This window comes from Juglans microcarpa x Juglans regia, chromosome 2S (genome assembly GCF_004785595.1).
Source record: "Juglans microcarpa x Juglans regia isolate MS1-56 chromosome 2S, Jm3101_v1.0, whole genome shotgun sequence".
In the NCBI taxonomy this organism is placed as follows: domain Eukaryota; kingdom Viridiplantae; phylum Streptophyta; class Magnoliopsida; order Fagales; family Juglandaceae; genus Juglans; species Juglans microcarpa x Juglans regia.
Window position 1 is genome coordinate 9,366,000 of NC_054597.1, and position 72,089 is coordinate 9,438,088.

General features: G+C 36.7%; 1 protein-coding gene and 1 pseudogene across 1 annotated transcript; one reads left to right on the forward strand and one right to left on the reverse strand.

The window, feature by feature from the left end:
* The first annotated feature begins 19,977 nt into the window (after positions 1-19,977).
* Positions 19,978-32,079, forward strand: LOC121253338 (annotated as a pseudogene).
* Positions 32,080-35,432: 3,353 nt separating this feature from the next.
* On the reverse strand, positions 35,433-53,691 carry LOC121252950 (ubiquitin carboxyl-terminal hydrolase 4-like). Its single transcript, XM_041152810.1, has 6 exons — positions 53,344-53,691; positions 40,649-40,765; positions 39,649-39,747; positions 37,546-37,734; positions 36,977-37,158; positions 35,433-36,187 (listed from the first exon to the last, which is right to left on the reverse strand). The coding sequence occupies exons 1-6, from the start codon at positions 53,458-53,460 to the stop codon at positions 35,782-35,784; spliced, it is 1,110 nt and encodes a 369-aa protein (XP_041008744.1). The 5' UTR covers positions 53,461-53,691; the 3' UTR covers positions 35,433-35,781.
* Positions 53,692-72,089: the final 18,398 nt, after the last annotated feature.

Sequence of the window (72,089 nt, forward strand, 5' to 3'; positions counted from 1 at the left end):
TTCTTGCTGCATTCAGCAGCAATTTGGATTCGAGTTGTGGCCTTGTGGGAGGATTATTTAAAGACTTCACCTCAGGTAGTTATGGTTTCCTAGGACAAATTCAGTGCACATCTATTAGCAGAGCTTGATGATAAGTATATATAGAGTGCTGTTCTTGCATCTAAATTTGCTATTAACTTTAGTATGGAAAATCTGTATGTGTAGATGTTTCTCCAGCAACTATGTTCATGAATGTGCATTTTTGCCTTCATTTGAAAGAAAATTGATGTCAATATGTAAGCAAACTATGTTCATAGCAATTTATATTTTGTAATTAGTAAAAAATTTGTTTTTTCAGGTTCTCTAGTTTCTCATGACGTGCAGATACAATTAGTAAACACTTCAAAGACACAAAAATAGCTGAATAGATGGCAGTTTCAAACATTCAATTGAAACATTTTGTAATTTTGTGTTTTGTAATGTAATTTAATTTAACATTTTTAATGTTTTTTAGTTTCATCTGTTTGTTTGACACATTATATGTGGTTGAAGTAAACTTTTCTTTGTACTTTTTTAAATGAATATGGGTCTGTAAATGTACGGGTCATTTTTAGATTTGGTAATCTCAAATTACATCTTCTGGGTTTTTTTGATTGATGTGGAAGGGCTCGTGTTTATTCTCAGAATTTTGTATATTTCTTTGTGTTTCTTGACGTGTTTGTGGATGATGAATTAGATATTTGTGGTAATTTGACTTATATGTAGAAATAAAATCAGATTTAATGCTTTGCAAGCCATTTTTGCAAATTCTTTTTTTTTTTTTTTTGTACATAAGATTTATATGATAATTAATAGTTATTATGGTTTATCGTTGGGGTAGAAATTTTCAGTGTCACATGTTTGGTTGTTGAAAAGGGGATGTTATCTCTAATGAATCTATTAATCCTTGTTATTTTTTCTTGGTTAGATAAAATTGAGCATCGAATTTATGAATTCTATTTTTAACTTTTAAAATCAGTGCTCAACTTCACAATATTATTTTTTTTTCTGAAAAAAATTAGATACTTCAGGCTTTTATTTATTGAAAAAAAACCAGGTTCAAGCCGGAACCCGGATTTCCGGGTTGCTTAAACCCGGATTCATCGGTCCGGAACCCGGTTGAACACTCTTAAACATTATATTATGGGTAGTGCTACATCCCCGCTCCTAGCTACCGTTAGATATAATTGTTGTTCTTCTTTTTATTATCTTTTTTTACATATATTTTTTTTTTACTTTTAAAAAATAAAAAAGTCATAATATTATTAAAAAATATTTTCTCAATCACTAAGTAAAAAGAAGAATTAAAAAATAAAATAAAAATTTTCAATAGTAACATCGACCTGTAAGAATTAGTGGTGAGAATATCATTTTTCTTGTTCCCGCTAGTTATTTTCATGTGTTTTTTTTTTTTTTTTGCTTTTTTTTTACATGTATTTTTTTAAAACTTTTAAATATATATTTTTTTTTTAAAAAATTACAATATTATTAAAAAACATTTCCTTAATCATGAAGTAAAAACAAAAATAAACAAAAACAATGCAAGCGGTAGCTCCCAGCAAGAACTGGGAGCGGGACGCTTAGCATTTTCCTAATATTATATATAATACGACTCGTAGCTTATATAATTAATATATAAAATATATTATCATTAATTTATAAGCAGTAGTACTACTAATATTAGGTGAGAAATTGCGTGGTTGCTTAATTGGGTAAAAGACCAATAGATTTGATCAAGGAAGCTTGAACAGTACTTCAAATTAAACTTACCTTTTGACATATATAATAATATTAACTAATTATCATTGTAAAGGTCAAGATATGATATTGAAATGAGCATAGATTTCGGAGAGTAGTAGTGGTACTCCCACATCATTTTCTATGCTTTGTGTTAGGGTCGTTTGCCTTTGAATAGTTTGAAAAGGTTGAAATCGGTGTCCGTTCGATCGTTGTATATATATATAATATGTTAAAAAATACGATTAATATATATATATATATATATATATATATATGATGATGATGATCCTGTTTAATGGTTATTTTGGTTGCATTTGCAATTGTTTAATCAAGTAGTGCTTGAATTGATGCTAACTAGAGTGACTTTTATTTTTTATTTTTTAGAAGAAGACGGTATCCTAATTTTATTGATAATCCTTACTTATGGCAGGAAAATACCGTGATTATAACCGGACACCTGGGAGTTACAAATAATAATAAAGGCCAAATCCAGGCATCAAAACCAACTATAAAAACTTATCACTATACAATACATAAGGGTAAATAAAAACACAGAAACAAGAAGTAAAAAGTAGACCATAAGAAAATTAAAAGCTAAAAACAAACCTGTTATTTATGATGAAGAATGTGTAAACCAGCTTGATCTATACAAATAGTTCCCAGAATAGTTTTAGGAAGACTATGATTGGACTCAAAGAATGTCTCCTTACCACTAGATCCCAGCTTGGCTAATTTGTCTGCTACATGATTTGTTTCTCGAAAAGAATGGAAGATCCGTACCACCATTGAGCTCGCCAACAGTTTAGCTTGATTCCAGTATGTATGACTCCTCCAAGGGACATACCCATCTTTATCCCACCAATGAACCACAAGTTTAGAGTCAATTTCTACTTCAACATGAGTTACATTCATCTATGCGTAGATATTCAAACCATCCGAGAGAGCTTGAATCTCAGCAATATTATTAGAACAGATGTCGTAATGTTTGAAAAAATCAAATATCATATGACCCTTTGTATCTCTAAGGATTCCTCCACCTTCACTTCTTCCATGGTTCATGATGATACTCTCATTTATATTCAGCTTCACAAAGTTCTGTGCATGGCACATCCATTTCAAAATCTGAATTTTATTATTCCTAACAAGCATAGTCTGAAAGCCAAGTTGCTTTAAAATTGCACTATCTGAACTCTTGATGAATGGTTTATTTGATTTGGTATGTAAAACTTGAGCTAAAAGGTTCTTGATTTTATAACACACTTGCTCCCTTATATCAACAACCCCTCCATGCGAGCTTTGCATCTGAATAGCCAGAGAAACCAGCAGATAATATAAGGGAGAAGCCACTTTACAACATTCACATTTCAAAGCCATAGAGATATTCAACTTCATAATATTCTGGTCAAAAGGCAAACTTTTATTCATACCTCTCCAGAGAAGAGTAGAAAAGTTTCCAGGTAGTAAAGTATGTCGTATCCATTTAGCCCACTCCATTTTCTCTCTGCATTCATAAGTGTAATGCCAAGTTGAAAACGTAGAAAAATTACTATTTTGTTTAGCTCTCCACATAGGAATGTTGGGACCTGTAACAAGCTTGGCATTTTGTAATTTCAGTTCTTCAGTAAGGGAACTCCCCACTAGCTCATGGATTTTCTCCCAATTTTCTCCCGTCTCAGAATATACATCAACTACATTCAAAGAGGGATCAATGATATCTAACATTTCTCCTAGAATACCCAAAGATGACCAGTTTTCAAACTAGAAGGATATCTTACCTTCATTAATAATCCATCCAAAACCGATAATAACCATTTTCATCAATGGTCTTAATGCCTTCCAAAAACTAGATCTATACGAAATGTGATCAATGAGGAAAGAGTGGTGTATATTTCTATATTTGGCATGGAAAAAGTTGGCCCATAGAGAGTTACCGTACTGGCACTGTCATACAAATTTCATATGAAGTTCTTTCTTTATGCCCTCTAACTTCCATATTCTGAGCCCACCTTCCTTCGTAGCTCTGCAAACTTTTTCCCAAGCCACTCATTTCTTTTTCTTTTTGCCATCCTTACTACCCCATAAGGAATATGCAAAAAATTGATTAAGTTTATGAAGCATACTACAAGGCATATTAAGCACTACCAGAAGATGAATAGGAATGTTGGAAAGCACATGCTTTAATAACACTAGTCTACCCCCTTAAAGAGTAAAGTTCATTTCCATGAGGCTAATTTCTTATGCACTTTTTAGATCAAAGCCTCAAGATAAGTAGCACAAATACTACCCATACATATTGGTACACCCAAATAGAAACAAGGAAAAGAACCTTCATGAAACCATGTAATTTGGACCCCAATTGTCCTACGAGCAGTGGAAGTCTGTTTAGAAAAATACATTGCAGATTTGGAATGATTCACCTTCTCACCAGAAATAACTTCATACAACCTTAATATATCCATGCACGCCTTCAAAGAACTCTTGGATCCATTTAGAAAAATCATAAGATCATCTGCATACAGAAGATGAGAAATAGTAAGACATCCTCTATGCGTCTTGTATCCAAGAATCTTCCCATATTAAACACTTTTATTAATTAATCGGTTCAGAACTTCTTTAGCAATAATGAATAAATACAAGGATAACGGATCTCATTGTCTCAACCCCATGATGATTGAAAGTAGACTTTACTAATGTCATTCATTAATAAAGAGAAAGAAGGAGTAGTGATACAATTAGATATCAGGTGTCTCCACTTTGCAGAGAAGCCCAAGGCTTGGAGCACCTCCAAAATAAAACTCCATTTGAGTCTATCATATACTTTTGCCATATCCACTTTGATTATCACATTGCCTTCCGCACCTTGGCATATATACTTTGAAGCATCTCTTGGATAAGAGTAATATTTTGATGTATATTGCAGTCTTTGATAAAAGTCTCTTTTTTTTTTTTTTTTTTTTAATTTTTCTTGTTTTCAGTCGCGTATACATACATACATTTATCCCTCTTGCACGAAGAAACCTCATGCCGCTGCCCTGCCACACAAAGTCATAGCCAGCAACTCCTCCTTGCAAATAGTGCACCACCCTCCAGCCTGTCCTCACCACCACGCAAAGCCAACAACCGAAGCACAGAGTGTGGGTCACAATGCCAAGTTCCGTCAAGCACGGAGACACCACTCTAGGCTGCATCACCCTCCTTCCGCTTATTTTAAACCGACGCCGCAGCTACCCCACATGAAGTTCCAGCAGCCCAGCCTTCCGTCGTCCGTACTGCTGCTACACCAGTGCACTCCCACGTAAACCACTGCCCAGACCACCACCACCGTCGCCTAGCTGTTGAAGGAAACACACCCATAAAATATTTTGTTTTTTACCCCCGAAACAGAGGAAGTAGTCTTCCCCATCGTGTGCAACCAAGCTGCTACCCTACGCCGCCAACCTCCTCCACGACATTGCCACCGCACAGAGAACATCGTCGGGCGCTGCACTCCATCCAAGTCCGTCGCTTTCCTCTCGGTAAGCTACCACCGAACTCACCCACTCTCCTCTCCGTCTCTCTCTCACCACTCTTTCTCTCTTCCAGTGCACTGCCATAGTAACCACTACTGCCTACCGCACCCAACTCCGTCGCAACTCCACTTTTCCCGGTGAACCTCCATTGCGTACGTAGCTTCTATTTTATTCAAAGAATTTGGTTTTACGTAAGTATAATTACATGCTTCTAAGCTATATTTTACACTAATATTGTTAATTACTTTATTACCCTTTAAACTGCAAGTTATGCTAATGTGTTTTAAAATTTTAATATGTGTTAATAAACTCTTATTTAATTATGATTACAGAAATCATTTAAGTATTTTAACATGTTGTTAAGTAAAGATTTATTTTAAGAGTAAACGATATTGGTGTAATGTTATTTTTACACTTTAGATATGATTTAATTTATTAAAAAATGGTTATGGTTTATTTTAAAATATTTTGGTATAATTATATTATCTAGTATTAAACTTTATAGTTTGTTTTCAATAATAAATAGGTCAGACTTTTAAATGTTTTAGTCAAAGTGATTAAATGGACATTGATGATTTTAGCAAGTGATGATTTATAATTTTAGGTTATAAAATTTTAGGTTTTGAGGAATTAAATAGGTTATTTTAGAAGTTTAGGCTTAAATATCGAAATACATGATTGATTGGAAATTTAGGAGAATTACGTGATTATTTTATAGGTGGCGATTAATTATTGTTTGGCATTTTTGAGAAAAATTTTGAAAAAGCTAAGAAGTCCAGGTAAGCAGGGTTCCTATGCTAGACTTTGCATAAAAATAAAATAGGCTGAGGTTGATTTTTGAGAAGCAGGCATATTTTGTTATGAAAAGAAATTTGAACTACCTCAGTTATTTGTTCTGCATTACTCTTGAGATTCTATTTAAAAATAAAGTATTTTTTTCTAGCATGACTGGTGTAGACATGAACTTATTTTTGACATTCTATTTTCTGAACTGTGTAAAAGAGAGCGAATATGTAATTTTGTGCATAAATTATGTTTTTGTGATCTGATTTTGTTCTGTTCTGAAGATATTTTGTACTATGATATGATATGATGTGATTTCTGAAAACCTCTGGCATAACATTCTGTTTCTATTTCTGTTCCGTTCTTACATTACTACGGGTGTAAAACTATGGCCTCTGTTCAGGTTGGTACCAATTTTTCATTTTTTGGTGCACCCACTTTGGAAACAAATTGGTTTTCTACGTGGTCTTTCCTATGTGCACACTCGGGACTCCAAAAATGAATAAGGAGAAAATTCACATTTTGTTTCTGCTCTGTTAGCTATCGGGGTTTGTACAACCCTACCACAGGGGTTAAACATGGTCTCTATTCTGATATGATAAGATAAGATGAATATGTTCAGTTATGCTTTGCCAAAGGAAATTTTGCATAAGAATGTTTTCTGGAAGTTTCGCTCTTATATTTTTTGGTAATATGTTATGATTTTGCATTCTGATTCTGCATTCTGAAAGAAAATATTTTGTTCAGCATTCTGAATTATGATAAATGCCCATGTTTACACACTAGTATATATTTTCTGTTTACTGAGTTATTGATAACTTACCCTTTATCTCCAAATATTTTTTAGATAATTTTGATGGTTTAACTGGAGAACAAAAGTCGGAAGTTTTAATAAGGTGTGATGATCGTAGTGGAATAACTGTCTGAAGGTACAATTGCTTATTTGAGAATCGTAGTTAGTAAATCAATTTATTTTCAGTTATTTTGAATTGATGAGTTAAGGATATTTTCGAGTCTTTGGAGAGTTTTTAATTTATGTTATTGAGAATTTATTTATTGTCTCTATGAAGGAACATAGATATTTAGGTTGAGTAGATGAATTAATATTTTATGGAGTTTTCTAGATTTTATAGTTGGGGTGTTATTGAAGTTGAAATTAAGTATTAAGAGCTAAATCTTCGGACTTTCGGGATTAGGGCGTTACATATCTGATCACGAGTAAGTTCTGTGATGAAACCGAAGTTATTTGATTGTGCCAATATTTGCCAAATAATGATAGCATTATTACTTTACTACTATTTATTTATTATTTTTATTTTATTTGATTTTCTTTTTAATTTTTAATTTTACTTATTAATTAAGAAAGTGAGTATTAATAAAGTTATATATATTTTAATTTTTTTCTTAATGATTAAGGATGTTAAAAAAATACTCAAAAGAAAATAAAAATAAAATAAAAAAACTTGAAATGCACTTGGATAGTAGATGGTTAGTAATAAGATAGTAACCTATCACTATCCTATTTGCCATGGTATTGTCACATTTCGCATGTATGATCATGCATGCATGCATACTGGATGCATGGTACTTAGTAATTCATGCATGTATGCATATTATATAAAACAAATGATATTTACACTATAGGGTATTCAAGTCTCCCGTATTCTATTTGAAAAAAAGTGAATAAATTTGAAATCTACGTGAGAGAATTATTTTTTAATGGTGGATCATAGTTTTTTCAAAAACTGTACGTAAAATTTGCATATTATAATATTGTATATAGCATTACTCTAATATATATAAATTTAGGATGAATAAGGCGGTTAATTAACTAGCATTCAAATAATTATGCGCGTAGAACGTTGCGCATGCATGCTGCATCAATCTCCTTTTCACCTTAAATAATTAGATAAGAAATAGCCTTTATGAGAGTTTTAACTGGTGCTTGACTGCTTGTGGTGTTTATTTTCTCATGACAAATTAATAGGACATCATGTGGAGCGAATTAATATTGATCTCTTAATTTGCACTTACGGCCTACTATATACAATATCATACACATAAATATCGTCACTATATTTTGGTGTCTGATCTAGAGAGGTTAATTAATGAGAGATTTTTCTTCGTAAATTTATGCATTGAACTCAAATGCGTGCCATTTATAAAACCTTTTGCTCTGATTCCTTGATACACACACATAGTAGAATAATATTGGAGGTTTTTTACTGGATTCTTAGGAATCAAATGAAAATCCAATGGAAAATAACTCGCTGTAGCTTTCAAGGAATTTGTGTATATGGACCTATTTGGTTCAACATAAAGCAGGGCTCTGGGAAAGCATTTTTTTTTGGGTACTCAGTTTTGGAAAACATCATGAATGATATCTTCAACTCATTCGCCCATTTTACCATTGTTTACATTGATGATGTTCTTATATTTTCTAAGACTATTGATGAATACTGAAAAAATTTGCATTCGTTTATAGATATCATTAAACAAAATGGTCTCGTTATCTCTACTAAAAATATTAAATTGTTTCAAACCAAGATTAGATTCCTTAGTTATGATATTTCTGAAAGAAAAACTTAACCTATTAGCCGTGCTTTTGAGTTTGCAGACAAATTTTCCGATGTCATTCTTGATAAAACATAGTTACAAAGATTATTTGGTTCTTTCAACTATGTTGCAGAATTCTACAAGGATATGAGAAAACAATGTCGTCCACTTTTTGAAAGTCTGCATTCCAACCCTCCATCTTGGACCAAAATTCATACTAATCTTATTAAACAAATAAAGACACATGTTAAAACTCTTTTTTGTTTTGGTATTCCTACTTCTAGTTCCTTTAAAATTGTTGAAACAGATGCTTCTGACATTGGTTATGGTGGTATTCTGAAACAAATTATTTCACTAGGCTTATATGAACAAATTGTTCGCTTCCATTCTGAAGTCAGGAACACTGCATAGCTTAATTATAGTACTATTGAGAAAGAAGTTTTATCTATAGTACTATATATTTCTAAGTTTCAAAATGATTTGTTAAACCAAAAATTTTTGATTACGTATTGATTACAAAAGTACTAAATATGTTTTAGAAAAAGATGTTGAAAACATTACATCAAATCATATTTTTGTCAGATGACAAGTTATTTTAAGTGTATTTAATTTTAACATTGATTATATTAAAGGATTTGAAAATTACATTCATGATTTTCTTACTCGTGAATTTCTACAAAAAACATGAACAGAAAAAAAGCCAAGGGGAAGAAGATTGCTACTCCTCCCCCATACCTGATACCAAAATTGTTAAACATGAGCCTCCTACCCAGGCCACCCCACTTGATATTTCTAACAGGTTTACTACCCTTGTAGTATTCCAATTGTTAAACCTGTTTCCTTTTCAACTATTGTTTCGACGCCTTATGATCCCTACACCAAACCTGTTAATTCAACTCGGTATTACCCTGCTTCCAAAACTGAGTACCTCAAAAAAATGTTTTCCCAGAGTCTATTTTATGTTGAACCAAATAGGTCCATATACACAGATTTCTTCAAAACTGCTGCGAGTTATTTTCCACCGGGTTTTCATTGGATTCCTGAGAATCCAGCAAAAAATCTCCAATATTATTCTGCTATTCTAATACAAACTGATTCTCTTGTTATTGCATCTATCTATGATAAGATCGATAAAACTAAGTTGATCTGTTATAATGCTTATATATTAAATATTATTACCAAAGAAAAATGGAGATCCCATCCTTATACAATGAAGAGGCTCCCGAATGATAACATTGTTTATTGTTGCTACGATTATATTGATGTATGGTTCAAATTTATGTTGTTTCAGGCTTTAGAGATGTCACACGCTTGGTTTCTGAATTTTAACAAAAAATTCAAAACTGAATTTCCCCTTTGGTTTATACGATGGTGCCATCAATTTGGCCCTATTCCCGAAGTCTTTCCTGAAAAACTTTAGAAAGCCATCAAATGTTTTGCCACTATTTTTAAAATGGACCGGCATAATAAAACATTCCCCTTCTTCCTCCATTTTTGCAAGAGATACAAAGTCCCTTGGATATTAAAGTGGAACTACGATCGGAATGGTGACTTGTTAGTCTGATGCTTGTTTGTCAAATGGTGGGACAGATTTCCCCACACATAAGATGCTATTGACAATGTTGCTCGAGACTTTCCTCAGACTATTCCAAACCTGAGGAGTGTTGAGGAATTTTCCCTTGTTAAACAAATCGGTTTGCCTGAATATCTAAACACTCAGGCCACTACTTCTGCTAAAATTTCAACTTCTGTTAAATCACAAAAATCTAGCAAATCTTCCAAATCCAAGGAAAAGAAGAATCTAATCCAAGGATTAACAAAAAAAGGATTTGATTTATCTACTCTCTTTCTTTTGTCATACACAGACACACAAAAGCACACGTAGACATAGTGTGGAAAAACCTGTACTAATACCTAAATGTATGCATATTGATGTCTTAAATCTATTCAGACAAAGTGCTAGGTAGATCTATGCAATAACACCAAAATCTCAATTTGAAGCTTTCATATAATCACTTATAAAGCTCATGTTCTCCTAGTTTCTCCTAGCATGATTCATTTGTTTTTGAATCTATAGATTTCTCTCCTTACTCCTATTTTTCTCTCCATAGATCTCATTTTCTGTTCTGAGTATTGGATATGAAGAAGGTGTCAATGGATTTTTGAATGAGATCCAGATGGTTGTTTTTTAGTTTTTATATTTAAGGATGGGGTTTAGAAAGGCAGTCCTCATAGAATCAAAGTTGTTTGAGATAGTGCATGCAGGAAGTAGAGCATTATGTATCATTGAGAGGGGAAGAAAGGTGACTAAAGAGTTGGTAATCAGTTTCACCACTGCGAGATGGGTTGTGTAGTCTCTTGAAGGCTGTGGTCAAGCGGATGCCAAGAAGGATTACATTAAAACTTTCAGTTATGGCAGTAGTGCCTATATTGCTCAAAGATCCTCTAATGCTTTTGGTAGACATATGGCCATTGTGGAATATAAAGGTGGTGGCAGTAGAAGCATCATCATAGTACCAGAAGATGTTAGAGGTCTAGGTTGGAGAAGGTTGGCGGTGGGGTGAAAAATGCAGGGGAGAAGCATGGGAGGGAGGTGCATAATCATCTTCCTATTCAGAACAACAACTCTACCAAGACATATGCTGAGGCCGTAGCTGGTGTTGGTCTAGCCATTAGAGGAGTTGCTAGTTGTTCAGTTTTTGAATTGAAGGGCAATGATGGAATTTTGAAGGAGAATGGCAGAGTGGAAAGCTATGGCAGGGATGTTTACATAAGAAAGGATGAAGGCTCTCTGATCAAGGGGAGAGTAGCTGAACAGGTTTCCTTACTTAGAATAAAGGAAGAACTGATAGTTGAGAGGGAGAGGCTCACGAGGTTAGTTGATAGCATTGATCTGGATCTGGGTAAGGACTAGGGGTCTGAAGTAATACGTGGAGCCACTGAGGCTTTGAGAACACAAGTGGCTGGGTCCAAGAGTTTGGGCCAACAGAAGGTCACGGGGTGGGTTGGTCAGCAGGCAGGCCCAGCAATGCATGAGGCTGGCCTGAGAAGCAGGCCTGGAGACGGCAAGCCTAGAGAAGGAGGGCCCGAGAAGCAGACTTGGAGATGGAGGGCCAAGCTCTCAAGCCCATCTATGTACGAGTTTGGGTCCTCGTCCGGCACTTCCCTACCGGCGACAGACACCCACCGGATGGGGACACCATAGACTTGGTCGACAGGGGCAGGCGAACAGGTGGCTAGCCTCCCGAACGAGGGGGGAGTGACGGTGGAGCCGCCATCAAGCCTTGAGGAACCTGTTATGGTTCTCGAGGCAGAAAATGCCGGTGAATTTGGTCCAACATTCACAGAATCCCCACAGACAATGCCGACAGCTGAAATGATAGCCCTCTTGAGATCAAAAATGGACCCTACTAAGGTGAGGGGTGGTAAGGTTGACACAGAGGCAACAAGAAGCCTTCTGGTGGTGGTTCCTTTGGATGGTGAGGCTGACATAAAGGCTGAAGGAGAGCTTAATAGTGTAGGGACAACATACACAGTCTCCTTGGCGTGTGAAAATATGTGTTGCTAGGAAGAACCACTCCCACTGGTATCCTTGCATCCGTTTAAGAACAACAATTCTTAGGCTTCAAACTGGGTATTGAATAAGGCAAAGGAGATGCAATTCAGTATGGGGATTTTATGTGATGGTTTTGAGGACCAACTCATTGCCCTTTTTGTAGCTATAGAAGCTGGAAAGAACAGTTTGGGATCACCCAGGGAGCTCGCATCAGCTTAAAAGCGAGCAAGAGAACTCCATAGACTTGACTGGACAGTAAATGATGGAGTAAGTGGAAAGAGCTCTAACCAGGAAAGAGTGAGGGGAAGGGAAAAGGATGTGGTTTTAGGAAACCAAAGATTCTTTCTTGGAACATACAGGGGCTGAATGAGAAAGACAAACAACTTATAATTAGAAATCAGCTTCGTAAATGGAGGTGGACGTTGTATGTCTACAGAAACAAAACTTACAGTTATTTCTCTGCTTATCATTAGAACTTTGTAGTGTTGAAGTCAAGTGGGATGGCATTATTTACCGTCTATTGGAACATCTGGGGGCATATTAGTAATATGGGATAGGAGAGTGGTCGAGAAAATGGAGGATGTTCTAGGAGATTACGTGGCGACATGCTCATTTAAGAATGTCTTACATGGGTATCAGTGGGCATTCACTAGATTTTATGGGCCTAATCTTGATTGGTCTAGAAGTTTACTATGGGATGAGTTGGCCGGTATTGGCAGCATTTGGGACTTACCTTGGTGTATTGGTGGTGATTTCAACGTTACTCATTTTCCGAGTGAGAGTTCAGGTGATTTGGGTTTCAACCCATCTATGGTAGATTTATTCAACTTCATCTCTAAACAAAATTTACAGGATCTTCCTCTTGCAGGTGGCTCCTTCACTTGGTCTAGCAACCGAGATCTTCCATCTTGGTCAAGGCTAGACATATTTCTTATCTCACCGGATTGGGAGGCTTATTATCCAGACCTCATTCAGAAGAGATTACCCAAGTTGTGTTTGGACCACTTTCCCATCCTTTTGAACTGCAGAGGCATTCGAAGAGGTCCAAGATACTTCAAATTTAAGACCATGGGGTTGAAGTCAGATGGTTTTCTGAACAGAGTGCGTCAATGGTGGTCATCTTATCAATTTCATGGCAATTCTAGTTATATTCTGGCCTGTAAATTAAAATCTTTGAAAAAGGACTTGAAGAAATGGAATGCACAAGAGTTCGTTAATGTGGAAAGCCCAAAAAATTGTCCTCTTGGAGGAGATTAAGGATTTGGAGGGTGTGGAAGAGGAGAGGGTACTATCTCAAACTGAGCGGGTGCGCAAAACTCAAGTGACTGCGGACATTGAACGAATCTTTCTTTTGAAAGAAATATCTTGGCGACAAAAATCACGTGGTTTATGGTTGAAGGAAGATGATAGATGCACCAAGTTTTTCCACCAAGTGGCCAATCGCATAGGCGAAACAATGCTATAGAAACTCTAATGATAGACGGGGCGGCCTCATCCAACCAAACTGAGATCTCAAATTACATTGTTAATTACTATGATAAGTTGTTTTTGGAGCAGTTTTCGTGGAGGCCAAGACTTGATGGGCTAGCTTTCGATGTTCTTGATCCGCAGGCTTTGGAACAACTTGAAAGGCAGTTTGAGGATGAAGAGGTCAGATTGGTAGTTAAAGTTATGGCGGGTGACAAAGCCCCAGGTCCTGATGGCTTTTCCATAGCTTTTTTTCAGACTTGTTGGGATGTACTTAAAGAGGATATCATGGGGGTTTTCCATGAATTTCATGGAAGTGGGCAGTTCGAGAAAAGTCTCAATGCAACCATTTTAGCACTCATCCCTAAAAAGACTAGAGTAGTAAAGGTGAAAGATTTTCATCCTATTAGCCTAGTGAGTGGGTTTTACAAAGTTTTATCCAAAGTATTGGCGAACAGGCTGAGCAAAGTGATGGAAAGTTTGATTTCAAAGCCTCAAAATGCCTTTGTTAAAGGTAGGCAAATCCTTGACTCAGTACTTATTGCCAATGAATGCCTAGAGAGTCGTATCAAGTCGGGAGAGCCGGGACTTCTATGCAAGTTGGACATGGAGAAAGCTAATGATCAACTCAATTGAGGATTTTTACTTTATATACTTGAGAGATGTGGCCTTGGCACCAAATGGCATACCTGGATCTGTTACTGTATCTTTACGACTTGTTTTTCTATATTGGTGAATAGCATGTCAAAAGGTTTTTTCAAAAGCTCCCGAGGATTGTGACAATGGGATCCCCTTTCTCCCGTTCTCTTTGTTTTTGTAATAGAAGCTTTTAGTAAGATGATTGTAGGGGTAGTGGCGGGCGGTTTCTTATTAGTATTCTCAGTTGGTGAGGCAACCTTAGGTTTGCTCAACATCTCGCATCTTTTGTTTGCTGATGATACTCTAATCTTTTAGACATGAGCAAATTCGAGCTTTGAGGGCTCTTTTATTATGCTTCGAGGCCGTGTCAAGGTTGAAGGTGAATTTGGTCAAATCTGAGGTAGTGCCAGTGTGGCTTGTACCCAATGTGGAGAGTTTGGTGTCCATCTTGGACTACAAGATATCTCAGCTGCCCATGACATATCCTGGTCTTCCGTTGGGCGCAACTTTTAAATCAAAATCCATGTGGGATGATGTGCTAGAAAAAATGGAAAGAAAATTAGCCAATTGGAAGCAGATGTACCTATCCAAAGGGGATCGGGTGACTCTCATCAATAGCACTCTTTCTAACTTACCAACGTACTTCCTCTCATTATTCTCGCTCCCCGTCAAAGTGGCTCATCACATGGAGAAGCTTCAACGTGATTTCCTTTGGGGAGGGATAAAGGATGAGTTTAAATTCCACTTGGTGAAATGGGCCACAATTTGTTCTCCCACCAAAGAATGAGGCTTGGGTCTAGGCCGACTCAACGGTAAGGCCATTTAGGCCATTGCCTAAGGCTCCACTTTATGTAAGGCCCCAAAAATAAAAATGAAGTATTTTTTTTTTTTTTTTTGAAAAAAACCATTTTATTAAATAAAATTTTAAATAACTTTTATATTTTTCAATGTGTGCAAGGTCCCATTATACTAAATTTAATATTTAATACAATGAATTTTTTTTATAAGTAATACAATGAATTATTTATATTTTAAATAATTTTTTTAAGATCTTGCTAAATTGAGGCACAAAATCTGCATTGATGCCTCATTTTAAGTTGTTGTAAATATAAATTCACAAAAACTGTATTTAAAAATCTCATTTTATTGAAAATTTTGAAAATATTTCATATAATAATTTATATTTTATTGTATTATAATTACGAATGATTCACTTAAATTTTACCTTAGGCCTCAATTTGTATTGAGCCACCCCTGGCTTGGGTATTCAGAACTTGGAATCTTTCAAAAATGCTTTGCTAGGAAAATAGTTATGGAGATTGCACAATGAACGGGAGGCCTTGTGGCAAATCGTCATTGCTTTGAGGCACAGAGAATCATGGGGAGGTTGGTGTTCTAATGAGGTGAATGAACCTCATGAAGTTGGACTTTGGAAACATATTAGAAGAGGTTGGGACACATATGCAACACATACTTGTTTCAAAGTTTGAAATGGAGTGAAGGTAAAATTTTGGCATGATTTATGGTATGGAGATCGGGCACTCAATGAAGTGTTTCCTCAAGTTTTTGGCTTAGCAAGAAGAAAAGAGGCATCAATAGCAGATTTGGTTCTCATCTCCAATGGTCTTTCACAATGGAACATTACTTTCCTTAGAGATGTACAAGACTGGAAAATAGATGCATTTTTGGTGTTCTTTGACCAGGTGTACTCCACTCGTGTGTTGGGGTAAGGTGAAGATAAGATTTATTGGCGCCCTTCCAAGAAGGGAATTTTCACAACCCGTTCTTTCTACCATTCTTTGACCATGCACACCTTAACCCATTCTTTTCCATGGTAGAGCATCTGGAGGACAAAGGCACCTCTAAAGACAGCTTTTTTTTGCTTGGACAGCCTCTTTGGGAAAGATTCTTACTATAGATAATCTGAGGAAACGCAGAATCATAGTTACGAACTGGTGTTATATGTGCAAGAAGTGGGGCTAACCATCTATTACTACATATTGAGATTGCTAAGATCTTGTGGAATGAAGTTTTTGCTCAATTGGGTTTAGCTTAGGTAATGCCGGAAAGGGTATCATGGAGAGGTATTCGGGACAATCCTCAAATTGCATCCATATGAAAAATGATACTTTTTTCATTTGGAGGGAGAGGAACACAAGATACTTTGAAGATCAAGAACAATCGATGGAAGAGTTTAGAATTTTGTTTTTCAATACTTGCTTCATTTGTCGATTGTAATTGATTTGCATGGCATGACTTTTCATGAATTCCTTGTATCTCTAAACTAGCACACATAGGCATTGCTCTTGTATACGTCCTGTATACTTGGGCATTTTGCCCTCTTTTGATCAATAAAATTTTGTTTACCGATTAAAAAAAAAAGAAAAAAAAAAAGCAATTGCAGAACAATGATAAAACTGATAAGAATAATTCTGATATTGAGTCAGAAGCATCATCTGAAGTTTCAATTACTGATCCCTATAATAATATATATGGACATGATTCAGAAGACACTCCAGGACTATCTGATGACTGATCCGTCGGTAGAAATTAACAAAATACTCAGAAGCACCAAGTAACTACCGTCCCCAAAAGACTGATTGGTTGCCTGCTTTTCTGACATGATTCTTCTGCCACTTGTAGTGATTATACTGTTGAACTGATTGTACTGTTTGCTTTTACGATTTGCTTTGTTAAAGGCTCCTCCTTTGCCTACAAAAGGGGAGCTCACCTCAAGAGAGGGGATCATGTTCTTCTTTTTCTCCTATTACGAGCTACTTCTCCTCTCTCCCTTTCATACTACCCGGATTTCTCCAGAAAATCCTTACCCCTTTTCAGTTTGTAATTTTCTCAAATTCCTATACAAAATATAATAAATAATTTAACTTTTTCAAATTTTAAAATAAAAATATTTATTCAACTTTTAACAAAATATTTCATCTCATCTCATCTGAACTGCACAACCGAGGCAACTGCCACCCACTAATTTATTCTAAATATTTATTAGGTATTAATGGACAAGAAAAAAAATATACCATTCATTGATTAAGACTTTAATATTTGGTCATTGCCTTCATCTCATTTGCCATCTTCTCATTAGTCATTAGTGAAGCTTACAGATCGGATCTTCGTATGTCCCGACTCTATTAATTTCTTTTGGAAAGAAAACCTTTCATTCTAATTTTAAAAACCTTCGAGTATTGGCATTAGACTCATCAAATGAGTTTAATATTTAAAATTTGATAAATTTATATTTAAAATTACTGTATTGGATTTACTAAATATTAAAATCTAAAACTTTGATCTACAATGCATTTTAATTCATCTTCAAATTTAAAGACTCACTATTTATACTCTATAACTATTATTTTATTTACTTAAATTATTATTTTTCAATTTTGAGTCATAATATATTTAAGTTGGGAAACAATACTTTAAGTATCAAATTATATTATTAATTAATATATCATTAGTGTAATTGTAAAATATAAAAAAATAAATTAAAAATATTATTACTAGAAAATAATATTATATTATTACTTTGACTAATCTATTGATTAATCCAATATAAAGTTATGACTGGGAGAATTTTAAATTTATAAAAAATATAAACTTTTTATCGAATTTTAAAAATAAATTTAATGAAACCATAACAATACCGTATCAATTTTGTAAAATAATCGGAAGAATAATAATACTAACAAAAAAAATTGAGAGCCGACAAGAAATGAATATCTTTCGACTTGGATTACACGTGGCACGAGAAGATGAGAGAGACCCTCTTGATGGGGCCGCTCCGAGGGATTCTCCTCTCTTTAATCCTTCGCTTATCGTACGCTTATCTGGGAAGACGTTGAATTTATATAACTAAAAAGAATAATTTTTATTAAATTATAAGATTTTAAAAATTTATAAATAATTAATATCTAATTAATTTATATTTATCATAATAAAAATATATTATATACCTATATATATTATTAATACATACACATAATATGATAATATATATCTATTTCATATATAGTTTTCACGTATTAGTATATGAAATTATTAAATCTTATCGATTAATTATTTTACAAATTATAAAATATAGCTATAAGTATATTCAATATATAAATATAAGTAATTAGGTTACATATTATATTTTTAATTATAAAAGTGCTATGCTTATTTTATTAGCTAATACATATATATATGTATATATATATATAGGTGTATGTATATATTTATCAATATATGAATGAGTTTTAATCGAGTCGAGTTAACGAGTCGACTTGAGCATAAATGAGCGGATTTTAACGAGTCTTAGCCGAGTCAAGTCAAGTTTTGTCGGATATGTGTCATTTATTAATCGAGCGGATATCTACTTTCACAGGTGAGTTTTTTTTTTTTTTTTTCCACCAGTTGAGTTCAATTCGAGTTTAACTGGACGAGTACCGAGCAAGCTATCGAACAAATTGATTTATTTACAACCCTAGGTCCCTCGTTACCCGCTCTGAGCTTAGACAAGATTCTTTTTCACAAAAATTTATTTCATTGGAGGGGAAATGTAATTTTTGATTTTATTAAAAACTAAGAGACTATATAAATTAGAAGTTTAAAAAATTAATAACTCAAATGCTTAATTTTGAAAAATAAAATCTCAAAGCTAGTGAAATAAACTAGGTATCTAGTCAACCACTAGGGGTTGGCTCTAGTGGTAATTAAGGTTTTGGTCTCGGTGGTATGCTTACTTTATATCTAATGTTCAAAACATCTTGGGTGCAAACAATTTTTAAGGAACATCAGAGTGAGTTTTTGAATTATCCAAATGTACTTGTGGAAAACTCCATACCGTTTGCACTCTCGAGATTAGTCAAGATTTTATTTTTGAACACCAAGTATCAATAAAAAAAAATCTCAATATTCGATCTTAATTGAGAGAAATGCACCTTATACCTTTAAGATAGAGTTTAAAGTAGAAATATATATATATATATATATATATATAAATGAAGTAGCACATAAATTAGAAAATAATATAATTATAATTTAGGAATAAATAGATGACGACTATTTTTTACAGTCTAATTTAATTAAATAATGTACATTAGTTTTGTCCATAGTGGAGATTCCAATAAAGATTAGGTTTTGATCATCCTACACTACACATATTTTAACCCTTTTTTTTATTTTTTTTATTTTATTCCTATTAAATTTTGAATTTTTCTACTTATTATTTTTACACTACATACTTATTAAAGAAAAAAATAACAACATAAAAGATCTTTGTAGAGTAGAAATAATGAGTAAAATTCTTTAAAATTTTTAACTAGATGTTAAAGCTTAAAATAAAAGAAACAAAATAAATATGAATAATACTTATGTCGCCACGTAGCATTTAATTTTTTTTACATTTTTTTCTTTTACTATTAAAAAAGTGGCTATTAAAAAAGTGGTATTATTTTCATATTTTTTAAAAATTTAAAAAAAACATAAATTAAAAAGGGAAATTTTGTATACTGGCCGATTCCATAGCAGCACTCAATAAATATATCATCAACATACCTTCCCCTGGATGACACGTGCATTGAGCCCCCCGTGTCCGACAAATTGTTATCTTGTCCATTTAGCTCATTATTCCAGTCTAATGAAGTCAATGTACCGAACTTGGATTTCATTCCAGTAACTGTCTCTCTCGATTTTGGTTCATACAAATCACAAGAGATGTTCAACACCAGCGAATCTTTCCAGATTCCGGCGGCTTATTCTGCCTTGTTCAATTCCAATCCCAGTAACGTTCAGCTCGGGCACTCAGACCTTCGTGTGCCGCTCCTGAATCTCTCCATGGTTCGGGCGAGAATGGATACCCTGCAGTGATTCTTGTGGGAGCCGGTCAACAGAAACCAGCTGATCGGTCGGGATCATTTGGAAGTGGTCTCCTCAGAGATCACCTCCGCAATCCACCAAGTCATCGTCAACGGCGCTGCCTTTCTCTCCTGCACTCAGACCCCAAGACCAATCCAATTCGTTCCCAACTCAACAATTCCTCCCAAAATCCTCGGGGAATCTTCGGGTTGATTGAAAGAAGAGGCTTTTGACGAGGGAGTGAAGGACAAGGTTTTAGTTGCAGAGCCTAATGTCTCAGAGATAGTGGAGCTCAACGTTGTTGTTGATAGCAGCGCAGATATGGGAAAAACAAAACAGAGGTTGAAGAAAGGCTCATTATATTCATGTATCAATTGTCATTTACAAGATAACTGCAGCTATTTATATTACATTTGCAATGAATAAAGTAAATGAAATAATGCGGGCTAATTGCCAGCACTTGTAACAAACTATAACAGAACAATTATCACATCCTTTAATTTGGTGCAACTGTAAGTATTTGAGATGCATTTGTATCCTTTATTCTCAACATCCTCCCGTAAGATAGAGAGTAAATGTTGATTACTCCCATCTTGAGTAGCATTCGATTGAATGTGGAAGAGTGTAATGGTTTAATGAGTAAATCTGCAAGCTGGGCTGAAGACGATACATGTGCAGTGACGACCTGACCAGCTGATATCTTGTCTTGAACTAGATAACAATCTAGTTCAATGTGCTTCGTTCGCTCGTGGAATACGGGATTAGCCGCAATGTGTAGGGCTGCAGGATTGTCACAATACAGAGTGGCTGGCTGTGAGATGTCGATGTTCAAATCATGGAGCAAATAGCGAAGCCAAGTCAATTCACATACAACTGATGCCATGGCTCGATATTCGGACTCGGCAGAGGAACGTGATATGGTGTTCTATTTCTTGGACTTCTAGGAGACAAGAGAGTTGCCGATGAAGACACAAAATCCTATTGTGGAACGCCAGGTGTCTGGGCAATTTGCCCAATTAGCATCTGAATAAGCTACGAGTTATGGCTTAGAGGAAGCTGGAAAAAATAGGCCCAGGCTTGGGGTGCTTTCGAGGTATTTGAGCACTTTGATGATAGCATTGTAGTGTGGAAATTTGGGAGTATCCATAAATTGGCTCAGCAAGTGTATGCTGTAGGTCAGGTCAGGCCTTATGATACATCAGCTTGCCCACTAACTTTCGATACAAAGCAAGGTCATTAAATGGTTCTCCTTCATCTTTGCTCAATTTGATGTTAGGTTCCATGGGCATGGGAGAGGGCTTGGAAGCCAACAAACTAGTTTCGGATAAGATATCTAGCGCATATTTGCTTTGACAAAGCTGAATCCCATGCTGTGATCGTGCAATTTCCACACCAAGGAAATACTTGAGGGAGCCGAGTGTTTTGATTTTGAATTTAGTCTCCAAAAAATGCTTGACTGCCTCACGGGAAGCAACATCAGAGCTCATCAAGATGATGTTGTCGACGTAAACGAGTAGAGCAAGAAAGGATGTGTGTGTTTGGTGAAGAGACTATAACCTGATTTGGATTGGATGAAGCCAAATTCTACAAGTGTGGAAGAAAGCTTGGTATTCCACTGCCTGGATGCTTGCCGCAAGCCATATAGGCTTTTCTGGAGACGACATACTTTGCTGGTTTTATCTGCAGGATGACCAAGAGATGGCTTCATATATATTTCTTCGTCAAGTTCGCCATACAAGAAGGCATTGTTGACGTCTAGCTGCTGGAGGTCCCAGCCTTTGATTACAGCAATGGCAAGGAGGCAGTGTATGGAGACCAGTTTGGCAACCGGTGAGAAGGTGTCATGAAATTCTACACCTTCACGTTGAGTGAAGCCTTTTGCCACCAAACAAGCCTTAGCTCTCTCAATTGTCCCATCAGCATGGAATTTAAATTTATAAATCCATTTCAATCAATTAGCTTCTTGCCGAGAGGGAGATCAATGATGGACCAAGTCTCATTAAGCTCGAGAGCAGTGAGCTCTTGCTCCATTGCTTTGCACCAAATGGGGTGTTTTATAGCTTGGGTATTTGAGATCATTTCGGTGTTAAGAGAAAGTGAAATGGTAAAAGTTTTAAATGTGGGGGAAAGGGAATCATACGACAAGAAGGAAGAAAGGGGAAAGGATACTTACTTACCTGTCGTGTTGTGACCATTAGCAGCTTTCATCGTGGATGTAGATTGGGTTGAAGCTGTGACTTGTTGGCAGTGAAAGTCTTGGAGGTATGCTGGTGTTTTTCTAATTCAAGTTGAGCGGCAAAGGGGTGGGATTGAAGGGATGAGTGGAGAGGGTGTATTGGTATCAGGTGAGTGAAGGTTGGCATCAGAAGTATCAAATGAAATGTGGTCAAATGTTGGGGATGGTGGTGTGAGGTCAAGTGTTGGTGGTAATGTAGACGTGATAGAAGTAAGATTTATGGAGGGTGCGTGAGTTGAGAATGGAATGGTGGGAGTGTGTTTTAGAGAAAAGAAGTCTTCGTGGAAAGTTACATCGCGCGAGAGGAATATTTGTTTGGCATTGATATCAAGGAGTTTGTATCCCTTGACTCTATAAGGGTAGCCAAGAAAAATGCCTGGGCGAGCTCGGGAATCAAATTTGGTTCTGGTGTGGGTGAGAGTAGACGCATAACACAGACAACCGAAGTCCTTAAGGTGAGAATATGGTGGTTTGTGATTGTAGAGGATTTCGAAAGGAGACTCGTAATGGAGTAGTAGGGTGGGTGTTCGATTGATTAGATAAACTGTTGTGGTGATGAATTCGGACCAATATTGCATGGGAAGGCCAGATTGGAACTTTAGCGCACGGGCCACATTTAGGATATGCTGATGCTTGTATTCAGCCAAGGCATTTTGTTGGGGTGTAGCCACGCACGTAAGTTGGTGTAGAGCACCTTTTGATTGGTAGAATAGTGGCATTTGGAATTCGGCTCCATTATCGGATCTAATGGTTTTGATGTTATTTTCAAATTGAGTTTGAACAAGGGAAAAAAAATTCTGAAGAGAGAGTTGAGCTTCAGACTTTGTTTTCAATAAGTACACCCAAGTTCATCGAGTGAATTGGTCAACAATGGTAAGAAAATATTTAGTCCCATCATGAGTTGGAGATTGGTTTGGTCCTCATATATCTACCGAAACAAGTTCAAAGGGCTTTGTTACTTTAGTTTCGGATTGAGAGAAATGTAATTTGTGATGCTTTGCAAGTGGACAAACTTCACACAAAATTTTATAGTCAGAATGATGCTTGGAATTAAATTTGGAAATGTCATTCAATATGTGTTTAGTCATGGAGCTATGTCCAAGTCTATAGTTCCATAAAGTAAAGGTATCAAACGTGGTGCTGCTTGTGGTATAAGTTGTACTAGAAGGATGTAAAATAGGGAAAGAAAAGGATTGCAAGGTCGTGGTGTGTTGTCGTGGAATTTGGAGGTGATATAAGCCATTAAGTACAGTCCCCACTCCATTCGTCATCCAAAATGAAAGGTCCTGAATAAAACAAGAATTGGAAGAAAAATTAGACAACAATTTGAGTGAGTGGACATTGCCTTGGCCAAAATAAGATTGAATGAAAAATCTGGAACTCATAAAGCATTTTTGAGAATTAGGCAAGCAGAAGGATGTACATCACCCATGTGTGTGGCTGTTGTATTATGACCATTAGGTAGGGGTGTCAAATTGTGTTAACGGATCGTGTTCGTGTCGTGTCAAGACATGTATATTATACTATATAGGTCGACCCTAACCCGACCCGTTAAACTTATCGTGTCAAGATCTCAAACACTAACACTACCTATTAACATAACGGGTCGTGTCGTGTCAACCCGTTTTGACCGGTTTATGTAAATGGATTGAACAGACCCAAAATTAACCCCCTTGATCTAGTTAAGTTTAGCATAATTTTATATAAATTTTAAAATCACAATATCTATAAAAAAAATATAAAACTAACTACAAATCCAAAATTACAATCCAAACAATAAAAATATCGAAATTAAAATCCCAAAAATTTTATTTTTTAGGTATAAGAGTATAATTGTAACTTTAACTTTCTTAACGGGTCATAACGGGTTATAACGGGTTGGCCCGTTATCAACCCTTTAAGTTATCTTGTCTTAACGAGTCAACCTGTTTGACCCGAACCCGTTAAGGCTAAACTCTAACCCGTTTTTATCGTGTCATGTTCGTGTTGGGTTAATGGATCGTGTCACATATTGCCACTCCTACCATTAGGGAGTTTGATGGTATGGTTAACAAATGTGACATTATGTGTGAAGAGATGAGGGCTACAGATCATATGATCTGTAGCGCCCGTGTCAAGGATCCACGAGGTAGTGAGATGAGTGACTTTGTGGTGTGTGTTTGAATAAGAGATACCAGACATGGGAGGCGTGCTAGATTCGGGAAGGCTAGTTTGCACATGTTTCACAACTAGTGTGGTGCCAATGGATGAAGGGTTGAGCAAAGCAAGGAGGTGGTTGTACTGCTCTTGAGTAATAGGTGGTCCATGGTTGAGCTGATCCTGCTCGAGAGAAGACTGATTTGTTGAAGACTTGGATCTGAAATTGGCTTTGTGTCCAAGTCGAAAACCATTGAGTTTATAGCATTTGTCTTTGGTATGCCCTGGGATGCGGCAGTGAGCACACACTGGAAAGTTGGGATTGGCCTTAAAACAACACTTAAGAGAGTGACTTGGGGACGTTGCAATGAGAACATAACAATCGGACTTTGCGTGAGGATGATTATGTGTGCTGGTTAGGCACTCTAGCAACCAGCCATGGTAAGGGGCGCAGGCATAGCATGGAGTTGTCTTCGCCACTCCTCTTGTTGAACCGGAGAAGTCACGCGATTCAATTGAGGAAGGAGATCGTGAAGCAGGATCTAAGCACGAACTGAATCGCATGAGTCATTTAGACCCATTAGGAATTGCATAACCTTGTGTCGAGGCATGTATTCCTGCAAAGTTTTGATTGAACCACGAGTACACGAAGGCATCGGTTCATAAATTTCAAGCTCATCCCAAAAACATTTGAGTTTGTTGTAATATTGACTCACTAAATTGTTGTCTTAAATCAGTAATGAAATTGATTTTGTGATTTAGAAAATGCGAAGAGCATTTTGGATTGAAAATCGTTCACGAAGATCCTTCCAGACGTTGGCTGCCGTGTCCGCATGTGCAATGCTTGATCTATGTTTTGAACCAACAAAGTGTTGAATCCAGGCAATAATCATGTCATTGCAACGCTCCCAAGGGGCAAGAAGGGGATCAGATTCGCTAGTGGGTTTGGGAATTTTACCATCGATAAATCCCAACTTGTTTTTGATGTTGAGGGCACGATGCATAGTTTGTGCCCAAGTCACATAATTTTAGGTTGTTAGCAGGTCTGGAACTAGTGGAGAAGAAGCTCATTCTCCAGGCTGAATATAGTATGGGTTGGTGGAATGGTGGGGGTTGGTCTCAGGATTGGAAGGCATGGGCAATTCGGTATTTGAAGGGGTTTCAGTCATAGCTCTGGTACCATGTTGATAGCAGCGCAGATATGGGAAAAACATATGAGACAAAGGTTGAAGAAATGTTCATTATATTCATGTATCAATCGTCATTTACAAGATAACTACAGCTATTTATGTTACATTTACGCTAAATAAAATAAATGAAATATTGTTCGCTAATTGCCAGCGCATGTAATAAACTATAACAGAACAATTATCACATCCTTTAATCCGGTGCAGCTGTAAGTATCTGAGATGTATTTGTATCCTTTATTCTCAACAACCGTGAAACTACTGTCTCAGCATATCCACTTCTATGACGTATGCGGGAAAGGGTGCAAACGCGACGCGAATCTGTGGATGCATATGATATTAAGATATATATACCTTTTGTTTCGGACTCAGCTACACATGAGGAGAATTTATCACAAACACATGGTGTGCAGACTAGAAAGGAACCGTAAAGTATTGCAAATTCTATTATTCTTTACGGTTATATGTAACAAACTTATTCCTTTTTTATTCCCTTTCTTTTGTATATATATTGATACATCAATACAATTAAATGAATAAGATGAATTCCATTCATTCATGCTTCGTCTAACATGGCATCAGAGCCAACAGACCAATAATCCTTCTGATTCTGCATCAATGGTGGTCAATCCGTCTTCTTCCCCTTCCCCTCACTCTTCCACTACTTCTTTTTTTTTCTCACATTGTAATCACAAAACTTTCCACCGATAATGTCCTTTTATGGAATGTTCAAACGTGGGCAGGATCTCTTCTCCTTTGTCGATGGTTCTTCCAAACCTCCATCAAAGTTCCTTTCCGATTCCTCCCAATCTAACCCAAAACACAACCCTGATTTTCATTCTTGGAGGCATATCGACCAGCTGGTTCTTAGCATCCTCTTTTCCTCCCTTCCGGACTATATTCTAGGTCGCATCCTCTCCTTCAAAACTGCTCACCAACTATGGACCTCCCTCTCATCCATGTTCTTATCTCAATCTCATGCTCATGATTTTCAAATTCGTTTTCAACTCACTAATCTTTTCCAAGGTGACCAGTCAATATTTGATTATTTTGGCAAGGTTCGTCTCCTTGCAGACTCCCTTGCTGCTACTGGTAGTCCTTTATCAAATAATGACCTTGTTACCTATCTGTTAAATGGACTTGGTCCCTCTTACGAGATGTTCGTTACCTCCATCACTACCAGAACCACCTTTGTTTCCTTCCATGAACTCTATCAACTCCTATCCATGAATCTCAACTTACTCTTACAAACCGACCCTTTAATTCTTCTCTGGAACCATCTGCAAACTATACCTCATTTACAAGAGATTAGGGTGGTCATGGACCCAATCGAGGAGGACGACAAAGGCGTATTAGGAGACGTTATCCTTACAATGGTTACGGTGGCAGACCTCCCTATCCCTCAAATTCATCTCAACAATACAATGCTCAACACCCAACTTGGCAAGTTTGAAATAAGACTGGACATGTCTCACTTCAATGCGGACATCGATTCAACCACTCGCACCAATATGAAGTTCCCAACAACTTCTCTACAAACTACACAACTCAGACTCAACCTTCTGAATCGTTTTGGTACCCCGATTCTGCAGCCACACATCATCTCACTAATGATTTCTCTAACTTAAATCTATCATCTGAAGCATATGCAAGTGGTGAGACCATAAGAGTAGGTGACAACAATAGTCTTCCAATCGAAAACTCTGGTGATACCTCCCTATCCTTAAACTCATCTACCTTTCTTCTCAAGAATATCTTGCATGTTCCGTCCATCACGAAAAATTTAGTAACTGTTCTTTAATTTTGTGTTGATACTCATGTTATTTTGAATTTCACTCCACTCATTTCTATGTGAAGGACCAGGTAACCAGGAAAAAATCCTCCTCACTGGTCCAACCTGTGATGGACTCTACTATTTTCCTTCTACTACTAGGCCTGCAACCCGACCAAACTGGCTTGTGTTTAGGCCCGACCCGACCCGACAAGAAGTCGAATCAAATCGACCCGACCCAACTCGAGTTTGATGAGTGAAAGAAATAACAGCTTTTATTCTCAAGAAATGGAGATTGAGATGGCGTCGATTTCGCCGTGGAGAAAGGGAATGTTGAACTGCAGCACTTGACATCGAATCGTTTTGGCAAGAGCAATGGGGCTTTCGTCGTTGATTACTCATTCAGAGAAGCTGGCCTTTGTGCAGCATATCATGGATGCCGAGAACTCTCTTTCTCTCTCTCTCTCTCTCAAACCCAGAGAAAATTAGAAATGGATATCGAGTATCGTGGCCTACTTGATTTCTGGCATTTCATGGCCGGAAGAACTCATTTTCTCGCCGTTACACAACCAACTGGCGAGCCATTCTTTCTCCAGAAGAATGTGGCACCGACACAACTTCAGTACGAGGCCATTGGTACTGAGGGTTTCCCTTGTGGGCTGGTTGGGTTTATTTCAAATGGAGAGTTCTGGATGGATGGGCTCTTATGATGGTGGAAATAGTACTAGATGGCCAAGGCAATGAGGCTTTCATCGTCATCGATTGATTATTCATTCAGAGCTCCTCAGGGTTGATGCATGCTCTGCTTTTCTTCTTCAATCTACTGCAAGTGGTTTTGACGACAAAGAGAAATGGGAGGGATGGCAGCTAGGGTTTAAGAGTAGTCGGTTTCAGTAGGTTCGACCCGCAAGTTAATTCAAACAGGTTTTACAGTTCGGGTCAGATCAGATCTCACGGACGGATCGGATCACATAGTTTTCTGCACAGGCCTATCTGCTACAACCATTTCGTCGTCTCCATAAACTCATATTGGTGAATGAGCCTCCATGGATCAATGGCACTGAAGACTTGGGCACCCCTTCTTAACCTTGGTCTCTCGTGTTCTACGGTCCAAGTGTTTGCCAATATCTCCCACAAACTCTGTTTTCCAGTGCTCCGAATCTCCCTTAGCAAAATGTCATCAATTTGATTTTCCTTCAAAACAACCCTATTATACTTGGCCTTTTACAACTGTTATGTGCTAACCTATGGGGTCGAGCCCACTATGTCTCAAGAAATGGCTATAAATACTATCTTTCATTTATGGATTATTTTACACGTTTTACTTGGATCTTATCTATCAAGTTAAAATCGGATGTCTTCCAAATTTTCTCAACTTTTTTACCATTCATTGAAAGATTATTTAATACCAAGCTCATCACGTTACAAACCGATGGGGGAGGTGAATTTCAACCTCTCACTCATTTATGCAAACAACTTGGCATTAGCCACAGATTTTCATGCCCTTATACTCACCAACAAAACGGTCTCATAGAACGAAAGTATCGTCATATTGTAGAAATGGGCCTTGCCCTCCTAGCCCACTCATCACTTTCATTTTCTTACTGGGCCGAGGCCTTTGAAACTGTAATTTTCCTAATTAATCTCTTACCCACTCCGGTCTTAAACAACAAATCACCCGACTACAAATTCCATAAAGTCTTTGGGTGTGAATGTTTGCCCAATCTCTGACCATATTCCTCTCACAAATTGAATTTCTGGTCCACGTCATGTCTGTTCTTAGGTTACAGCCTAGCCCATAAAGGCTACAAGTGTCTTGACCTAAACACTAATCGCATGTACATTTCCCGTGATGTAATATTCAATGAAAATTCATTCCCTCTGTCCAAAACTCAGCCTAAACCACAATCTGGTCCATCTCCCTCCCAGTCGGCCTCCTTACCCATTTTTTCTTCCTCCATCTTAGGCCCACATCCAAGCACCCATATACCGCTCTCTTCCATCAACCATGGCCCAACTCAATCTCCAACCCAATACTCTCACAAACACCATCCCCTTCCTCTGACCCTTCTCCCAAATCCTTTCCATCCCCTGTTTCGAATATCCCTAACCCGTGTCTTATCCCACCTTCCTCTCCTATCATCACTCGATCCCACACAAATTCCTCTCGTCCCTGAAGTTTTACTAATGGAACCATGCTGCATTCTACTCAAAATTGTCTCACTGTTTCTGTAGGTGTACCAGATGATCCATCGAGTTTTTTCAAGGCTGTTAAACACACAGAATGGAAGGAGGCCATGACTAAGGAATACAAAGCTCTCATCCGGAATCAAACATGGACTTTGGTACCTCCTGTACCTCACACGAATGTGCTGGGATGCCATTGGGTTTTTCGCACTAAAACCCTAGCTGATGGTTCTTTTGAGATACGGAAGGCACGTCTCGTTGCCAAAGGTTTTCATCAACAACCAGGTATTGATTTCCATGACAAACCTTTCACCATTCAGTTAATTCTATCCATCGCTGTCTCTCGTGCCTGGTCTTTGCTTCAAATTAACATTGAAAATACCTTTTTACATGGTGTGCTCACTGATGATGTCTATATGTAGTAACCACAAGGATTTGTGAATCATTCTCAGACTTCCCACGTCTGCAAGCTTGAGAAAGCTATCTATGGGCTTAAACAAGCACCATGAGTGTGGTTTGCCCAGTTAAGTTCCTGGCTCCTTGATTACGGTTTTATTGCCTCTAACAAAGACCCATCTTTGTTTATTCTCAATTGTAATGACATTCATATGTATTTGCTCATACATGTGGATGATATAGTCATAACATCCTCGAAATAGTTGGCAATCACTGATCTCATTCGTGATTTAGGACTTGCCTTTCTAGTAAAAGATCTAGGTTCTCTGTCTTTCTTTTTGGGTATTGAAGTTGATTACACCACTGATGGACTTGTTTTATCCCAAAGAAAATACATCAAACATCTTCTCAGCCGAAGCAATATGCTTCATGCTAAACCCATATCCTCACCAATGGCTGCCTCCCTAAAATTTTCCAAATCTGATGCCCCAGATTTTGAGGATCATACACTATATCGCAGCATTGTGGGAGGTTTGCAATACCTCTCGGTGACAAGACCAAACATCTCTTACTCCGTCAACAAGGTTTGTCAATTCATGCATTCCCCAAAGCCCCTCATTGGAGTGCCGTGAAGTGCATCCTTAGATATTTGAAAGCCACCATAAATGATGATTTGTTCTTTGCATCCAAATCAAGTCTTACTCTCCAAGCTTACTCGGATGCCGATTGGGGGGGGGGTCTTGTCCAGATGATCGCCATTCCATGGGAGGGTTTTGCATCTACTTCGGCAAACACCTCATCTCTTGGAGCTCCAAAAAATAATAAATTCTTGCTAGGTCCTCAATGGAAGTTGAGTACAAATCGATAGCTTCCTCAGCATTGTACTCAGCAGCTGAACTAATTTGGTTACAAACTCTGTTGTGTGAACTTGGCATCAAGCTTTCTCAAGCTCCTACTTTATGGTGTGACAACCTAGGGGCGACGTACCTCTCAACTAACCCTATCTATCACTCAAAAACAAAACATATGGATATTGACTTTCATTTTGTTAGAGATAGGGTGGCTGCTAGCACGCTTAAAGTTTCATTTGCTCCAAAGATCAAATTGCGGATGTTTTAACAAAACCACTGGTTGTTGACAAATTTCTTCGGTTCAAGACGAGTCTCAGTGTTATAGATACACCGTTAGACTCGAATGGGCGAATTAAGATATATACCTCTGTTTCGGACTCAACTACACATGAGGAGAATTTATCACAAACACATGGTGTGCAAACTAGAAAGGAACTGTAAAGTATTGCAAATTCTATTATTCTCAACTATTATATGTAACAAACTTATTCCTTTTTTATTCCCTTTCTTTCGTATATATATTGATACATCAATACAATGAAATGAATAAGATTTCCATTCATTCATGCTTAATCTAACATATGAGAGCGCACGGGAACCAGTACACGACCCCCAAGGCCTTAGCCAAGCCGGAACGGCTCTGTGCCGAGCAGAGCCAAGCCGGGATACCAAGTTCTCTTGCCCATACGAGGGGTGCAATCAGAACAGGCAGCACAAGAAGTTTAGTCGGTGATTTGCTTGAAGAACCAATTCAAGCGGAGCCACTGCCCTAAGATGTACTCATGCAATCGCTGCAACAAGAAGAACTTCTCGGTGGTGTCCAACCTGAAGAACCATCTTAAGCATTGTAGGGAGGCCAGGTGGATGTGTATGTGCGGGACGAGCTACTCCCGCAAGGACAAGCTTTTCGGGCACATGGCGTTGTTCGAGGGGCACATGCCAGCGGTTGGGGATGAGGACGAGAGGGCCAAGGACCTGGCGGCAGATGCGGCTGCTTTAATGAGGAGGACGACAGCGATGGAGGAGGACGAGGACGAGGTCGTGGTTATCAGGAAGGGAGCTGGTGAATTAGCGCCGGCGAATTCCTTGTAGAATGGATTATTTGAGGGATTATTAGGTGGGTTTGGCTCGATTGAAAGTTTTTGTTTTCAAGATGTGTTGGGTTCGCCTAATGGATTCGATGGTTTGTGATTTTGGAAGGTGATAGAGGAATATATATCTCTGCCTTTAATATTTTGTTGTTGGAGTCATATATATCTGTATCTACTTATGTATATATAATGTACTTATCTTTTCGTGATAAGACAGTTATGGACTTCGTTGTTGTTTTTTGTTTTAATGTTGCTCTGCTTCTAATTCATTTTTGTCCACTTTAAGATCACTTAAGCAACAAGAAAGTTCATATCTTGGATAATAATTATGTTGTGCGTGAGTTTTGATGTGTTTGTTTTCAATCCCCTGTTAATGTGAGACGACAATAATCTTATACGTAATTTTGAGTTTACAGCGGTTGCAATTGGTTTACTCAAATGGTTTCTAGTAATTCTGTGTAACTTGATTCAGATGAAGATTTCGTCTGTATATTGAACAATGATTACTTGGGAGTCTCAGAAATGATGTCCTGTTGTGTGTAAGATATGAAGCTAGTACTTGAAGATTCACCATGGGCTATCAATCTAGCTTTGCCAAGTGCAGCAAATAAGCTCGTCTCTTTTTTTCCATCTTGAAGTTTCGAGCAAAAAACAATTGCTGGAAGGATTTGGGTTGTGTGAGGGGAGTTGTTCCCAATGTAGGACCCAAACGAATGAGCCCAGCCCACACGGTATGGGTGGGCCTAAGGACGGTCCGGTAAGACGAAATCTGAATGAGAGAATAGGATATTCCAAGCCGCAAGCCATGAAGGGCAATGTCAGCCTATAAAGCCCACAAGGAAGCAGCAAGGTAGCACACACGAGACATGGTAAGAGGCATGACAATTTGTAATATTGTCAGGATACAAAGTCATCTTACTAGCTACTATTTGTAATATTATAATATTATTCATTTAAATTATTTGACAATTTGTAAAAGTTTTAGATTAATTTGTATTATTGCAGTAACTTAGAATTCTTTTTTTTTTAATGCTTTAACAACCTTTGTTTCATTTTTTGTTATATGTAAAATATAGTTTTTATATTTTTAGACATTTTTTTTTTAAATATGGGCCCAAGATGGCCTAGAACAAAAATAGGTTATGGCCCTAATGGGTCATGTGCCCATTTGGGTCGGATGGAGGGCAAACAAACCTAGGGTCCAAATCCACCCCTGGCACCCAGACAAGGGCATCGCCCCTGGGCAGCAGGGTCAGATCTCGGAGGGCAAATCCCACCCCCAGCCAAGGCAGGGGTAGGGTGCGAGAAGCAGGCACTCCAACCTTGGGGTGGAGGTAGCACCTTTATTTCTAAAATAAATAAAATTTCATTATTATTCAGAGTTTAGATGGATAATCTAATGTAATATTAGGTTTTGAGTAAGATAGATAAAAGGCAAACAGTGTGATGTTAGGCAAAATTTGACTAATGGATAGCCAAGCTGATGCTAGTACTTTAATACGTAGTTCATTCTAATCACCAAAAAGATGTCATTATTTAGGTTTTGACGCACACTTTTAATATATAGATATAATATGCTCGATATATGTTAAAGAATGTACTCTTTAAAAGATATAATGAATATTAAATGTAACTATTTCAACTAGCATCCGATTGTGAGAAACCAAAATTTTTAAATATTCTATTTTGAGTAATACTATACACCACACTCTCATCCTATTTTAATCATACTAAGTATGTAGCACATTCATCACCACATATTAAGTAGTATGTGGCAATAAATGATTATTTAATGGTGATAAATGTGTCACATCTTACTTAATATAATCAAAATAGGATGAGAGTGTGGTGTATAATATTACTCATAAGACTTTAAATTTAATATTATATTAATAAGTAATTTATCATATAATACAAAATTACTTTATATATAATTATATATAATATAAAAAATATTTTATACAATATAAAAGATTAAAAAATATATATATGAATTGGTCCGGTCCGATGTTAGAAAAAGAAAAATCAGAATAGGATCGATTTCGACCGGTTTTGAGATGAAATTGATACCGGACCGAACCAAATCTGATACCGAACCAAACCCACCGGTCCTGTCCGGTCTATTTTATCGACTCATCAGTTTTTGTTTTTACACCTAATACACATTTACGGGCCTACAACAACGTAAAATCAAGCCTCTGGTTCATTCTCTAATAAAATTTAGGATCGATATTGTCAACATTTTTTTCATTATTTATTTATTTTTCAACAACTCCATCCACCCAACCTTAGGGTTCGTTTGGTTATTTAATTCATATGAGATAAAATGAGATATTTTGAATAGTAGTAAAATTTTTGAGTTAAGATGATATGAAATAATTTGTAAAAAAAAAAATGTGTTTGGATAGTGAGATAAGAAGAGATAGTTTTTAATTTTTGGGATTTGAAAAATGTGTGGGTCCCACAGTTGATTAGAGAGCCGAAAGTGCACTGTTCACTGTCAGATTTAACTATTCATGCATTGTTCACTGTCACTGTTCACTGCCAGTTTTCACTGTTCATTGTTAGATTTCATTGTTCATGCAATGTTTATTTAAGTGGATTTTTTAAAATTTAGAAATAAAATATAGTGTGTTTGGATAAGAAAAACTAAGTACAATACAGATGAGAAAACATCTCATCTATACTGCTAACCAAATTGAGCCTTAATATGCCTCATTTATTTTTACAGATGAGATGAATTGAGATAAGAGTTAAAGTTAAATAAAATATTAATAGAATATTTTTTTTAATATTATTTTTGTTTTGACATTTTAAAAAATTAAATTGTTGATTTTGTTTTGAGTGAAAATTTGAAAAAAATTAAAATGATTAAATAAGATGAGATGAGTTGAGAAGTTTTTGTGAAAGTGAACGAGGTTATAGAAAAATTCTAAATGGAAACTTTACACCACACACTTGCACCAAACCAAATATAAGTATTTTAACTCCATTAGCTTTTAAATGTTTCAAGAATGGTTAGGGGTTGAATACTCTCAATTTCTAGGGGCCTTTGAATGGCTATAGTATCTGAATCCCAATTCACCATCCAAATATATTGACTTAGGCTAAAGCATCAGAACATGATAAAATTGATTGAAGTAAAAGGGGCTAAAGCATCCAAATATATTCACACCAAAAGATCTTTTCATAGGCAGTACTCCTAAATTCCTTCCCATGTATTCTTCTATTCCTTTCCCTTCCTGATTCAGCTTGGACATAAACTGAATTGTAAGATTTAACTCATTGTGATCACACATGGCCCCGATCCAAAAAATGGGTGATCGCCCACGACCCAAAAAAAAAAAAAAAAAAACAATAAAGCATACGAAGGGAATAGAAGATAACCTAAACTCAAATGCACAAAACTCATGAAAGGGAAAATAAAAGTGAACAATGTTATATAACAGTTGCGAGCAGTCCAATCGCATTGCATTTCTATGATGATGATTAAACGCGATCTCGATCATGAAGAATACAAACTTTTCTCTGTCAAGTTCTCTCACATCAATGACATCATATACACTACTTCTTTTCTTCTTATTGTGAAAAAACCAAAAGGACAGTGTGCTTCCACCATCCACTGTACATGGCAACCACCCAAGTATATATTTTTTTTCATAACCCATAACATCTCATTGATATTTTGACATCTCCTTCCCAAAGGTTGAAAAAGGGAGGAACAAGGAAAAAAACAAAACAAAACAGAAAAAAAATGAGCCCAAATAATTAAAATACCTAACCTTTGCTAAATTCAACGCCCCTCTACTTAACTCTTGTTACCATTTCCCAGACTCTCATAGAATAAAATGTACCCATGAGCCGTGTTACTTGAATATTCATGTGATGACCCGAAGAATGTCTGCACAACAGACTCATCAATCATCTTCACATTTTCATCATCAAAAAATAACCAATGGTTATGGCTTTTCACAAGGCTGAGATAGTGCCCATTGTTGGGCCCACTTCCAACATGGACAACTACTGCAAACAGGGAATACTCAGAATCTGCATCTTCCATTGTGTTGCTCAGCTTCAGCTCAAGTGGGAAGACAACGCGGTAAGACAGCTTCTTGTAGCGACCCAGCTGCTCAATGTATTTATAACGCTTCAGATGGATGACTAATATGTGAGGTGGCTTCTTTATCTTCATCCTCTTCTGTGCTTCTTGCAAACTGCATGTGATAATGAGGTCCATTTTCAGTTACCACTGGACAATACTAAAATATAAAGAATGGAAGTACAATGTTTCTTAGCTCTTTTGGCTGACCTCTCTTGTCCTGCCAAAAAACCTCTAGAAGCTGTGTAGTGTAAAAGGGTAGAGCATTGCTCAATATGGTAAATAATTAATCCATGAAGAACTAGTGGGTGGCTGCCCAGGACATAGCAGTTGGAATGCACAAAGCACTATATAATACAGCCATCAAAGAATACATTGCCATATGATGCCAATATAATCTTCCTATATCACCCACCCAGAGAAGCAAGTGGATGATGGTTTTGCATATAGAAGAGACGAAGCTTTGCCGTGGCAGTGGGGATATATTTGTAACAGAAAAAGAAAGATTCATTATTTTAAACTTATCAAAATAAAATCCCTCTTTCTTCGCCCGTGAAACAATCTCGTGAAATTGATTTATTGACACTGCAATAAATAAGCAGTCAATACAAAACTATTAATGTGCACACACCATAAAATCTTTTTATAATGATGGCTATTCCATTTTGGAGTGCTTCAGCATTGGGGGTGCACATATAATCACTTCTACAATCATCACCGAGCTAAGACTTAAGCAATCACTCGGTGACTAGCTGAATAGCAGCTGAAAAATACAATAGTATGATAAACTCTAATTCAAAATTCTCCATATCACATGTATTCAAAGCTAATATTGTATAACTAAAAGAAGAAATGGAGATTTTTTGTAGGTAAAATTGAGCTTTTATGCATAAAAGTTACCCACCTACAGCATTTGTCACAAAAATATTTGTCCTTTGCATTCAATATCTTTGTTGAGCTGAAGTTTTTCAAACAGCTTGTAATTGAACTATTCCGTTCAATATCAAGGCTCAAGTCAAAGAATGTTTCATCCCTTGCTGTCACTGTCTCACATCTCAGGCACCTTGTTTCATTGGTGAGTATTCCCTGACTCAAACAGCCAAAATATATTATGAGAATCTACAAAAAATATTACGAGAATCTTACAAGGGCAGGAACAAAAAGCATCTACATTATCACCACCAAATAATGTATTAAGGGAAACTAAAATCCTGTTACTCAAATACATCAGCAGAGACACATCAATGTCCTACTCTATTTTTCTTTCTTTTTTTTTTTTTTTTTTTTTTTCCTTCCTTCAGAGGGGGTAGGGGGAGTACATTTACGGTATAACTGGGAAAGCGAACACACAGATATCAAGAATTAGACCAATTCCCAAAACAGTGAATCCCTACCTATCGTTTGCATGAGTTGATGATCAATTCAACATCATACATATATATATATATATATGAAATGGTGGAGCAAAGTCACCTGAAAATTTTTGTGCATCCAGGTAACTAAAGGGTCTTTTTGAGGACCATTAGCCTGAACATTTTTTGGCCCATTTGCAGCTTTATCAGAAGGTGACGATGTTTCTGGATCACTTTTTGCAGCTTGGGCCTCTTTCTCCAATATGTCAACGAGCTCATTCAGCAAAAAATTCAGAAATTCAAGGGCATCCTACAAAAAATGAGAAAATGTGTCTGTATAATGGACGATATACTTGATCCTATAAATTTTGTATTAGACCAGAAAAAATGGGAGAAGATCAATCAAGATACAGAACAAGATTCAGTTAATATCATACTTGAATCATTGATAATAAATATTTAGCAGTGATGCACCACTACCATTGTAAAGAAAAGGGAACATCTAGTTCTGAAATATTGTGTATTGTCATTTATTAAGCATCACCTTGAAGCTTAAAATGTACTATAACTAAAAATGCTTATACAAGACTACATTCTCAAACCTTTACGGGGGAAAAACATGTATGGAAGCCCCGAATGCCATTTCAAGTATCTGGGAAGCAGAAACTTGCTTTATAATAATAGTTTTTTTTTTTTTATAATTACTTTATGATAATAGTATTTGCCAATATGCAACATCTAAAATCATGCTTCTGCACATGGCTGCCAATTATTTTGTTTAAAAACGGCAAGTTTCTAGCACTTATTAAATGGAAAGTTTTTACCATTTATAAGTTTGTGAGATAGATTAGATTTATACAAAGATTCATAATCACTTCGACTACTCTTGCATTTTGCGCCATTCAAAGTATGTACACAGTCAGCCTTTGAAGCCAAATGGTATTCCGGGTCAATGTATGAAGTTAGTGTGTTAATGGGCTTTGGGAAGGTGGCAATGAGGACTATTCTTCTATTTGATAATAAATAATAGAAAATAAGACTGTTCTCCATTCTCTAAAATTTGTGTGAAATTCAAGGAACAGCCCAAATATACTTAAAATTCTATATTTACCACATCCTCAATTGGCTATCTGAACCTCACAGTCCAATTAATATTAGATTGCAACTATTGTAAACCAAGATCTGAAAGCAGAAAATCCAACTATGTACCTTTCATTCCTGTAACAGGGCACCACCAAGCATACACTATCTTTTTTTTTTTTTTTTTCTTTAAATTAAGGACATTTATTCAAAGTGCAGAGGGGCACAACCCAAATACATAGGGCATATACAATACGAAACACTCAACCAGGTGATAAAGAAGAAAACAATTCCAAGAAATCTAGAAAGCTACAGGAATGGAAGCTATTGTGCGCCACCATACAAATATAAAGAGTTGAAAACAATGGCTGTTAATTCTGATATTGTCCTCACAATCTACAAAGGTTCGGGCCTTACTTCCCACCAAATACACCACATCAAACACTATTATCCCCAAGGAATGTACTGTATACAAAAAACTCAAACTTGTCCAAACTGCTCTCCAGAAACTTTGTTTTATAAGTACTTGAGCAAGATAACCTAGCAATGTGAATGAATCATCAAAGGCACTTCCGTTTGAGCAAGATAAAGTAGTTTGATGTATCAATGACAATCCCCAGCATAGTCGCACTAACAGCACCCATCCATTTTCGTAAAGCCAATCCTCGAGCACTCAACAAGCAATGACATTTTTTATTACTACTCTACTTATTTCGGTCATAATTAGTTGTAAACAAATCTCAAATTCCTGTAATTTTTTTTTTATTGGCACCGGGTGTCCGGGAACAACGTCCCGACTAATCCCGGGGGTGCACAGGCCCTCGGCAAGAAATCCTGTAATTTTTTTAAGTCAACAAAATGCTAAATTTTGTTAACTGTCATTCCCCCAGCCAAAGCTAATTCTGCCTGACAGTCAAAAGTTGTAACCCAAGGAAGGTTTAAACCACATCTGGGCTCATACTCCAAATGGGCTAGTCAATGATACAATTGGAGCCCTTTGGAATTACTATAAAGAGCAAGAACTTCTCTGTTCTAAGCAATATGGAATCTCATTCACCACCTATACTCACTCAATATGCGGTATCACAGAAGTACTATAATATACATTCTCAAAGAAAAAAAAAAAGTACAATTATATGCATACCTGGTGCATGTAGCTACGGAAAAGCTCATTTTGTTTCTTCAGTCTCTGTACAAAATGCTTTGGAGCAATGACACCTGTTTTCTTCTTCTGCGAACTTATCTACATAAAGGGACAGATGAACTAATGCCCCCACTATCATGGCCGGAAATATTAACAAGTAAATGTGTGTATATATAAGTATATGCCATAGCATCAATAGAGAGACTCCTGTTTTGCACAGGGAGAGGGGGATAAGATTCTAATAGAACCAGAGAAGCCAGAGAGAGAGAGAGAGAGAGAGAGAGACCAAGGATTCCTAAACTTTAGTTGAGATTAAAAAAATGAGAAACAAAGCTACCTAACAAATGCATGATCACGCAAAAACCATAAAGTGATAACCCAGAAGAATCCATTGGAATCTGTTCTACAAATATAGATATTACAATGAAGGAGATGCTAGACTATCGCAAAAGGAGGAAAGATTCAACAGTAGAACCTGCCAATGAAGTATAAGTATACAAACAGTGCCTGATGTAGCAGAACTAATCTACAGATAGATTGTCTACCCAAAAATAAGATAGGAGGAAGATATTCTTTAATCACTCTAATCATTAGTCCAGTAACAAATAATACAATTAGGATAGAAGAGGATATCCAAAAGCTGCAATCTGAAAACATTGGAAGAAATCACAATTTTGAAGCAAACACAATAAAGATTCCTCGATCGTGATGTCAGTCTATCGTTATTGATGACTTACTATTTAAACTGAGCCAGGCCTTTAGATAATTTATTCATATAAAATCATAAAGAAACCAACTAGTAATTGGTCTTGCGACCAACTATTTCAAACAATACATATTGGAGACTTCTTGGACCATTCTCAAGAAACAATGCTCTAGACTGGTTTGCTGCTAAAGTCACACACAAGCACAGATAAATGTCATACAATCCCAAAACCATACCTTTTTATATCCATACATCTACTGTGCATGAGTGTGTGTGCAGGAGCTAGATATTTACCTGCATAAATAGGTCTGCTAAGCATGTTAACAGATTTTCTTCTGCATCACCAATGTTTTTGTTATTTGCATAATACTCTAGCAGTTGCTCGCGAAATGGGATGCAAAAATAAAGTGCCTGCGTGCGCAAACAAGAACAAAAAAAAGATGACATTTTTGGAGTACCATCACAAAATGCCCATAAAAAATAATCAAAGTTCTCCATCCACCCATCATTAACAGTAACACGTCATAGGTCAATAGGAAGTATTCACCGAGTGTATATAAAACCGTTCATATTGCCTGTTGACCACCTTGGATAAATGTAGATACAGTTGGAATATCTACTTGAAAGCTGTTGGGTGCGAATCTTCCAAGGATATTAAAATGTACTAATAATTTAATTATATTAATAACTATATAAAGTCCAAAAACAGGATTATATAGACAGATATGTTAAAAGAAATATCAATAAGGATATCAATTTGGAAACTGGCAGAATTTAAAAAATGGGAAAATGAAAAAATGAACTTAATTTTTTTTAATGGTGAATCTGTTAACATCTTTTTCTTCATTGTGAGGTGGCTAAGACTTTGTGGAATGAGATTTTTGGTGGGACGGGTATTGCTTGGGTGATGCCTAAGCAAGTGGTGGATCTCTTTGCATGTTGGAAAGGTTTTGAGGGGAGACAATATATTGTTGCTATATGGAAAATGATCCATTCGTGCTTGATGTGGTGCTTATAGTTGGAGAGTAGGGGTGAAAATTTTTCGGTCTGGACTGAACAAACCAACTGGACCATGGTGTCTCCAAAATTCAGTTTTCAGTCTGGTCCCGGGGTGTGGTTTTTTTTTTTTTTACCGAAACCGACTGAATCACTTACATATAAATCTTTTAAATATATAATATAATATTTATATAGCAGTTATATAAGTTAATTATGTAATTTTGTCTAATCTATCACCATTGATATTATAAAATGTAAAATAATATATACTATCAATTAACTAATAAATCATATGATAATATATGTTATTATATGTAGATAATACTCTACTAAAGTACTAAGCTAGTAACTATTAACATCATAAATATAATTATAATTAATTATTTTTTTAATGAGTATTTGGCAGACGAAAGCTCATTCAAAAGCAGCTTTTTTTGTTTGGACAACAACATTGGGCAAAATTCTCACCACAGATAACCTAAGCAAATGTCGAGTAATGGCGTTGGACTGATGTAGCAAGTGTAAGAAAGATAGTGAATCAGTTGACCAACTATTCCTACATTGCGAGGTGGCCAGGACCTTGTGGGATGATTTTTTTACAGGACTTGGATTATCATGGGTCATGCCCCTTAGATTAGTGGATTTTCTAGCAAGCTGAAGAGGTCTCTAAGGTAACTCACAAGTTGCAGCAATCTGAAAAATGGTCTCTATATGTTTGTGTTGGTGTATTTGGAGGGAGCGAAATGGTAGAAGCTTCGAACGAAAACCACGAGAGAACAATGGAGAAGCTGAAAGTTTTTTCCTTTAAAACATTGTTTTCATGGGTGGAGGTAAGAAACTAAATGTCCATGACTTTGTATTACTAGTTGTAAACTCTAGTTAGGTAATTGTCATGTATACCCCCTGTGTACTTGAGTTATGCCCATTCTTATGAATAAAATTTCTTGATTACCGATAAAAAAATGAGTTAATTACATAATCCACATTAAAGAGCTCGCTTGATTTTTATTTTATTAATTTAATTAATTTTTTGTATTAATTTATCTTCCAAAAAAAGAAAAGAAGAAAAAAATGTTCCTAACTTAAACTGATGGGAAGATCTATATTTAATTATTTTTATTATATTTTTAACACTCCCCCTCACATGTTGGCTAGACCTCTATGGGTGGCCCAGTACATAGAATATTTGATTAAATGGAGTAAAGTGTAGAGTCAAGATTCGAACTCAGAACTTCTACTCTGATACCATGTAAAATTACCACTTATCCCAAAAACTTAAACTGATGGGAAGATATAGATTTAATTATTTTTATTTTTATTTTTTTTTATAAGTAATCGATATTATATAAATAGAGATAGGCAAAACTCAAGTATACAAGATGATATACAAGAGATAAGACCTATCTAGGTCGAAGTAAGAGAAACTAGAAAGTCATGAAAATTCAGGCCATTAAAATTTAGAGCAATGGCCCATAAACATAAAGTACGGAAAAATAGGATTCTAAGTTCCTCCGAAGACCGCTCCTTTTTTTCGAAAGTCTGATCATTGCGCTCTTGCCATATACACCACATAATATAGATCGGATCATTTTCCACACCGCTTTAATTTGTTTAACTCCTCTTGGAAGTGTCCAGCTGGCCAATAGATCTACCACAGTTCTAGGCATAACAAAGGATAACTCTATCCGGCTAAAGACTTCCACCCACAAGGCTCTAGCTGTCTCGCAATGTAGCAAGAAGTGTTCCACTGACTCCCCAGATCTCTTGCACATGCAACACCAGACTACTATAACTATCCGACGCTTCCTCAAATTTTCAGTAGTCAGAATCTTCCCCAACTCTGTTGTCCATGTAAAGAAGATCGCTTTCGGGGGCGCCTTATTTCGCCAAAGTCTCCTTCATGGGAACAAAATATTAACGGCTTGGGAAATGGACTTATAGTATGATCGAACTGAGAAAATGCCCTTACCCGCTGGAGTCCACCACATCTTATCAGCTTGTTGTCTATCCGGCTTCACAAAATAAACCAGACTGAAAAAAGCCTCAAAGATGTCCACTTCCCAGTCTTGTGCCGCTTTACTAAACGTGACATTCCACTGCACTTGGTCCCTTGATAGAAGCATAAGATCCTCTATTGAAGCTTCTTGGTTGCGTGCCACTCGGAAAACTGATGGAAATGCATCCTTTAGAGCCTCATTCCCACACCATATGTCCCTCCAAAACTTAATACGAGAACCCCTTCCTAACACCAATTTAGCATGACTACTGAAATCCTCCCACTCACGCCTAATGTGTTTCCAAACTCCAACACCGTTGGCCCCATTTGCCTCTTCAGTGCACCAGCCCCATAAGCTTCCATATTTACAATCAATTACTAATTTTCATAGGGCTTCTATCTCCGTGTTATACCTCTATAGCCACTTCCCAAGCAGGGCCCAATTGAATGTTCTTAGATTTTTTATACCCAAACCACCAAACGAGATTGGTCTACACACCTTATCCCAACTAACCAGGTGAAATTTGAATTCATCCCCTATCCCACTCCATAAGAAATCACGATACCGTTTATCAATCTGAGCTGCTACCCTTGCAAGCAATTGGAACAAAGATAAGAAGTACGTAGGTAAGTTAGAAAGGGTACTCTTGATAAGAGTCAACCGGCCACCTTTCGACAAGTACAATCTTTTCCATCATGCCAGTTTCATTTCTATTATTTGTATTATATTCTTAACAATCTGCATAATGAAAGTGAAGCAAAAAAAAATTGATGTAGCTACTACAAGAACACTGCCTAAACATTTTCTCTCCGTACATTCTCCTCGGACGATGGTAAATACTCACTCAATCTCTACGCTGAGTTCGGGTGATACGTGACGGTGTTTCACGGCTGAGCTTTTGGAGGTTGACATGCTCAAAATGGGTCTTTCTAAAGAGTTGGTTATAGAATCTAAATACTTTTCACTCGTGAAGGAGGGGGAATGTTTGGTTATTACATAGAGAAGTTGGAGGGTGGTGTCTAAGGTGGTTCTGGGACTTTCATCGGTGCAATGGCTGGCTAAGGCCATGGAAGCTTGCAAGAAGGAAAAAAAAAAAATTTTCACCACAGTCCGGGAAGGCAATTGCAACTTTATAGCACAGCGTTGCTCGAATGATCGAGGCCGCTATATAGCAGTGGTGGAATATGGTGGTGGTGGGAGGAGGAATTTTATCTTTGCCCCTAAGGAGGTGGGCAGCGGTTGGAATAGGATGGGGGAGGCTCTGCAGGACTTTATCTTCAACAGGAGAATCACCCACTATGATGGAAATATGAAGAGGAAGGAGATGAAGGCTCAGCCGCAACATCACTCCTATAGGGAGGTGTTGATGGTGGAGCAGTCCCGTGGGTTTCGAAATGGGAACGACGGCATGGTAGGACAAAGAGGCACTGCAATGGGACAAGGCTCTGACAGAAAGTCTCAACCAGCACAGTGGCGGTGTGGCGGTAGCAGACTTGTAGGGCGTGGAAGAGGGGAGACTCTGAGTACTTTGCTGGACGCCAAGGCACAACTGAATGTTCTGCAAAACAAAATAGATTGGTTAATAAGGAAGGAGATGGGCATGGACAGTTGTGGGCTCTAAGTGAGCTTGGATATGGGAGTTGAGCAGAACAACCCGGGCCTCAGACCATTGGGTAAAAGGCCTCAGTTAGCTGGGCGTGAGCCTATAAATGCTAGGCCTCATCCTGTGGGGAAAAGTCTAGATGTGGGGTTTACGCAAAACAACAAGGGCCGCAGACCAAGTAGGCGTGAGCCCTTTAATGCAAGGCCTCACTCCATGGCCCAGCCCGTAAACTCAAGGCCCCAGCCCATCGGGCAAATTCGTAAGGAGAACGATGACCAACCACCAACGGTAATCCAGCAACCTTGCCTATGAACTCATCAGGTGCATCATGACCAGCGGTGGCACCTTCGACGGTGGTCCAGACAGCTCCGGCGACAATGGTGGAACAAGCATTTTCGTCGCGTGAAGGGGAAACAGGGGAGTTTCAGCCACCGTCAACCATCTTCCCTATTTTTGTGCACAGAAACTGCCGATATACACCATGGAAGTGCCATTTCCTCAAGCGGAGGCCTCACATCCTTCTGTTGAGCATCTCGAGATGCTGTCGGAAGGTGGGGGTGAGAAGAGGATAGATTTTATTGAGGACAATGTTGGGGGCTACCTCATAGGCTCACAGAGAAGGGGTTATCTCAGATGGGGCTATCTCAGAAGCTCATTCCTTTTGGTGAAGGGAGGTTAGTTGGGGAGGGCGGTAACCTATTTGGGGAGGAGGAGAGGGGGACACCAGCATTTTGCAGTGGGTTTTTGGTGATGGGGAGTCCATTCCTCTGAATTGTAAGTTATCAGATGAATCCAATGTGTCGGATTGAGTGCTCTGCAAGTTAAAGGAGATTCAATTTTGTGTGGGAATGGATTGTGTGGGTTTTGAAGAATAGTTTATGGCCCTTCTTACTGCTATTGAAGTGGGTCACTCAGTCCAAGAAATCTGGGTCTAAGAAATAGCGGGAGCTTAAGCGACTCGAATGGTCGCTGAATTATGAGGGCAGCTCCAACCACGATAGATCCAAAGGGAAGGGGCTGGTCTCTCCTTTATGAAACTGAAAATTGTGTCTTGGAATGTCCGCGGGTTGAATAAGGCAAATAAGCGACTTCGTATTAAAAATTTGCTTTGGGAATGGAGGGTGGACATAGTATGCTTATAAGAAACCAAGCTGAAATTATTTGTACTTATAATAAAAAAAAAAAAAATCAAGCTAACATTGGTTTCTAGGAGAATAGTGCTAAGTATTTGGAGTTAAACTTATGCAGATTGGGTTTACCTTGCATCAAATGGGGCTTCATGCGGTATTTTAGTGATGTGAGATAAAAGAGTTGTGAAGAAAATGGAGGATTTTGTGGGGGAGTATTCAGTGGCTTGCTCTTTTAAAAGTGTGGTAGATAAATTTTCATGGGCTTTTGCAAGTTTATACAGGCCGAATGTAGACAATGATCGAAGACTTATATAGGAGGAACTTGTTGGGTTACATAGTTGGTGGAATCTTCCTCGGTGCATAGGTGGGGACTTCAATATCATTAGATCCCCCAGTGAAGGATCTGCTGATAGCAGGATGCGCCCAACAATGACAGATTTTTCACCTTGTATTTTTTACTTGAACTTGTTGGATATTCCCCTCGTGGGAAGCTTTTTTACTTGGTCAAATAATCAGACATGGTTCTAGCCGAATAGATTTTTAATCTCACCAGAGTGGAGAGTGCATTACCCGGAGATGTGTCAAAAGAGGTTGCCTCGTCTTTGTTCAGATCATTTTCCCATCTTGTTGGATTGTGGTGGTATCCAAGGTGGTCGCTGCTATTTTAAACTTGAGAATATGTGGCTTAAAAGTGAACGCTTTGTGGAAAGAGTTAGACAATGGTCGTCATCGTATCAGTTTGAAGGCAACCCCTCCTACATTCTAGCCAGCAACCTAAAAGCTTTGAAGAATGACCTTAAGCTTTGGAATTCTCTATCCGTTGGAGACATAGGGGAGCAAAAGAAAACCTTGGTGGAGAAGCTTCAACAGTTTGATAGTGTACTTGAGGATAGAGCTCTCTCTCCTAAAGAAGTATTGCAGAAGACAGAATTGGCCTCAAAGTTGGAGCAAATATTATCTCTTGAGGAGATTTCATGGCATCAGAAATCAAGAGCATTGTGGTTGAAGGAGGGGGACCAAAACAAAGTTTTTCCATAGAATAACTAAATCCCATCGAAGAAATAATACCATTAAGATGTTAAACATCAATGGTACAAAGTGCAGGGAGGCCCTAGTGATTCGGGATCTTGTGGTGGATTTCTTTGAACAGCTGCTTACAGAACAAGAGGGGTGGAGGCCAAAGCTTGATAGACTTGGCTTTGACTCTATTGAGCCACAGACTGCATCTTGGTTGGAGCGTCCGTTTGAGGAAGCGAATGTATATGATGTAGTAAGACACATTGTTAAAAACAAAGCACCAGGTCCAGATGGCTTCTTTTTGGGCTTGGGCTTTTTCCAGACATGCTGGGAGGTAGTAAAAGTGGACATCATGAATGTGGTCCAGGAATTGTCCTTGGCTAGGAAGTTTGAGAAAAGCTTAAATGCTACTTTAATTGCGCTGATCCCAAAGAAGATTGGAGTATCAGATGTTAAGGATTTTAGGCCCATTAGCCTCGTTAATGGGGTCTACAAAATTATCTCCAAGGTGCTCGCAAACAGATTAGGTGAGGTTGTAACACCCCGTTCCCGTAGGATATAGATGTTACTAACATTCATAACATAATGCCCGGTAAAGAGATTTATATCATGAAATACCTCATTTATTGAAAAGCATTAAAATGTTAAAACTGAATTGAACATAATTGTCTCGAAAACTGAACGTAAAATAAAAGAACATAAACTAATCCTATGAATGACATAAAAGAGATCTAATTCTTGTGTGAATATCACTTATTCCTTCCTAATTCTTTGTACTAAATCTACTCCTGGCCATCCAGCTTTGCGTCATCATAATCTCCATCTGTGAGAATTAAACATAGAAGAAAACAGAAAGACAAACAAAAATGAATCGAACACTCAGTAAGTAGTACATCATACCGTAAAATATAATTTGGCCTAGCAAGAACTTAATTTCTGAAAATTCTTCACAACATACAGCTTCATAGATTTACAATCATACGCGAAACATGACTTTCTGAAAGACTTTACATACATATATCGTCACAGATTCATATAGCATACGTATTCATCATTAACATGAGCGGAAGTATATATGATCATGGCAAACATGTAACGTGAATGCATAATATCTTGTTTATCTTGTCTTAACATGGAGTGAAACACGCTTGAGTCCGTGTTTCACTTAACTGGCATTATATGGAGTGAAACACGTTTGAGTCTGTGTTTCATTTAACTGACATAACATGGAGTGAAACACACTTGAGTCCGTGTTTCACTTGTCTTGCATAACATGGAGTGAAACACGCTTGAGTCCGTGTTTCACTTAACATGCATAACATGGAGTGAAACACGCTTGGGTCTTTGTTTCACTTAACTTGCATAACATGGAATGAAACACGCTTGGGTCCGTGTTTCACTAAACTTGCATAACATGGAGTGAAACACGCTTAGGTCCGTGTTTCACTTAACTTGTGGTTAACCACGCTTGAGTCGTGGCACCGTAACATTTCTTATCTTTCTTAATGCATGAGAATTTATTAGGCTTCATGAACATTTCTAACATGGCATATTCTTGTACATGGCATAGCATAACATGACATAATATGGCATATTCTTGTACATGGCATAACATAGCATGGCATATTCTTGTACATGGTATAGCATGACGTAGCATAACATGGCATTTTCGTATACATAGCATAACATGACATGACATAACATACTCTGAACGTTTTATGACATTCCATGGCATACATGATCTAAGTACTACATGAATATGTCATACATAATCCAAGTATTACATGGACATGGCTATTCCATTACATGACATACTTGACTTGAATTACTACATGAGCATCTCATGGCTTTCATATGATTTTAGTAACATTCAATCAATCGAACAACAAATTCATTCATTCAAGCATAATCTCATATTTCATCAAAGATCGTAAGAGGAATCTAACATTGACTTGCCTCTTAGCATAGCGTAGTTACCCATCATAAGCACATTTCCATACATAACAATAATTTTCACAGTACGCATGCATTTATATGATCATACTATTTACCTCTTAGCGCTGCTTCCTGATTTTCAACTTGTAGCGCATTACCTATACGAGGTACTAGACATCACTAATTTCCTAGAAAAGCGGGTCGTAATACTCAAAGTAATTAAATATGTACAATGGAACTTAACTAAAATAATAAGCTTCATAGCAAACTCTAATAAATATACTTTAAAATCCCTTAAATACTTTTTATAAAATTTGCGTCTATGGGCTCATAATTATTCAAATAGATAAAGCCCATGGAAGAGTAATGTTTTCTAAAAATATAACCAGCCCAATAAAATTACTAAAACAGTATAATAAAATTAAGCCCAATTAAAAATACAAGACTATTTAAAGTAAGCCCAACACTCTGTTTGTTTTAAGAATAGACTTAGTTGTATGGCCTTAGGGCCGAAGGCCCGCTATGACACAAATTGATTCCACGGGAATTAAAACATGCGGGACAACAGAGGGATGGCTATGTGAAAATGAGGGACTCATCGAGAGAGGGACTGAGTGCGATTGCAGTTCAGGGTGGCTGATCGTGACGTCAGTGCAACTGGGAGGTCCCTATGGTGGTGCGACACCGAGAGAGGGAAAAAGGAGAGAGTTTTAGAGAGGTGGAATTAAAAACTCAAATAACCGAGAGTAAGAAAGGTGGCGTGCGACGACAGGGGCTTACCTGAGGGAGTGGGTGCGACGGGAATAGGTTGGCCGGAATTTTATGTGGTGGTGTGGGAGGTGGTCTGTTGAGATGGTTGTTGGTTGCCGAGAGAGAGGCTGCGTGGTGCTTGCGGAAGTGGATTTCTTTCTCTACGTGAAAGAGTCTTTTCTCCAGGGATTTTTGTGTGTACAATTTAGAGGCATTGTGGGTTTCTTATAGGCGACGGGAGGGAAGCAACGTAAATCTTTAGGAGATTGTCTATAATTCGAAATTGCCTAAACTTTAGGAACATTTTCCTACGAGGAGTCAGATTCTAAGAGGATTTTGAAGAGTTTGAATTGGACTTAGTCTTGAACTAGGAACCAAATCTAATATGGGAACCTAATGGATAACCATACGAAGGTTCTGATAGGGAAGAAATCACTAATTTAATCTATTTGTTAGCATATTTCCTAAAATGATAATAAAAATAATGGAGACAGTAAAAATAAATAATAAATAAATAATTAAAAATATAAAATATTAGTTTCAAGCCCTAAATTTGAACCCATATGTTACAGAGGTGATGGGTAAGATAATTACCAAGCCAAAATGCGTTTGTTCGGGATCACCAAATCCTTGATTTAGTCCTTATAGCGAATGAAGGCCTGGATAGCAGATTAGAGTCTGGCTCCACGGGGATTATATGTAAATTAGACATGGAGAAGGCATACGACCATGTAAACTGGGAATTCCTTCTTTATTTGCTGGAGAGATATGGTTTCAGGGAGAGATGGCGAACGTGGATTAATTGGTGCATCTCAACGGCAAAGTTCTCGGTCTTGATTAATGGTAGCCCCCTTGGTATTTTCAGTAGTTCTCGTGGCTTAAGGCAAGGAGACCCGCTATCCCCACTTTTATTTGTGATTAATGATTATCATGGAGGTCCTTAGTAGGATGATTTCGGCGGTGGTTACAAATGGTTTTGTGGCAGGTTTCTTGGTTGGTGACCCCAATCGGGGCATTATTACCTTGTCTCATTTACTTTTTGCAGATGATACACTATTATTCTGTGAGGCAGATCAAAACCAGTTGAAGGCAGTAAATGCACTTTTACTATGCTTTGAAGTAGCGTCAGACTTGAAAGTGAACTTCGATAAGTCAGAATTAGTGCCAGTGTAGCCTCTCTCCCCATGACTTATTTGGGATTGCCTTTGGGAGATGCCTCACGGGATTCATCCATTTGGGATATAGTCATCCAAAAAATAGGAAGAAAATTGACAGGGTGGAAGAGATTGTACTTGTCAAATGGTGTACAGTTAACTTTTATTAAGAGTACCCTTTCTAATTTACCTATATATTTCTTGTCTCTGTTCTCTATTCCAACTAGTGTGGCGGCTCGGATTGACAAACTATACCGTGATTTCTTATGGAGTGGGTTGAGGGATGAATTCAAATTCCACCTAGTCAGTTGGGATAAGGTGTGCAGGCCAATCTCGTCAGGTGGGTTGGGTATAAAAAATTTGAGAACATTCAATCGGGCCCTACACAGGAAGTGGCTACAGAGATATAACATAGAACCAGAAGCCCTAAGGAAATTAGTGGTTGATTGTAAATATGGAAACTTGTGGGGTGGTTGGTGTACCGGAGAGGTAAATGGGGCTTATGGAGTGTGGGTTTGGAAGCACATCAGGCGTGGGTGGGGGGTGTTTAATTGCCATTCTAAATTAGTGTTGGGCGAGGGTTCCCGGATAAAGTTTTTGAGGGACATATCGGGGATGAGGCCTTAACGGATTCATTTCCAGCTGTGTTCCGAGTGGCACGTGAACAAGAAGCTTCAATAGCGGACCTCATGCTTCGATCAGGGGACCAAGTTCAGTGGAATGTCACGTTCAGTAGAGCGGCGCAAGATTGGGAAGAAGATAGCAACCTATTATATTCTGTGGTGCCAAATGGACAAAAAATTGATAGGTTATGGTGGACATCGGCGGGTAATGGTGCCTTTTCAGTTCGCTCCTTCTACAAGTCCCTTACATTTCCAAATAGCCAGGAGGAAAATTTGGAGGAATAAGACACCTCCTAAAGTAGTCTTTACTTGGACAGTAGCCCTGAGGAAGATTTTGACAACCAATAACTTGAGGAAGCGCAAGGTGGTCATACTAGACTGGTGTTGTATGTGTAAGCAATCCGAAGAGACAGTAGAGCATCTCTTGTTACATTGTGAGATAGCTAGAGCCTTGTGGACCAAAGTGCTTAGCCGGGTGGAGTTATCGTACGTAATACCTGCAACAGTGATTGATTTACTGGCCAGCAGGACTCTCCTAAGAGGTGTCCCACAAATTAAGGAGATGTGGAAGATGACCCCAATCTGCGTCATGTGGTGCATATGGCAAGAACGTAATGATCGGACATTCGAAAACAAGGAGTGATCACCAGAGAAACTTCGAGTTTTATTTTTCCGTACTTTATTTCTATGGGCCATAGCTTTAGATTTTAATGGCCTGAATTTTCATGATTTTCTTGTTTACTCTACTTCGACCCAGATAGATCTTATCTCTTGTATATCATCTTGTGTATTTGGGCTATGCCTATCTTTATTAATAATATCGACGTGATTTTATGTTATTCGTTAGATCTACTTTATAATATAAGTAATTTTACAATTTAACGTATCATATCAAACCATATCAGTTTGTGAGTTTACTTTTTTGTAATCCCTTTGTGGCTAATGTATTTCTCTTATTAAAGACCTCACATAGGTGCCAAAGGTGCAAGCAAATGATTTTCATCTTATTTGGGTTGTGTTTCGAGGAACCAAACAATTTATGTGAGTGCCTTGAGCACAGTTCAAGCCAACGATCAAGAAAGCAGGAACGAGAGCCCAAAATAAATAGCTAAAAAGTTTTTTTGATAAGTAACATAAATAGCAAAAAATAAATAAAAGAAAATATAAAGCAAACACATATTTTCACATTTTGATACTTTTATAAGTATTTAGACATTTTGATACTACTCCTACAGATTGAAACAACTTCAAGGTTTCTTTTCTTTCTGTCTTTATTTTTTTATGCATCTTTCTGTCTTTTCTTTTTCGCTACAACTTCCCAAAGTAATCGTTTGTTGCATACATTCAGACCCAGACCCTCCATACTGCCATATGATACTGGCGCCTATTATGACCACTTCAACAAACCATACCCTTGCTAGACTAGTTGATGCTTTCAGCTACACGGCCACAATCAAATGTAACACCAACAATCGCAATAATAAGCAATCACAAGCAAACATACAAGAAGTCAAATTCCCAAACTAAAGTTAATAATATATATATTTTTTTTTATACGTAACTAAAGTTAATAATATATCAAAAAGGTTATTTATGAAACCCCACTAAACATAAGTAATCGAAGCTCAGTTAGCGACAATTAACATCTTCCACATAACACAATTCATATACCTTCAAATTTAAATATTAATCGGAAATTAAAACCCCGATAACAAATTAAATACAATAAAAAAAAGGAATAAAATCGAATAATTAAGAAATTGGACGTAACGGAACCAAACCTGCAAGACGCAGTTACAATATGCAGTGTTGCCGAAATTCTCGAGGCCGAAGTAGCGCTCACCTTCGGGGAACTGGTCGCCGAAAGCCTTCTCGAGCTTGGAGTCCGCAGCACCCATTAGCGCGCGTAAAATACCAATGACTTCTGAACTCAGATCTTCTACCCGGTTCAAATGAAAGATTCTCGCTCCATCCAGGAGTTGCGGTGAATCATTCAGAGTTTATCCGTTGGAATCTTTAGGAAGTTAGTTAGGATGGTTTCCGGTGTTTGTTTGGTTCGGTCCGGAGAGGGAAATGAGGTTCCGACTTGAGAGAGAGAAGAGACGCGGGAGAGGGGGGGGGGGGGTTGGGTTGTGGCAGCGGGGGCGCGCGGGTGGAGACGGAAAAGACCATATTTAAAAAGAAACTTTCTCGTTAAGTTAGAAAAAAAAAATCGATAGACTTTATGCGTGAATTTTATTGATAGGAATATCATTTCCCTTAACTCTTAAGTAATTTCGTTACACTTTTATACAAGCCACGTAAGTATGTTATAATGTTATTTATTCTAAGGTTGTATTTACTATTTAGTTGTTAAATTAAATTTAACATATTTCAAATTAATTATTGATAGAATTTACTATTTTTTTCTAGAACCTATTATTTTTTTAATTTTCTATAAAAATGTTAAACTCATTTTAACCTATTCCATATATTTTAATTTAAAAATTTAAACTCATCTTAACTTAAAAAAGTTAAGTCATCCCAATAGAATTTATAAAATATTATTATTTACAATTCAACTCAATTTATCTTAAAATTTAAATGTAGTCTAAGTTTGATCGTGTTGAACCATATTTGATATGTTACACTTTTTTAAATTATTTTTAATTAAGACCCTTTTGCTGATATCTTAGTTCGTGCAAGCTTTTCTTTATTTGAAATGTTTGAAAAGTGATCAAATAATATTTGATCAAATAATATTATAATTGTCTCGATGATGGATTAATAACGAAACTTTAAACACTAGAAAATTTAAAAGAATTCAATGAGAGAGAAAAAGTATGAAAAAATTTAAGGAAACACTGAATTAATAGAAAAAATAATCTACGAATTTATATGAAAAATACAAAAATTTGAATTAATATGATTAATTTCAGAAGCCTGGCTTAAATAACTTAAAATTAGATTTTATAGAGATTTTTCCAGTAAAATAAAAATCCTACTTGTTATATAAAATTAAAATACATGATTAAACAAGAAGGAAAAAGTTTTTCTCAAGAAAAACGAAAAAGAGCTACAAATCAAGGTTGGAAATAAGAAAGGAAAAATATTCAGTTCGTGGTTGAAATTTGTTGTATTTTTCTCAACAAAATAAAAATCTTATAAAATTTAAAAAAGGTGGGGAAGAGAGAGAGAAAGAGAAAGTAAGAAGGAAAAAGCATAAATTGAGGCCTTATCCAGACAGGATTGATGCTTTTTGGTGAAAGATGATATTGGCTTTCGATATTGGGAAATGTGGTGTTTGTTACTTTACTTCACTGATCTGGAGACTTTGATATCAGTAATAATATGGATTGTGGCAGGGCCATCAATTGTACGGGCATGCTGATGGTTCTCTACCAATGCCTACTTTCACGATCAACAACGGTCCTAATCCTGAGCATCAAAAATGGGTTTTGCAAGATAAATTCATTATGTTTACTCTCAATTCGTCTCTTTCATATTCAATTCTAGGACAAGTTCGTGACTGTCATACTTTCTCTGAAATATGGACCACTCTCCAGAATCTTTTTTCTGCGAAATCTTCCGCTCATGTGTGTCACACAAAATTTCAATTAGCTACTCTACTAAAGGGTCCTGAGTCGGTCTCTGATTATTATAACAGAACCAAGTCTCTTGCCGCTAGCTTAAGTGTTGTTGGTCATGTTCTCAGCGACTCATAATTCTCCATTTCTTTGCTCGCGGGTCTAGGCACTAAGTATGAATCTTTGGTTACCTCTCTAACCACCCGTGCTGCTACCATTTCCTCCTCTCAACTCTACAGTTACCTGCTAAATCATGAGTCCCGTATTTCTTATCAAACCCAGAATTTACTTGCTAATACCTCTCTTGCTGCCCATAACACCGTTCGATATTCTTCTTCTCCTTAATCCTCTCGTGCTCCATCCCATGGAGGTCAACGAGGGCGGGGTCGTGGTCCCTTCTCTCCACGTCCATTTTCACCTCAGTTCAATCCTGCTTCTCCACGTTCTGATGCTCGCCCACAATGTCAAGTGTGTCAGAAAATTGGTCACACTGCCTTGACCTGCTACCATCGTCTTACCACTCCATATCCATCACCTTCTTCCGCACCTCTTCTAGCTAATAACACATCTCTTTCTACTCCATCACCCAATACCACAACCAGGTATCCCGATACAGCTGCTTCTCACCACTTCACTTCAGAGTTCAATAATCTCAACCTGGAGTCGACGCCATATCAAGGACCTGACCAAGTTTTCATCAAAGATGACTCATCACTTCCAATTCATCATCTCGGTTCCGCTCAAATACCGACCACAGCTGGCAATTTTCTCTTGCATAATTTACTTCATGTTCCCTCCATTTCTAGAAACCTTCTTTCTGTACGTCAATTTTGTAATGATAATAAAGTTTTCTTTGAATTTCATTCTGATTTGTTTCTTGTGAAGGATTCACGTTCTCGGGAAGTACTCCTTTAGGGTCACGTTGAAGATGGCCTCTATGTGTTCCAATCTAGTGCAGTGACCTCCTCACCGCCTCGTGCCTTCCTTGGTGTTAGAACTTTGGCTCAACTTTGGCATTCCAAACTGGGTCATCCTTCTCTTCACACTACTGCTTTTATTCTTCGTTGTTTCAATCTTCCGTTTACAAGCTCTACTTCAATAAAAAAATTGTCTTGCTTGCGGCAATGCTAAGGCTCATGTTCTGCCTCACCCGCCCACCTCGTCACGCTCAACTCGTCCATTTGAACTATTATTTCTTGATGTTTGGGGTCCTACCCCTGAGATTTCCATGAATGGCATGCGCTATTATCTTTCTTTAGTTGATGATTATTCAATATATGTCTAGTTTTTTCCTATGCAAATGAAATCTAATGTTACCCCTTTAGTGTTGGCTTTTCTTCGATATGTGAGTAATACTTTTAATACCACAATTGTCTCAGTTCAAACTGATTGGGGTGGCGAATTTCGTCCTCTTCAAAATATTTTTCAGTCTTGTGGCATAACTCATCGGGTCACATGTCCACACTCTCATCAACAAAATGGAAGTGTAGAACGTCGACATCGTCATATTGTTGAAACAGGACTATCTCTTTTATCTCATGCCTCGGTTCCTCACTCCTTTTGGGCCCAAGCTTTTCAAACCGCCACTTTTTTGATTAATTCTATGACAACTCCGCTATTACACAATAAGTCACCCTTTGAGGTATTAATGGGCCGTCTTCCTGATTATAAATTTTTTAAAGTTTTTGGGTCTGCATGTTGGCCCAATCTCAAGCCTTTTAATTAACATAAAATGGGTTATAGATCTAAGCCCTGTGTGTTCATGGGCTATAGCCCAGATAACAAAGGGTACATTTGTCTTCATATTCCCACAGGTCGCAGCTACATTTCTCGAGATGTAATTTTTTATGAGACCACTTTTCCTTTTGCTTCTCACTCTGATCTCTTTCCCGTAACCCAACAGCAACTACATTCCATCGACCCTTCTCATAATTAGCCTAGCATCCTTTCCTCTCTTCCATCTAATCAAATAAATTTCCCAAGGCTCACTTCTCCTATAACCCAGCCCATTTCCCCATCTAACCCTAACTCCATCTTATTCTCTCCTACTCATTCCTCTGCCGCTGCCTCGTTTTCAAGTCCTTCTTCTTCGTCTCAATCTTCTTTGTCTTCTACTGATGCCGCACCATCTTTGCCGAATACTGCTTCTCAACTCGAGTCTGTTGCTCTTCCATCTTCCTCTCATGGTCAACGTTCTCTTCCTTCCACTCATCCCATGATTATAAGGTCCAAAACCCATACTTTGTGTCCTCGCCGTCGCACTGACGGGACGATCCCGTGGCCTTCTAGTCAACTGTCTGGTTCTCTTACCACATCCACGATTCCCCAAAATTTTTCTTCCCTCTCAATTCCCGAAGAACCAACCTCGTTTTCAGAAGCTTCCAAATATGCTGAATGGCGTACTGCCATGGCTACCAAGTTTGATGCGCTCTTCTCCATAATCAAACTTGGGATCTTGTTCCTCTCTCACCGACCTATAATCTCCTTGGGTCCAAATGGGTTCTGAAGTCCAAACGCTGAGCTGATGGTTCTCTTGAGCGTCGCAAGGTGCGCCTCGTTGCTCAAGGGTTTTATCAACAGCTCGGATTGGACTATCATGAAACTTATAGTCCAGTTGTGAAACCGGTTACCATTCGGCTTTTGCTCTCCCTTGCTGTTACCTCACACTGGTCAATGCATCAACTTGACGTCCAGAACGCTTTTCTGCATGGTGACCTTGAGGAGGCTGTCTACATGAAGCAACCTCCCGACTTCGTAAATCCAGATTTTTCGGCACATGTCTGTAAGTTAAAAAAATCTCTATAAGGTCTAAAACAGGCTCCTAGGACCTGGTTTGCCAAGTTAAGTGACAGGCTTCTTAATCTTGGTTTTACTTGTTCTACTTCGAATTCATCTCTTTTCATTATGCGTACTGCTTCTGACTGTTTGTACCTTCTTATATATTTTGATGACATATTAGTGACTGGTTCAAGTTCCACTCTTATTGTTGATTTTATTTCTTCTTTGAAGCAATATTTTCCTGTTAAAGATTTAGGGTTTCTCAATTATTTTCTTGGTATAGAAATGTCCCGCACTCAATCTGGCTTATGTATGTCCCAATCCAAGTATATTCATGATTTGTTGATACGGACACATATGCATGACTCTAAACCAATAAATACGCTTATGTCTGTTACCAAAAAATTAACAGCATTAGATGGACCTACTTTTGATGATCCTCACTGGTATAGAAGTGTTGTAGGAAGTCTTCAATATCTGACCTTTACTAGACCAGATATCTCCTTTGCTATTAACCGTGTTTGTCAATACATGCATAGTCCTCGCCTTCTCCACTGGAAGGCTGTCAAGCGCATTCTTCGTTATTTGAATCATACCCTTACCTTTGGTCTATGTTTTTCCTCATCTTCATCATATAAACTTGATGCCTTCTCTGATGCCAACTAGGCCAAGTGTCAAGATGATCGTCGCTCCACAGGAGGTTTTTGTATTTATTTTGGTAGTCATTTAATTTCTTGGGGTTCAAAAAAACAACCCACTGTTGCTCGGTCTTCCACGGAAGCCGAGTATAAATTTGTTGCTAATGCTGCTTGTGAAGTTATTTGGTTGCAGTCACTGTTGCAAGAACTTGGTATTCAGCTCTCAACTCCACCCATTCTTTGGTGTGATAATCTTGGAGCTACATACCTTTCCCTTAATCCAGTTATGCATTCAAGAACAAAACACGTGGAGCTAGATTACCATTTTGTTTGGGAACGAGTTGCAGCCAAAAATCTACAAGTTTCTTTCATTTCCAGCAAAGATCAGATTGCAGACATAATGACTAAACCTCTCTCAGCACCTTGGTTTGCACAACTTCGATCAAGCCTCACAATTGTTCTAGTGATGCTTGGCTCGCGGGGGGATATTAAGGTAGTCGAATTACCAAAGGCTTTGTTACAAGAATCTTCCAGAAGTAAGAAGAAGATTCAAGAAGATTTGCATTGTAACCAATTTGGTGACATGTCCCAATCATAAAGGTTCTGTTGCTTTCTGCTTTCTCTATATATTCATTACTGTACGCACTGCTTTTGTAAGGAAGTTGTTAGAATATTTCTTGTACTTACTAAGAGAAACTCTCTCTCAGAACTTTCATCAAACTTTTGGTGCGCATTATTTCAATATGGAGGCAGGATTTGGGTGTGAATAACCGGTAATAACCCCAAGTTTGATAGGATAACTTCGACTATTCTACTTTTGAATATTTCTAGTTCACATTGTGAAAAGAAAGGCAAAAGGAGTTGTGGCATTGGCTGAAAAAGCTTTAGCCATGCATTATGGCTTCATATAGTTGTAATGAACATTTTAACACTCACAGGTAGGTTTAAAATTTTGTGGGTCATCGATTACAGGTTAAATTAGGCTATTCTTGAAGCTTCAATTTTCTGTTTGAATCTGTCTCTAGTCCACTTCATGGTGGGATCAGTTAATTTAATTGATGCACTATTATTGTGATAGGTCTTATATGTGATCTCTATAATATCTTTGCATAGTGAAGTCTAATGGCATGGGTTCAAATCCTAACAGTTGACCATGCATGTGTGTACATGTATATATTGGGAATTTCGTTGGGAGGTGAGGACTAGTTAGTGAATGAGATTGGTATTATGTGAATATATTACCAAGAGAATGGTAGTGAGTCATCTGGCAGTGTAATGACTCCTCTAATTATGCATATGTTACAGGTGGGCGAATGTTTAATGTACTCTTGCAGATAAGTTCATGTGTATACAATCTGAACATTTAAGCAGGTGTATAATGTTTTTAATGGATAAAAAAAACATGCCTTCACACTTATGTATGGAAACCTAATGTGACAGTAGACCCAATAGTATGTTTTACTTACCTTGCAAGCCTTCATGCTAGTTTGTAGGGGGGTGTTGTCGATTTGAGATCATCCAACTCAGCTGCAGCTTTGATTGAATAAGCTTTCCTCTTAGAGAATGGTTTCTGCGCCTACCTGTGAAATTCTAAATGTTGTTTTCTGGACTTAACTCTATGCCTGTTAATTACCTTTAAGTTTTGTATCATGCTGATATGGAGGCTGGCATCAATAATAGATTGCTCGTATGCTTACTGTTAAACGGGAAAGGGAGATTGAGGAGGAATTAACAAGAGGCTGTCAAGAAAGTTGGACCGGAAATGGAAGAAAAGCATTGTTGTCAGACCGCCTCCATCCTTGAAGAAGTTGCAAGAGGAAGAAGCAGCAGCAGAAGCTGAGAAATCTGCTTGAGCTTGTAGCATCGCAAGGGATACGATTTCCTTTCATGGGTTAGAGTGTTGCAATTTTTTTTCTTTTCCTCTTTAGTTTTTCGTGTAATTGTCATATTCTTCATGTTACAACGTACTAATGTGTTTCCTCCAACCACCCTCAAATTTTAGTGTTTTTTTAATATAGAGATTTGGATAGTTTCATTGTGTATCTGTTTGGTACATAGGAATCATGGGAAGTAAGCTTGACCTGTTACCTTGTATACCGCCTCGTCCTTCTTCCTTGTATACTGCTTCGTCCTTCTTAGTTCCCTTTCCCCATCGTTGTTGAGGCATTTTCCCTTACAATAATGGCTGCATAATAATTCACGCAGGCCAAGTGGTTTAACTTCTGATCAGTTTATGGCTTTAGCTGCCTCAGTTGCCATCGATATATTGCGACTGGCCAGCAGAGGAACGAGATATATTTTGTATCTCACCATTATCATTCCGAAATAAGAGAACACGAGCTGATAAGATGGAGAACATATCCTCGAAGAGCAATACTACTTTTAATCCGAAAATTTGCCATCCTTAGTCACACTTGTTGTCTTAGTCACACTTGTTGATGTGGTACTTTTTAAGTGATTTTTTTTCTATCAACCACTAATTAATTGGTAATCACTTAAAATGTGCCCTCTAACAAGTGTGATTAGGAGTGACAAGTTAAACGGAAGGATCCCTTATCCTCCTATCATATGTCGTGCGAAATAGATGGTAAAGTTACTTGCATCAACTATATACGTAAGATTAGGAAACAAGAACATAACAAGTCGACCAAGATCTGCTGCCCAGGCAGTGTTTGCCTCTTATTCAAGTATCTCTTCATCCGATCTTTCCCACTTCTTTCTGGTGCTGACTAGGCTAGAAAAGCATGCATGCCCATTATAGTACAAGTATCTCTTCATTATGTTCTGTATTCAAATTCCTTTCTTACCTCCTCCAAATCTGGGTTTAGTACAGAGCATTCCAATAATCTGATGTATTCAAGATCTGAGATGATCTCTTCTATTTTCCACTCCATGTGACCAGCTTTGCATGCAGCATTTTTTTAATCTCCAAGCTTTATGTCTATTTCACCACCAACCAAGTCAGATATTCATGCACAAACCTGGATTATGCATTAGTCATTGAAATTGAATTTAAAACTAGATTGTGCAAATGGATTCGGGCTTGTATATTGGTTTTATGAAAGATTGTCATCTTTCACCTTTTCCATGATCCTTCAATATACATGGGTTATAAGTTTGTTGGTCTTTCGCTTGAATGGAGAATAATTTTTCTTTCTTTATATATATGATGAATTTTAGGGTTTTGATATGGGCATAGGCACATGAGGTCCATACAGACCCTCTCACATGATCAATGCCAGCTTCGTTTGTTTTCACAATTTCTCTCAATTCATCTCATCTAATCATTACAATTTTTTAAAATTCTCACACAAAATAAAATAAACAATTTAACTTTTTCAAATTTTAAAATAAAAATAATATTAAAAAAATATATTTTAACAATATTTTATTTAAATTTAAATTTTAATTTTAACCTATTTCATCTCATCTACAAAAATAAACGAAATCTTACTAGAGAGGCTCCATTTGGAGTCGTGAATATGCCCATGCACGTATCATTTTGGTATATTTGATCACGTCAACGTCCAATATATTTGTATCATCAAGCTTGGGCTAGTTTTCACTGCAAGAAGTGTATGAATTTGGTCAAAAGCCTTTTTTCAATGGCTTAAAAAAATATGGCCCATATCTCTTGAACACACTCTAGAGGTAGTAATGGAGTAGTAGCTTCAAGATGGGCCCAAATTAGCCCATAGCATCTCAATGCCTTTTGTTTTAATTCGAATTACGAGCGTCAAATAATCTGATCTGATAGATCCCAAAACCCTACTCCAAAAGACACCTTTTCAAAATATCAACAAAATTCTACATTGACTCTTTCATCTGTTAGTTTTAGGAAGTGAGAAGTGCCTTTGGTTTGGCCCGTTTCAACTGTTATTGGCTTATTTTCAGTACTTGTCCTTGAAATCACCTGCATTTACATGAAGAGAAAAAGTGTGTAAAAAATTCTATTCATCATCTAGAGACACTACACATCACACTTTTTTTTTATACATTTTTTTCTCTCACTAAATGTGTGGTATATGGATGATAAGTAAAATAATTCAATTAATTTAAAAAAAATAAAACCAAAAAAAAATTAGAAAAAAAATAAAAAATAAAATAAAAAAGTGTGGTGTGTGCCTGTGGGGATGATGATCAATAGCAAATTTGCTATTTTTATCATGATAGATGCATTATTTGTTTTCTGATCTTTTAAATTAATATAAGGTTTTAATTAATTTGTTTGTTGAAAGATATGTACGTACGTATAAGTATATATGCTGAAGTGGACCATATGGTACTGATTAAGTGATTATCATATGACTATTTTATAATCATTACTCTTCTAAGTAGCAAGTTAGCAACATTAATCGTACGTACGTATATACCTCATGCAAAAGTACTATCCTAGTATACGATTCCTTTACGTAACATGAGTTGCTAAACATGATATATTATAAATATATATATATATATATATTATATCTATAGACATTTTAGAAAAAAAATATAAATAAACTACATATCTATTTAATTGGGTTCATTTGGGTATATATAATATTAATCTGAACCCATGCCAAAAAAAAAAAAAAAAAAAAATATTCATAGATATATTAGTAGCTAGTAGGTACAAATGCAAGGGTAACGTGGAAACGTCATGCATAAAATAGTATGATCATGATCATTATAGTTGGTTCTATATATAATTAATATATGCATCAATTTTCTACCAACGTACAGCTTGAAAATAAAAGAAAGTGGTCGCTCAACGTGATGATGATCGGATCAAATCCAAACATCATTATAAAATGAATTAGGCTCCATGATATATATATATATATATGTACGTACATATATAAGATAACACCATTATTATTTATTATTGTGTTGTAATAACACCAATTTTATAGTGCAATTTACCGTGTTAAATAAACCAAACTAGTTTGTCAATGAGATCAAGATCGATTTATAGAGTAATACTATACACCACACTCTTATCTTACTTTCATTATACTATATAAAGATGTAACACATTTAATATCTAATAGTGATAAATATGCTACATCTTACATAGTGAGATGAAAGTAAGATAATAATTTAGTATATAGAATTTTCCTTAAGAAAATGATATTATTTCACTACAATAAAATTATTTTTTTGAGATGCAAATTTTCGTTTCAAAAGATTTTTATTTTTATTTTTAAACAGAGAAGGGGATTGAACCTTGGTTCTCCCACTGAGAAACTAGGGCCAGTGCTATCTGGTCCAAAGGCCATTTGCTTTCCAAAGGTTTCAATTTCTTCGCTAAAACCACTTTGATCGAAGTTTTTTCGTCCAAAGTTGGTCTCAAGAAGTATATTAATGTGGAAATTTCTAATCTCAAATTTTCCCGAATTTTACTAATTAATAATATTAGTGCTGTGTAGTGATTATATATATATATATATATATATATATATACACACTAGTAGTGATGAAACGTCAAGGGACGTTTGCCCACTGGAGACAAAATATATATGGTCATTTTATATATATATGAAATATATATAGATAGAAATAAAAATAACATAATTGCATTATAAAAAAAATTATATTTTCTTACAAATTTATAAATCATATAACAATAAAAAGTTATAACCTAATTGGAAAAAAAATCAAATGTGAAAGAAAACAAAGAAATAAGCTGACTTCCTTCTAACTACACAACTAAAAAAAACCTCCGACGCACAACATGCAAATCTACATCGAAAAAAACCCACCAAACATAAAAAACAGAGAAAAAAATCTAAAGACAAAACTCACAACATGCAAACCTATAGGGAAAAAAAACCCATCAAACATAAAAAATATATATATATATTTTCAAAAACATTTAAATAACAAAAGTAAATAATAGAAAATAATTCACAACATGAAAATCTACAGGAAAAAAAAATCAACAAAGACAAATCCAGCGCTGCAAATAACAAACGCAAAGAGAGAAAACCCAAACTCAGAGAACTCAAAACATGAAATCCAAAAAAAAAAAAAAACACCATCAAACAACCAAAAAACCCGAAGACAAACCATCAACGAAGACAAAAGAATAACTCATAACATGCAAATCTACAGGAAAAAAAATCAACGAAGACAAAACCAATGCTGCAAATAACAAACCTGAAAAGAGAAAACCCAAAACAGGGAACTCACAACATACAAATACACAAAAAAAGAAAAAAAAATATATTAAATAACCAAAAAAATTATATCTTTTAAAAAAACGAAATGAGAAGCCAAAAAATTGAGTTCAAATAACATGAAAACCCATAGGAAAAAAACCCCATCCAACATAAGAAAAATATATAAACAAAAACAAAGAATATAAAATAGACAACTCACGACATGCAAATCCGAAGGAAAAAAATCAAACAACCAAAAAAACTGTATCTCTTAAAAAATCTGTAAATAACGAAATGAGAGAAAAAACCATCAATGAAATGGAAAATACGAAAAAAAAAAACACAAAAAAAAAAAAACCTAACAAACCCACGAAAAAATATATTTTTCACAAAAAATACAAAAACCCACAACATGCAAATATGAAGAAAAAAGTTAATTTTTTCTCAAAAAATAAAAAAATACAAAAAACTCACAACATGCGAATGTGGAGAGAAAAGTTTATTTATTCGCAAACGAACGGTACCCCAACATGCAAATCCATGTAAAATCTTCAAACGAATGGCACATAAAAAAAAACCCAAGAAACTATTATAAAATCTCGAAAGCAACAGCACGAAAAGGGAAAAAAAATACAAAAAACAAACCAAAGAGAGAGCGTCGTTTTGGTAGATAAAAACTAGAGAGAGAAGTCGTGAGAGATGCAGAGAGAGAAAGAAGAGAGAGCGTCGCTTTCATAGAAGAGAGAAAAGAGAGCTTTTCTGGAAGAGAAAAATGCAGAGAGAGAGAGTTAAAACAGAAGAATAAAGTCAAGGAAAAAGAGTTAAAATCGAAGCATATATCTCGAGAATGGATAAGTAAAAAACTAAAATATTGTCAGTTAAACGGATACAAAACGTTAAAATAGAATGACAAAAAGGAGAAAACATACAAAAAATGGAATGCAATATCGAGGACGATAAAAACTACTGTTCACAGCTATTCACACTTATTATATATAGTGTATGTGTGTATGTATATATATATATATATATATATGTATATATATACATACATATATAAAATTAGCTGCGGTCGAGTGTCACATTCTTTCGCTGTCCTTAATTAGCTGTACGTGAAGGTATATAATGGTCATAATTGACAATGGAAGTTGAGCCAAAGTAAATCATGACGTAGGAGTTGTTAAGCTAAAGCAATTATTTAAAAGAGTACTTAATTCCATAATTACATACTTATTAAGCGTACGTACGTAATTAAATATAATTAATATTAAATTCTATGGATGGTTTGCTTATATAAATATAGCAATATTACATATACGATTAATAGTCCTGATCCAATGACGTGTCGGACATACGTACAAACGGTTGAGAAAAACTGGAAGCTACGTGCCGACACATTAATGCTATTGTAAATAAGGAGTCATTAAGAAGCTAGCTGCTTTATGCAATTAATGATAGTACGACTCTTAACTTATATAATTAATATATCAAATATATTATCATTAATTAAGCAGTACTACTAATATTAGGTGAGAAACTGTGTGGTTGCTTAATTGGGTAAAAGATCACCAATAGATTTGAGAAGGTCAAGATATGATATTGAAATGAGCATAGATTTTGGAAAGTAGTAGTACTCCGGCCCACATCATTTTCTATTGTTTGTGTTAGGGTTGTTTGCCTATGAATAGTTTAAAAAGGTTGAAATCGGTGTACGTTCGATCGTTATATATATATATATATATATATATATATATATATATATGATGATGATGATGATGATGATCATCTGTTTAATGGCTATTTTGGTTGCATCTGCAATTGTTTAATCAAGTAGTGGTTGAATTGATGCTAACTAGAGTGACTTTTATTTTTTATTTTTTTAAAAGATCGTGGTGCTCCGATTTTATTGATAATCCTCACTTATAGTGAAATAATACCATAGTTACAATTGGACACCTGGATGTTACAAATAATCATAAAGGCTAAACCCAAGCATCAAAACCAACTATAAAAACTTATCACTATACAATAAATAAGGGTAAATAAAATCATAGAAACAACAAGTAAAAAGTAGACTATAAGAAAATTAAAAGCTAAAAACAAAACTGTTATTTATGAAGAAGAACGTGTAAACCAGTTTGATCCATACGAATAGGTCCCAAAATGTCTTTAGGAAGACTATGATTGGACTCAAAGAACGTCTCCTTATCACTAGATCCCAACTTGGCTAATCTGTCTACTACATGATTCGTTTCTTGAAAAGAATGGAAGATCCGTACCACCATTGAGCTTGCCATTAGTTTAGCTTGATTCCAGTATGTCTGACTCCTACAAAGGGCATACCCACCTTTACTCCACCAATGAACCACAAGTTTAGAGCCAGTTTTCACTTCAACATGAGTTATATTCATATGTGTACAGATATTCAGACCATCCAAAAGAGCTCGAATCTCAACAATATTATTGGAACTGATGTTATAATTTTTGACAAAAGTAAATATCATATGAGCCTTCACATCTCTAAGGATTCCTCCACCTCCACTTCTTCCAAGGTTCTTGATGCTACTCTCATCAACATTTAGTTTCGCAAAGTTCTGTGCATGGCGCATCTATTTCAAAATATGAATTTTCTTATTCCTAACAAGTATAGTCCGAAACTCAAGTTGCTTTAAAACTGCACTATCTGAACCTTTGATGAATGGTTTATTCGATTTGGTACGTAAAACTTGAGCTAAAAGGTTCTTGATTTTATAACACACTTGCTCCCTTGTATCAACAATCCCCTCCATGCGAGCTTTGCTTCTAAATAGCCAGAGAAACCAGTTGATAATATAAGGGAGAACTCCAATCACTATATTGAATTGTGATATTGCCTAAACCTTAGATAACCAATGTATCGTGCCCCCCCATGTACGACCAGGCCCAATATTCAGCCCCAAAGTTGATTTAAATACAATCTAGACATACTTAGGGATCTCACCCGTTAGAAGCGCATGGTCCAAGGATTCATAAGAAGCCACTTTATAATATTCACATTTTGAAGCTATAGAAATATTCGACTTCATAATATTTTGGTCAAAAGTCAAACCTTTATTAATACCTCTTCACATAAGAGTATAAATGTTTTGAGGTAGTAAAGTATGCCATATCCATTTAGCCCACTCCACTTTCTCTTTGCGTTCTTAAGTGTAATGCCAAGCTGAAAACGTAGAAAAATTACCATTTTGTTCAGCTCTTCATATGGGAATGTCGGGACTTGTAGCAAGCTTGACATTTTGTAATTTCAATTCTTTAGTAAGGGTATTCTCCACTAGCTCATGGATTTTCTTCTAGTTTCTTCCTATATCAGAATATACATCAACTACATTCAAAGAAGGATCAGTGATATCTAACATTTCTCCTAGAATACCCAAAGATGACCAATTTTCAAACCAGAAAGAAACAAAAGGTGATCAATGAGTAAAGGGTGGTGTATATTTCTATATTTGGCACGGAAAATGCTGGCCCATAAAGAGTTACTGTACAAGAATTGCTACACAAATTTCATATGAAGTGCTTTCTCCATGCCCTCTAACTTCCATATTTTGAGCACACCTTCTTCCGTAGGCCTGTAAAATTTTTCCCAAGCTACCAATTTCTTTTTCTTCTTGCCATCATTACTACCCCATAAGAAATCTACAAAAATTTGATTAAGTTTATGAAGCATACTACAAGGCATATTAAGCATTGCCAGAAGATGAATATGAATGTTGGACAACACATGCTTTAATAACACTAGCCTAGCGCCCCCCCCCCCCCCCCCCCCCCAAAGAGTAAAGCTCTGTTCCATGAGGCTAATTTCTTATGCACTTTTTGGATCAAAGTCTCAAGATAAGTAGCACGAATACTACCCATACATATTGGTTCACCCAAATAGAAACATGAAAAAGAACCTTCATGAAACCCTGTAGTTTAGATCCCAATCGTCTTATGAATAGTGGAAGTTTATTTAGCAAAATACATAGCAGATTTGGAATGATTCACATTCTAACCAGAAATAATTTCATACAACCTTAATATATCCATGCATGCCTTCAAAGAACTCTTGGATCCATTTAGAAAAATCACAAGATCATCTGTATAAAGAATATGAGAAATAGTAGCACATCCTCTATGCGTCTTGTACCCAAGAATCTTCCCATATGAAACACTCTTATTAATTAATCGGCTCATAACTTCTTTAGAAATAATGAATAAGTAAGGGAATAGTAGATCCCTTTGTCTCAACCCTCATGATGATTGGAAGTAGCCTTTACTAGTGTCATTCATTAACAAAGAGAAAGGAGTAGTGATACAATTAGATATCAGGTGCCTCCACTTTGCAGTGATGCCCAAGGCTCAGGGCACCTCCAAAATAAAACTCCATTCAAGTCTATCATATACATTTGCCATATCCACTTTGATCATCACATGATTGCCTCCCCGCACCTTGGAATTAATACTTTGAAGCATCCTTGGGCAAGAGTAATATTTTCATGTATATTGCAGCCTTTGATAAAAGTCCCTTGTTCTTTCGAAACAATTTTATGGAGTGAATGACTGTTACTGTGATAATTGAGTGACCGACTGTCACTGTGATAACTAATTAGAAAGAAAGAAACCCGCCCAAGGCTGGCCTGCATATATATATTCAGGGCATGCATGCATAATGCATTCTCGTCTGATAGAAAAGGAAAACTTCATGAATTGTATAATATTAATTTCTACCTTCATCTTTAAGAAAGTGATTTTGTTTTTATTCTAATATGTAATAATTGTTCTTTTATTTCGTTGTTTGAAGATGGAAGTCGACCCACAATATGATTCAATTAAGCAAGATCAAGTTGATAAGTTTATTTTTAGTAGTAATGCTCAAGAAGACATTTTTCCTATAGGGAAAATGCTTATTGAACCAATGATCTAGTACCGATGGTTTGACTAAGAAAGTGAATATTATTTAATTTATGTATTTTTTTTATAAAAAAAAAGTATTTAAAAATGTAAAAAAAAAAAAAAACTTGAAAGAAAAGAAAAAAAAAAAAAAAAAGACTCTGAAAATGCACTGCATTAGTTCACCATCGGTTGAGACTATTGATCCCAATAGCACTATCCTTTCCTATATATATTATATATAGTAAATAATCTCGATTGTATTGCAACAACATAAGCAGAGACTTTGCTACCATTAAATCCTAAGTATTATGTTTTAAAGATTGAGAGCTATGTTTTCTCTCCTACCCGCAAAACCCATCGCCGATTCTAGGACTTCATTCTGTTTGCAGAGGGGAGGGGGGTTGGAGCTTCGGCTCCACCCACCTTCCTCCCTCACCAGCCTCAGTTTATGCTTAGGTTTGTTTTTTTCCTATTTTCTAGTTAGCTTTTACCCGTTAGCATCGAAACTAGTCGATTTGCTACTTTTCGGTGAGCAAATTCCGACACACGCCCCACCATCAGCCTCCCCAGGCACCGATCTTCAAGACGACAGAAGAAATCTATCTATACGAGCGGCGCGTAAGCTTCACGCACGACATAAGCCATGCGTGAGTTTCACTCACCGCCGCGTATGGGGAAGTCTCCTACCGCCACGCGCGGTACCGTCGGGATCAGCATCGTCAAGTCGTCAGAACCCGACCTTCCACTCCTCCCCAGGTGTGATGCGTGTACTGCACGCGCCGCCACAGATAGTGGTGGCCCCTCGCTAGCGAATCGTCTCAGTTTCTGGTTACTTTCTTATGTTCTTGCTTTCCCTAATCAAGGTCGAGTAAAAGTAGATGAAGTTCCTTCCAACCAGTCCAGACCAACATTTTATAGCACACAACCCTTTACTGTGGCTTCTAACTGCAGGTTTATAGTCTGTTCAGCAGACTATTTAAAAACAGTCACTAAGTGGCCTCTCCTTGTGGGAATTGGGTGTGAGCTATTTATTTGGCTCCGGAACCCGCCTTTTATTTTTCTTTTTTGTGTTGTAATATATTGATTTTGGAAAGATTATAAGAGACTTCCACCCTAAACTTGTATCTTGTAATCGTTAGTTTATTTATAAATGGCTTATTTGTCGAGGAAAAAGAAAACACAAGCAGAGATCAATCGCGACACGTGTCTAGTTAGTTAAACTTCAGACCCACCAGCTAAAATATTAAAGCCATGCCATTTTAAAAGCTATTTTTGGGAAAAAAAAATACTTAAAAAATTAACTTTCTTTTTCACTATTTCCAAGATAATCAGAACAACAAATTAAAACTAAGATTAATCTACGATTGTTGATCATTTCGTTATTAAGAAGAAAAAGGTGAAGTTTGAAGGAAAATATAAGTGCTTCCAAATCTTGTAAAAATTACGTACCCGCTATTCTTATTTGAAAAATATTTTATAAAAATAAACTTATAAAATGATGTGATTTGATGTGATACGATGTTAGATTATAAAATTATTTTTATCGTAAAATAAATTTAACAGATCACATGAAATCACATCATTTTGTGAATTTATCTTTGTATAATATTCTTTTTGTATCTGTAACACTTTTCTTCTTATTTTCTAATTTCTTAGTTATCATTTATATATATATATATATATATATATATTATATTGCTAATCTTAGTTTGCATTTGAGTGCTCTCATATGATTTGAGTTGATATGTGAATAGTAATTTTTTGTGCAGAGTCCCATTTTGATGTGTTTAAATGTATATATGAAATAGGTTGAGATATGTTAACTTTTTATAGAAAGTTGAAAAAGTATTAAATCTCATCTGTGACTATTTTGAAATAGGCTGAGATGAGTTCAACACCCAAACGTAGCCTTAATCTTGATCACAAGAACAAATTAATTACGATATCCATAGTCTAAAATTGAAAATGCTACGACATGGGTATATGCGTGCTGATCATCGAAGTCAATCGTAAAATCTGAAGTACGTTTTGATCTTATAAATTATAATCTGCATGCAAATTAGGCAAACAGAAGGTGTATACGTCACGGGGGAAGCACAGAAAGTCCGAGTTGTAGATGTATTGGGTAGAAACTTACCGGAGAAAGCAAATCAGTTGTTTAGCTGACACTACAACCATGATTTTTCTAATATATATAAATACCCACACTGTTAAGGTCATGACGTCACTGATGCTCTTAATTTTTAGAAACGTGCTTTCTCAGCTGTTTGATTAATATTAGAGAAGATAGTCCACCGGACAAGGAACCTCGGTTGAATAAGCAATCTCAATTTGTCTATGTTTTTATGTCTAATCGATCTGTCCTAGCTTTCGTCAAGGAGGAGTTAGTGAGATTTATATTGCTTTCTCGAACGTACCTTAAAGAGTGAATTTTTTTTTGTTTATAAGAAAGATAACACTTGTGCCTGCCGACAGCAATATATATATATAT

Bases quoted from the DNA above. Each gene is read 5' to 3' on its own strand.
- LOC121252950 (XM_041152810.1), bottom strand. From the start codon at position 53,460: ATGGGTGCTGCGGACTCCAAGCTCGAGAAGGCTTTCGGCGACCAGTTC. The intron at 40,766-53,343 runs GTTTGGTTCCGT...TTGCGCACGCAG, and splicing joins ATTGTAACTGCGTCTTGCAG to GCACTTTATTTTTGCATCCC. The intron at 39,748-40,648 runs GTAAATATCTAG...CCCTTTATGTAG, and splicing joins TAGCAGACCTATTTATGCAG to ATAAGTTCGCAGAAGAAGAA.